Source organism: Amphiura filiformis, unplaced genomic scaffold (genome assembly GCF_039555335.1).
Source record: "Amphiura filiformis unplaced genomic scaffold, Afil_fr2py scaffold_37, whole genome shotgun sequence".
NCBI classification, from domain to species: Eukaryota; Metazoa; Echinodermata; class Ophiuroidea; order Amphilepidida; family Amphiuridae; genus Amphiura; species Amphiura filiformis.
The window spans coordinates 176,319-237,266 of NW_027305501.1; the positions used below are offsets into that span (position 1 = coordinate 176,319).

The 60,948-nt window shown below is 36.3% G+C and overlaps 1 long non-coding RNA gene across 1 annotated transcript; it reads right to left on the minus strand.

Annotated features, from left to right (window-relative positions):
• Positions 1–32,114: 32,114 nt before the first annotated feature.
• LOC140144038 (uncharacterized) lies at positions 32,115–37,353 on the minus strand. Its single transcript, XR_011857829.1, has 3 exons — positions 36,559–37,353; positions 34,519–34,629; positions 32,115–32,785 (listed from the first exon to the last, which is right to left on the minus strand). It is a non-coding gene; the product is annotated as an uncharacterized lncRNA (long non-coding RNA).
• Between the last annotated feature and the right edge of the window lie 23,595 nt (positions 37,354–60,948).

Genomic DNA, 60,948 nt, shown 5'->3' on the forward strand with positions numbered 1-60,948 from the left:
TTCCTCCTCCAAACTCTGTCTCCAGACTCGGACACGTCTATCGTTATTTGCAGTACCGCCGACAAGGGAGTGGGGGGGTAAATGGTGCGTTATCCCGGGGGCCTAGGGGGCACGTACAAAGTGAAGAAAACATACTTTACTATGGGTCCGTAAAAGCAAAGAAAAGGGACCTCAGGTAAAAAAAAATATAAAGTAAAAAAAAACAAATCTTGTAATTAAGTCACTTTTTCATTGATTTACTATAATACGGGCTGCCAGTCAACATGAGCATTTACAAGTTCGGCAAGTGCGTGCTTCGCGCGCATTTGTTCAATTCAACGGTTCATACTTGATCATTTTAGCTTCAAATTGGCAAATTTTCTGCACTTTGCATGGCAGTTGTTCAGAAAAAACTTATTCTGGGAGCAACATGCCACTTTCGAATTGCAAATTTATGCGCGCGCGCATTTGTCTTCTTCAATGTTCACATTTGATTATTGGCAACTAAACACGCTACTTTCGGTTCGCTTCAACATGTGTTCAAGAATTTTACACCCCCCATGTCACAACACAAAGAATTGCTCCCCCTTCCCCCCACCCACACACACCCCCACCCCTGCACCGTTATTGCTGATCAAAGGGGCCCGTGCGTTCATTTCCCCCGGGCCCGTGATGGCTCTCGGCGGCACTGGTTATTTGAGACATAACGTGATGCATAAATAACCAGCCTATGTTCCAAACTATACACTGCAAAAAATATTTTACTAAACATTGAGTAAAAGGTCACAACTCAATAGTTGAGTAAAAATTACTCAACGTTGAGCTCATATAGGTCACAACTCAACAAATGAGTAAAGAATTACTCAACGTTGAGCTCATGTTGAGTAATTTTTTACTCATTTTATGAGCTCAATGTTGAGTAATGTTTAAAAACAACCCGCAGTGATTTATAGTGCGCTACGCACAGGCACAACGCCTAGACGTTGTTCCACAAGCCTCAGCACACTTTACAGGTTGTCGCTGACCACTACGGCCCCACATCATTCCATAAACCATTAAACAACAAATCAGGGACTTTGCTGCTACAAGAGCGCACACCCTAGACATCCCACAAATAACCATCGCAACCAGGATCAGCTCCCCGAGTTTCGTACGGGTTACAACGAGACAATTAGCAGTAAGTTCCTTGTCCAGGGGAATTTCAAGCTAACTCAATTTTTCTACGAGAGCATACTAGGCACCGCCAGGGTTCGAACCCGCAACCTCTCGCACCATAGTCGAACGCCGTAACGATTGAGCTAACTCAGCTCAACTGGTGAGTTGTGACCTTTTTACTCAATATATTTTGCAGTGTAAAACAAGAGAATTGATCAAGTAGTTTTTGTATTATACCAAAATGTATTGGGGGGACTTACATAAATACAGACTTGACATTTAATATAGAATAATTTTTCGCAAAATTCTGAGACTGGTCTGGTAGAGGTCTGCATAAACGGCACGGGCTAAATATTAATTAGGGTGTGTCGGAAGATGGTGTAAAATAATTGATTGACAGAAAATGTGCTTTCCATTAGTTGACATTATGGCGCTCATAAATGTTGTAAATTAGCCTCTTTGATGCCTCGGCGCGGCGGTGCCACTGTTCCTCCCTGTCTAAAATGGTTGCATCCTAAATGTTTATGGAATGACCCGTTTCTTTGAGATGTACATGAACAGCGGAGTTTGGGGCTTCGTTGATGCTCGGCCGCCTATGTTGGTGAACTCTGGATTTGAAGGCTTGTTTGGTTTCACCCACATAGGATTCAGTGCAGTCTTTGCCTGCTCACACAAGTCCATACACAAGATTAGAGGATTTTTCTGTGGTTGTTTGTCCTTAACATGAACCAGTTGTCCGCGGAGGGTATTTCCTGGTTTAAACGAGGCTGCAAACCCGTACACTTTCGGGTATTTCTTGAAGCGTCCCAAGGTTCCAGAGATAAACGGTAGCGTTGCCCGCGCTTTAGTAGGTCGACCACCCCGTTGGTTTGTTGATTATCCTGGTTTTTCTTTTTGTTAGCTTCCATGAATGCCCGGTTCGGGTAGCCGCAGTTTTTGAGTGACTTTTTAATGTACTTTTTAAACGTAATGCATCTTGTTCAAAACTTTCCATGCACACGTTTACACTATAGGTGACACGGGGAGACCATCGCACACCCATATCATGTTGTTGTTTGTAATATTTGCCGTTTTCAAACAAATGTCTACAAGTTCCTCAATTTGATATACGCTAAGATCAGTGCGTTCATGTAAAGTGGCATCAGTTTTGAAGCACTCTTTCACTACTTTGATAGCAAAGTCTGGTGGGACACAGGTGAAGAGAGCACTAACATCATTATGAAGTTATGGTCTCACTTTCACGAAGCTTAATGTCTTTGATTTGATTGACAAAATCCTGCGTATTTTTAATGTGGTGCGGTGACTTTCCGACTAAGGGACCGAGTATTTCAGCCGTGTACTTGGCAAGATTGTACGTTATGGACGGATCCAATACTCGCAATTGGCCTGACAGGTATTGTTTCAGCTTTGTGAATTTTTGGGAGTCATGAAAAGCATGTAGATTTGGCTCCGGGGGATCTAGTTTCCTCTTTTGCATTACGTTAAAAGTACACTCAGTGGTTAACTTGGTTGTGAAATCAGTCACTTTCTTTCTTTCCGACCACCAACGAAGCCCAGAACTCCGCTGTTTATGTACATCTCAAAGAAACTGGTCATTCCATAAACATCGAGGATGCAACTATTTTAAACAAGGAGGAACAGTGGCATCGCCGAGACATCATAGAGGCTATCTGGTAGAGAGTAAAATCACCATCACTCAATAAAAGGGGAGGACTACGATACAACCTACCTCACACATGGGACAGAGCCATCAAGCCGATCCTTAGCCGTCTGTCACATGACCAGTCCAGCGGGTAAGTTGCCTGATGAAGTATCATTGCAATTGTAAGTCCAGTATTTTGATTTAATTCCAAATTTCATATTACTACAACTGGATGGCTGAGAACATTCATCAACATCATTGAAAGATTCCATTACATTTAGTGTTGTTCCACATTGTAATTACAATTGAATATATGAATACAAAAGCCACCCAAGTCCATACGTTGGCCAAATTGAGTTAAGCATGGGAAATTGTTGCTATACATAGGCCTGTCATATGTATGAAAGAACAACTCAATCTGTGTCTATTGAGCATGTGAGAAATAGCATGTATGAAAGAACCACCCAATTCCGTGATTTGAGTCTTGTAACACATTGATTGAAATCCAGTATGTATAAAAGTCCACTTGTAACACATTCATTGCTGGAGAGTGACTTTTGACAAAAAATGGGCTTAATAAAGGAACGTGTGTGGTTTATATTACATGGCAGAATGCTTATCAACATTATACATACCTCTGTGCTTTATTTTGTATTATCTTACTAGTGGTAATCTCATTCCAACGTTGTTGTCTTTGTATATGATTCAAAAAACCACCCAAGTCCAAAATTTAAAATGAACCCTACAAAGTCCCTGAAATGCTAATCGTCATACTTTATACAGTTTAATCCACTCATTTGCGTAAAACTTACCATATTGACCAGGTAAATCTAACTGAAGGAATTAAAATGATACACAGGTTTTCTCTCAAAATCACTTCCCATGGACTTGGGTGGGTTTTGTATTCATGTATTCAATTGAATACATGAATTCAAAACCCACCCCAAGTCCATGGGAAGTGATTTTGAGAAAAAAAACGTGTATCATTTTAATTCCTTCACTTAGATTTACCTGGTCACAATGGTAAGTTTTACGTGCAAATGAGTGGGTTAAACTGTATTTCGTATGACGTAAGGTATGACGATTAGCATTTCAGGGATTTCGTGGGGTTCATTTTAAATGCTGGACTTGGGTGGTTTTTTTAATCATATACAAAGACAACAATGTTGGAATGAGATAACCACTAGTAAGATAGTACAAAATAAAGCACACAGGTATGTATAATGTTGATTTCTCATGCTTAACTCAATTTGGCCAAAGTATGGACTTGGGTGGGTTTTGTATTCATATATTCAATTAATACATCATAACGATTTTATTACATTAGTGTTGTGTCACATAACAATTGCAATGAACATGATGAATACATTGTCATAACGATATCATTACATAAGTGTTGTTCCATATAGTTATTACAATTCCTAAATCATATTATCATAATAATATCGGATCTCAATAATTATGTTCAGTCTTTGTTCGTACTACCTCGTTATTCAGATCCTTCGACAAACTTTGATCAAATTACTTCTTTATACATAATAACGATTTCATTACATTTACTGTTGTTCAACATGATTAAACTTAACACATCATATAATAACGATTTCATTACATTTACAGACTTGACATGAAGTATGGAAATTTTTTTCGCAAAATTCCGCGACTTGTCTGGACGGAGTCTGCATAAACCGCAAGGGCTAAATATTATATGTGTCAGGAAATGGTGTAAAATTATTGTTATTATGGTGCTCATGATGTACCGAATTTGTTTCAAATGGCGGATTTAGAGATTCCATGACTTGTCTGGACGGAGTCTGCATAAACCGCAAGGGCTAAATATTAATTGGGGAGTGTCAGGAAATAGTGTAAAATAATTGTTATTATGGTGTTCATAATGTAGCGAATTGGCGGATTTAGAGAGTATGAATTTGAGCTTTGTAGGGGACACAATTTCGGACTTTATGCAACATTGTTCTGTTATTATAAAATTTATAGGGGTTTGAGATCGGTGGGCACATCAAAATTTAGGTGGGTATGTTCCCCGGAATTTTGAGGTGGTGGGTTTTTGGGAGCTGACGGCGCACCGGTAAAAGGGGGTCTTTCGGAACTGCGAACAAGTAAAAATCAGGGGTCTTTCTTGGATTTCTGGCTAAAAATTGCCTGAAAAAACCCAGAAATATGAGAATGAGCAATTTTGGGGTCTTTTAGAGCTGAAATGATCAAGGTTCTTTCGGAACTCTATTTTTGTCAAGGGGGTCTTTCAGAGGTATTATGAAGACTCGTCGACTACTCAGAGCTCTAATTAGAGTATGTTATGAAGGCTATACGACGAATTTGACATTTTTACCTTTCTCAGCTGAAAATCGGCGGCCATCTTGGATTTGAAGGTCAAAAACAGGTCAAATCATTATTACTTGTAGTTGTTAGTGTCCATCACTCAACTCGGCATGTTGAGAGCTTGAATTAGAGCCTATTATGAAGGCTCTACGATTATGTGAAAATTTGACCTTTCTGAGCTGAAAATCGGCGGCCATCTTGGATTTGAAGGTCAAAAATAGGTCAAATTATTATTACTGGTAGTTGTTATAATAAAAGACAAAGATAAAGAGAATTTATCGCGTCTGATGTCACTGTCAATTACGATCCTTGATTGGTTTACACAGGTTAATCAGCGCGTAAAAGGAAGACCGATCTATCTGGTGCTGATCGCAGAAAAGGAATAGCAGCAAATGGCGAAAAATTACGTACTTTTACAAGGCAAAAAGCAGCTTTTCTAGGCATTGTGGACACGGTGCCTTCGCCAAAGAAAGTTTCCTACTATAAAGACCTAACTTTTGAGATGGTTTGCATGTCGAAAGGTGCAAAATTAACAATAAGGCGCCCGGTTATATTATCCGCGTTCAGCAAGTCATCATCACGACATTTGTAAACAAACCGTGCTCAAATTTGATTGACAGATGACGTCAGACGCGATAAATTCTCTTTATCTTTGTCTTTCATTATAGAGTCAATCACTCACTCGGCATGATGAGAACTTTAATTAGAGCCTATTATGAAGGCTATACGACAAATGTGAAAATTTAACCTTTCTGAGCTGTAAATCGGCGGCCATCTTGGATTTGAAGGTCAAAAGTTGGTCATATCATAAAATCGACATCAGATATGAATTCTTCGACCCAAAAAATCTCATAAAACATATACTGAACAGCATTGTAGGCCAAACCATTGGAAAAATAATTTTTTAAATGGCCGACGGCGGCCATTTTGGATTTCGGGCTCTCATGGATTCCGCCCACACTTTCGCGAGGGGCACCCCGCTAAATTTTTTAATTAACCTTCATAGAAGACAAATCCACTGAGAAACGAACCTTCGCTCTCCACGGTCACGGAATTGCTCTAGATCACCCTACTATACCTCACGCATGGGACAGAGCCATCAAGCCGATCCTTAGCCGTCTGTCACATGACCAGTCCAGCGGGTCAGTTGCCTGATGAAGTATCATTGTATTGTAAGTCCAGTATTTCGATTTAATTTAATGGCTGAGAACATTCATCAACATCATTAAAAGATTCCATTACATTTAGTGTTGTTCCACATTGAGATTACAATTAATACATCATAACGATTTTATTACATTAGTGTTGTGTCACATAACAATTACAATGAACATGATGAATACATTGTCATAACGATGTCATTACATTATTGTTGTTCCATATAGTTATTACAATTCCTAAATCATAATATCGGATCTCAATTATGTCTTTGTTCGTACTACCTCGTTATTCCGATCCTTCGACCAACTTTGATCAAATTACTTCTTTAATACATAATAACGATTTCATTACATTTACAGACTTGACATGAAGTATGGAATATTTTTGTCGCAAAATTCCACGACTGGTCTGGACGAAGTCTGCATAAACAGCAAGCATGGCAAGGGCAAAACATTAATTGGGGTTTGTCAGGAAATGGTGTAAAATAATTGTTATTATGGTGCTCATAATGTAGCAAATTTGTTTAAAATGGCGGATTTAGAGAGGCTGAAATTGAGCTTTGTGTGTGGGGAACACAATTTCGGACTTTTTGCAACATTGTTCTTTTATTATAAAAATTTATAGGCGTTTGAGATCCGGGAGGGGGGCGCATCAAAATTTTGGTGGGTATGTTCCCCCGGAATTTTGTGGTGGTGAGTCTTTCGGAGCTGCGAACAAGTAAAAATCAGGGGTCTTTCTTGGATTTCTGGTTAAAAATTGCCTGAAAAAAAACACAGAAATATAAGAATGAGCAATTTTAGGGTCTTTTAAAGCTGAAATGATCAAAATCAAGGTTCTTTCGGAGCTCTTTTTTTTTTTTGTCATGGGGGTCTTTCAGAGCTGGTGAAAGAGAATTAACCATTGCTCATTCTAGTGACTAGTAGTATATGGACAATATGAGTGTGCTTTTTCATTTAATGACATAAACTATTGTAAGGAACAATTTTTTACTTTTAAAACCTACATTTTGGTCAAAAAATGTGCTTGGATAGGTAGTTTTCAACAGATTGTCCACATTCGCCTTGCTATAACATTGAATTGTGTTATCTGTTGACCTAGTGACTAAAAGTGTATTTAGGGGAAGTGTAAGCTTTCGTTTGATTGGATGAAGGGAACACTTGAGGTTTTAACAAAAACTAATCAAAGAGGCCCATGTTTTAGCTAGAAGCTTCACAGATCCTACATGGCTGTGCACTCAACCGTGTAGTGTAATCAAAGACTGTAGTGGAGACATTCTCTGCTTGTTGTTCTCTGCTTGGAAGCTCTTGGGACGAAAATGTGTGTTCAGGTGTATCGAGGTGGAAACTGTGCGCATGATGGTTTATAAGAGAATCATTTTTGTATAGAAACCTTTCCATATGAAAATGGTATGTACTCATAAAGTTTGAATGGCTACATTGGGGTCAAATGTTATAAACTTACGGTACAAAAACAACTGCGCGGATTCCTGGTTGTCCAATGAATTCATGCCGTTTCTTTGTATATAGTAAGTACAAAAACATTTGGCCCCAGGGGGTCAACTTTCTGAGTGCGTACCAATTTTAAGAGCCACATTTTCTAAAGCTCCCCCCAGTTTCAAAATTGGTAGATTACAAGTGCATTTCAGTTCTGACGAACAATTATTGGTATTTAGGTTCAGTAAATATTACCTCAAACCTTAATAAATTTGATAATATCAGAATAATGTTGCTCAAATTCAGAAATTTTACCACCATAAAAATTCCTTAAATCCGCCATTTTAGGCTAATTCACTACATTATGAGCGCCATAATGTAAACTAATGGAAAGCACATTTTCTGTCAAACAACTTTTTACACCATCTTACGACCCCCCCCCCCATTTAGTCCGTGCGGTTTATGCAGACCCCTTCCAGACCATTCTTGGAATTTTAAGAAAAAATATTCCATACTTAATGTCAAGTCTGTAGTATTGATCCACATGATGATTACACTTAATACATCATAACGATTTCATGATATTTAGTGTTGTTCAACATAATGATTACAATAAATACATTGATCAGTATAACGATGTCATTACATTAAGGTTAGCCGAGAGTTGTTCATGCGCTTGATTTCAGAGGGGCGTAAGTTCATAACAGAAACAGCCATGCAGAAAATGAACAAGCGTACCGGGACGTAGGCCTACTTACAATAGAATATTGATCCACGGTCAAGACATGAAAAGGCTATGAAACTTGGCTTAGCTCGTGCCCGGAGCTCGGATGCCGGGGGGGCACAAGCCGTTTTCGGCAATTTTCACAAGGATTTTATAAATTTTAAAATTGATTGGGGGCATTTTGAATTTATAGCCTTGATATCTTTGATGAAATCAATGCTGCTATTCCCCTGATTACAATGTAAGGGTAGGCAACAACAACACTATCAAAAAGCAATTATTTGTAAATCGAATTTGGGATGAAAATCAACAAGACAGACTTAGCAGGCCTACAAATTTCTGAATTATATAAAGTGAAAAACAATCAATCACGATTCACTGCACTCAGCGAATCAATCAAATAAAACTAAAAAGAAAGGAGCAAGAAAGAATAAAGAAATAGTGAAAAGAGAAAGAAAGAGAGAGAAAGAAAATGAACGAAAAAGAAAGAAAGAAAGAAAGGAATGAAAAAAAAAAAAAGAAATGAAAAAAGAAAGGGAGAAAGAAAAGAGGAAAGAAAGGAAGTAAAAATGAGAAAAGAGAAAAAAAGGAAATTCAGCCACACGGAGACTCGAACCCACAAAAATAGTTCAAATTAGATTCCCAGTCCAACGCTCTATCCACTCGGCCATAGCTCAGCTTACGCAATTCACTCTTCTCAAAGCGGATGATTTAACTGTAATTGGATGCAATTACATGATTACAATCGCGTCCGCATTATGGCTCTTAGAATAAACACGCATGTCGGCGCTGAAATTTTGAACGAACTGATGGAGGAAAACCTCGTTTTTTGCAAAACTAGCTTCAATTTGGAGTGAAAATCAAATGGAATAGCAATTGGCAGAATGTTGAGAAATAATGTAGGTATTCAGATGTCTAAATTAACGTCTCGTAATCAAGATATCGATAATTTCACAAACCAGCTTTTTCTCAAGCAAATTCTCCAAAATTTTCCCCCAAAACGGGCTTTTAAAATTTAATCGGTACTGTATTTGGTTCTTCCCCATGGCAACATTATTTCTTTGATCGATTTGTAATACAATACGAAAAAGAAGAAAACAATCCCTCGGTGTGGATTTATACGGAGCGCACATTTGAAAAAAAAACCTCATGGAACGTGTTTTTGATCTTGTGAACATGGTGGGTAAAAATGCTTTAAACGAAGGTTTTCAAATTTATTCTAATAATTTGTATATAACACACACAAAATGTTAAGCTACATCAATGCACCAACATTTCACTCGCTGCGATATTTGATTACTGAGAAAACTCTGTTTTAGAGAACAACTTTATACGTCTTTTATACGTTTTTTATACGTCTCTTTGTGTAACCTTAAGCGTTATTCCTCATGGTGATTACAATTTATACATCATTATATCGGATCTCAATAATTATGTTTATTTTACTACCTCATTTTACTAACTCATTATTCCGATCCTTCGATCAACTTGGATCAAAATACTCTATTTAATATATTATAATATTTTGCAGCAAACATTTGACAAGCGCCTACTACCGTGATGTTGCAAAGTCAGAGCTAACAACGCGTACGGCGCAAAGTTCATTCGTAAATGTCCACTCGGCAACAGCAAATCGCCTCAGCAGTCAATCAGAGACAGTGCGTATCAACGCAGTAAATACGCGATGTACGCTTAAAGTACGCTCTGGTCAAAGGTTTACTGCAAAATATTATAATTATAACGATTTTATTACATTTAGTATTGGTAACTTAATGATTAGAATGTTTTCTTGGTTTTAGGCGCTATATAAGTTTCAGGGATTGGATTGGATTGGAATACATCATTGGCATTACATTTAGTATTGTTCCACATGACTATTACAATTAAGACGTAACAATTTTTATTAGTGGCGTTTTTCCACAGGGTGATTACAATGAATACATCATTATAGCGATTTGATTACAATTAGTGTTGTTCCACATGGTGATTACAATGAATACATCATTATATCGATCTGATTACATTTAGCGTTGTTCCACACATTGAGTACAATGAATACATCATTAGAACGATTTCATTACAGTAATGGTTATTCCACACGGTGATTACAATACATACATCATAATATCGGATCTCAATATGTTCATTCTTTGTTCGCACTACCTCGTTATTCAGACCCTTCTAACTTTTATCCAACTACATATAACATTTTTATTACATTATCTTACACATCATTATAACGATTTCATTACATTAAAGTATTATTCCACATGATGATTACAATTAATACATTATTATAACGATTTCATTACATTTAGAGTTCCGCATGGTGATTACAATAATTATGAATACATCATTGTAACGATTTCATTACATTAAGTACTAGTATTGTTCAACATAATGTTAATGATTACAATGAATGCATCAGTATAATGATTCCATTACATTTACTGTTGCTCCACATGGTGTTTACAACAAAATATATTGATTATAACGATTTCGTTGCAGTTAGTGTTGTTCCGCATAGTGATTACAATGAATACATCATTAGAACGATTTCATTACAGTAATGGTTATTCCACATGGTGATTATACAATTAATACATCGTAATATCGGATCTCAATATGTTCATTCTTTGTTCGCACTACCTAGTTATTCAGACCCTTCTACCAACTTTGATCCAACTACATATAATAATTTTATTACATTAACTTGTCCCACGTGATTATTACATTTAACACATCATTATAACGATTTCATTCCATTTAGTATTGTTCTACATTATTACAATCACACCATTAGAACGATATCATTACATTTAGTGTTGTTCCATATTGTGATTACAATGAATACATCATTATAACGATTTCATTACATTTAATGTTGCTCCACATGGTGATTGCAACGAATACATCATTATAACGATTTCATTACATTTAGTGTTGTTCAACATATAATTACAATAAATACATCATAACGATTTCATTACATTTAGTGTTGTTCCACATGCAGATTACAATATATTACAATTTCATTACATTTGTCATTAAGTTTTGTTCCACATGGTAATTTACATCATCATAACGATTTCATTACATGAAGTGCTGTTCCACATGGTATTTACAATAATATTGGATCTTAATATGTTCTTTCTTTGTTCGTACTACCTCGTCATGCAGATCCTTCGACCAACTTTGATCAAAATTCTTCTTTAATACAATATAATGATTTCATTACATTAAAGTATTGTTCCTCGTGGTGATTACAATGAATACATCATCATAACGATTTCATTACATTTAGTGTTGTTCCACATGATAATTACAATTCATACATCATAATATCGGATTTCAATTATTGGAACGATTTCATTACATTAAGTGTTGTTCCATGATGATCACAATGAATATATCATTCAAAAACTCTTCCTATAACTTTGTACAGGAGCCAACCGTTGTTAAACCGTGATGAACCCACACTTTTACTGTAGCGTATACGCGAACGCGAGCGAGACTACGCGTTACGCGAGAGCGCGTAAAATTCGTCATGCCTGGAACCTTTGTGCGTATGCCAGCTTACAAGTTGAATTCAGTATTTTTCAGGTAGCGGCTAAACATTGCCGTTTAATTCTGTAGTTTTATTGCTGATATCAAAAGAGAAATCATCGAAGTTTTTGTAAGGCTGAGTGGCAATGATTAACTGACATTCCTCGTAAAATAATCGTGAATTATACGATATTTAGCTTACCTTCTTTTCGTTGTTGAAAGGGATTCAATCATGTTTCACCGTTGTTCATCACCGTTTAACAACTCGATGCGGACGCGTCGTCTGCGTGGTTTACTTCGCGAGGGCAGCTAAAGCTGATTGAATCCCTAATTATAACAATTTTATTATACCTTCACATGGTCATTACAATTAATACATCATAAATCATCATAACGATTCCATCACATGTAGTGTTGTTCCACATGGTGATTACAAGGATTACAAGGGCTTCGTTGGCGCTCGGCCGCCTATGTTGGTGAACTCTGGATTTTAAGGCGTTGTTTGGTTCCACCCACATAGGATTTTTAGTGCAGTCTTTGCCTGCTCACACAAGTCCATACACAAGATTAGAGGATTTTTCTTTGGGTTGTTTGTCCTTAACATGAACCAGTTTTCCGCGGAGGGTATTTCCTGGTTTAAACGAGGCTGCAATCACGTACGCTTTCAGGTGTTTCTTGAAGCGTTCCGAGGTTCCCGAGATGAACGGTAGCGTAGCCCGCGTTTTAGTAGGTCGACCACATCCGTTGGCTTGTTGGTTGATTTTTCTTTTTTGTTAGCTTTCAAGAATGCCCAGTTCGGGTAGCCGCAGTTTTTGAGTGACTTTTCAATGTATTTTTTTCCTCCGGAATTTGTTCAGTTTCACTTATGATAGTGTCCGTTCTATACTCGCGGGTTCGTATGACTCCTAGCTTGTGTATGAGAGTATGCTGAGACCCAATGGTCTGTGTGTGTGGGTTTCCTATACTTGGATGATAGGGAGCCGTCACCTTTCACGCTGATTATACAGTCAAGAAATGCAAGGGAGCTGTCTTTGCGAAGTTCTTGGGTGAATTTGATGTTCTCGTCTATATTTCATTGATGTGACGAAAGAAGTTTTCCAACTCGCTACGCTCTAAAACAACGAAAGTGTCGTCGGCAAAACGAAGCCAGAAGCGTGGGGTGTACCCGTGTACAAACGTAATGCATCTTGTTTAAAACTTTCCATGCACATGTTTATAACTATAGGTGACACGGGGAGCCAATGGCATACCCATATCATGTTGTTGTTTGTAATATTTGCCTTGGTATGAAAAATAAGTTCCACAATTTGATCTACGCTAAGATCAGAACGTTCATGTAAAGTGGCATCATTTTTGAAGCACTCTTACACTACTTTGATAGCAAAGTCTGGTGGGATAAAGGTGAAAAGAGTACTAGCATCATATGAAGTTATGATCTCACTTTTACGAAGCTTATGTCTTTGATTTGATTGACAAAATCCTGCGTATTTTTAATGTGGTGCGGTGACTTTCCGACTAAGGGACCGAGTATTTCAGCCGTGTACTTGGCAAGATTGTACGTTATGGACGGATCCAATACTCGCAATTGGCCTGACAGGTATTGTTTCAGCTTTGTGATTTTTGGGAGTCATGAAAAGCATGTAGATTTGGCTCCGGGGGATCTAGTTTCCTCTTTTGCATTACGTTAAAAGTACACTCAGTGGCAGAGGATGTTTAAAGACATTCCCACAACCCAATGGGGTTTCTGACCTTGTATGTCTGGCTTTTGTACACATGTGGTACAGTTGATCATGTCTTGCATTGGAATTGTGTGCAAATATCTGGTGTTTTCAGCCTATTATTTAACATTCATAACATCGAGACTTAGGAATAAAATTAATGTGGTGGGACAATATGAATGTTTCCTGTAAGAAAATCAAATATCAGTCCTAAGTCTCAACTATTAGCTCGTAGGCTGCAGTTTTAAAATTACCATTTTGTGTGTGTGGCAATGGGGACTTTGCCTTTAAAATTAGATTATATTGATCAAATTTCCCAATCATAGTGCATTGTAGGAATGCCTTTAAGCCTCCTCTGACTCAGTGGTTAACTTGGTTGTGAAATCAGTCACTTTCTTTCTTTCCGACCACCAACGAAGCCCAGAACTCCGCTGTTTATGTACATCTCAAAGAAACTGGTCATTCCATAAACATCGAGGATGCAACTATTTTAAACAGGGAGGAACAGTGGCATCGCCGAGGCATCATAGAGGCCATCACTCAATAAAAGGGGAGGACTACGTTACAACCTACCTCACACATGGGACAGAGCCATCAAGCCGATCCTTAGCCGTCTGTCACATGACCAGTCCAGCGGGTAAGTTGCCTGATGAAGTATCATTGCAATTGTAAGTCCAGTATTTGATTTAATTCCAAATTTCATATTACTACAACTGGATGACTGAAAACATTCATCAACATCATTGAAAGATTCCATTACATTTAGTGTTGTTCCACATTGTAATTACAATTGAATACATGAATTCAAAACCCACCCAAGTCCATGGGAAGTGATTTTGAGGGGAAAAAAACGTGTATCATTTTAATTCCTTCAGTTAGATTTACCTGGTCACAATGGTAAGTTTTACGTGCAAATGAGTGGGTTAAACTGTATTTCGTATGACGTAAGGTATGACGATTAGCATTTCAGGGATTTCGTGGGGTTCATTTTAAATGCTGGACTGGTGGTTTTTTGAATCATATACAAAGACAATAATGTTGGAATGAGATAACCACTAGTAAGATAATACAAAATAAAGCACACAGGTATGTATAATGTTGATAAGCATTCTGCCATGTAATATAAACCACACACTTTCCTTGATTAAACCCATTTTTCCCCAAAAGTCACTCTCCAGCAATGAATGTGTTACAAGTGGACTTTTATACATACTGGATTTCAATCAATATGTTACAAGACTCAAATAATGGACTTGGGTGGTTCTTTCATACATGCTATTTTTCACATGCTCAATAGACACAGAGGATGAATTTGTGTTGTTCCTTAATACATATGACAGGCCTATGTATAGCAACAATTTCTCATGCTTAACTCAATTTGGCCAAAGTATGGACTTGGGTGGGTTTTGTATTCATATATTCAATTAATACATCATAACGATTTTATTACATTAGTGTTGTGTCACATAACAATTGCAATGAACATGATGAATACATTGTCATAACGATATCATTACATAAGTGTTGTTCCATATAGTTATTACAATTCCTAAATCATAATAATATCGGATCTCAATAATATATGTTCAGTCTTTGTTCGTACTACCTCGTTATTCAGATCCTTCGACAAACTTTGATCAAATTACTTCTTTATACATAATAACGATTTCATTACATTTACTGTTGTTCAATATGATTAAACTTAAGGGATGAGCCTATAGGAATAACGACCAAACAAAGAAATTCTTGTTTATGCCGTAATATTGTAGTCTTTCAACCCTTTCACAACTTCAGCTGTGTAACTTACAAAAATTCCCGCTAAAAAGTGGTTCTTTTAATTTTAGAAAATACATTAATAATCGCATTGGACTTTTCGTACTGATCGTACTGTAAGTGACCACCAGCCTATAATGTTCTAATCACACTATAGACTGGGATTACATGTGACGTTATTGCCAGGCAATTGGTCTCTATTGTTCCTTGTCAGGAAATATGCCCACGCAGTCAGGGACCGTGCTTTTAAAACGCCCGCCAGATCACAATAAGGCCATTGAACTGCGTAGTAGCCATACGTACTCACTGAAGTATAACGGTAGCACGTTCCTTACCGACTCATTATTAATGTGTGGAAAGGGGTCAGGGACGGCATTCTGATCATTCTAATCCTTTCTTTTGAGGTCAATAGATAAAAGAAAGGCCTTGAACACAGGTGTGGAGTTGTAGATATTTAATCATCAAAGCTGATGGCATAAGAAATTTCGAGGAGGCAGCGCTTATTATTTCTTGTAAACACAATCTAATGTGGTACTCACTACATGTAGAAGTCCGGGCGGGTCTGCAAATTAGTGCATGAAGCTAGTAAAGATATAGCTTCATGTTCAGTTTAATCAATTAAAATACTATGGCTGAATATCAAACAAATCGCGAGGCATTATTTCTTGTTATGGACGACAAGTATTAATTTTTATATTATTATGACAAAATCCAGTCCCTTCTCAATTGAATAGGCTCCGAGATTAGACTTTCCTTTCCAAAAATAAATTATATGGCCTAGAGAACATGATATAGGCCTAATCTAAACCCATATTCGGTATCCAGAAACCTTCACAGTCCGAGCGGCGCTTGCACTCGCATCGCATTAAACTAGACAAAGTTCGCTAAACTGAGGCCTGCTTCAATTGCCAACCTTTATCGAGGGGCGAGTTTGAGGTTTCATAGTCATCTATTACCTATACCATTTTTCACCCCGATGTGGCAGTGATGTCAACGCGTTGTGAACAGCTGTTTCGCTTGCGCATCTATGCGGTGTCTTTAAGCGCGTGCGTATGTACACCAGCGCCATCGAACTCCAGCGAGTGATGCTGCGCCTAATAAAATTCGTACTGAAACCTTTTTCCCTCTTTCCCACCATGCACTATTCCAGGGGGGTATGAGTGTCGCAAAATACATCATCTCCCCGGGGAGTACAGAGTTATGTTCCTTGCATTCTGGAAAACGGACATTTCGGCTGGTGCCTTCATCACAAAAAAGGAATCCCCGATCATCACGATAATGCGCGCGATCACGAACACCCGGCAAGCGGCAGAGCTTTTCAACCAATGACAAGCCTTGATTGTGTCCGTTTGTCTGCAATGCGCGTGCGCCACGCCGCTCATTGCAACCGGCAGGGTAGTATGAAACCAGCTTTATACTGACGTGACCCCGGATGTGACGTCCCTGTCACATCAGGGTGAAATGGTATTGAACAACGCAAACCGGCCAAATTTGTCATAAGTTTGAATAGCCATTAGAACAACCGTGAATATAGTGTCAGAAAGTCTTACACATTTTAGTATAACCTTGTCGTTAGTGTGATACTGAATGCAGCGCCATATTTGGAATATATTCGTACACGGTGTGGGCAAATAGTTGGTCAAATGTAGGCTAAGTAGGCCTAAATCATGAAAATCGCTTAATCTGAATAATACCAACCAGTAACGGACACTGAGACAGCACTGCGTTTGAAGTTTGAGGTAAGTAAAGCTTTTCCTTGTTATAAAAATCAAGGAAAAGGCAGTCATTTTTATCACAACGCGATATTTAAAAAAAGTACATTTTGAGAGGGCCTGCGCTGGTTCTTTTGATTCTAGTATAAAATCTGTTCATCACATGCAGTCCGATTTGGTATCTATGGTTTCATCAAAGTCTTGAGAACTCTTTTTGATGGTATGTTGGTTAACAAAAACGATACTGTTAAAAATAGCGGTATTTATGCAAGCGACGTATCTATTGTGTAAAATGCATTGAAAATTGTCGGCTAAAGAGGGCATAAATTAAAATCGCGAAGAGTAAAAGCAACAATAACTATCTACATTCCAAGCGGAAACGCTTTTCAAAAACATACAACCTTTTTCGGGCAATCGCTGAAACCGAAATATGAAATTCCAGACCATCTGTAAAAAAGTGCGTGAGCAGAAATGACCATGAACTTGGGTCACCGAAACAAGTGTTTACATTGGTGTCAGGCCTATCATAGTGATATAACAATTAGCCCCCAATAATGGCTTTCATTTGAACCGTTAAACTGCGATTTTTACTTTTTGAGAAATCAATGAAGGTATCAAAAAACTTTTCGAAAGTCGATATAAAATGGCCTAACCCGTTAACACATCATAATAACGATTTCTTTACATGTACAGACTTGACATGACGTATGGAAATTTTTTTCGCAAAATTCCACGACTGGTCTGGACAGAGTCTGCATAAACCGCAAGGGCTAAATATTAATTGGGGAGTGTCAGGAAATGGTGTAAAATAATTGTTATTATGGTGCTCATAATGTAGCGGATTTAGAGAGTATGAATTTGAGCTTTGTAGGGGACACAATTTCGGACTTTATGCAACATTGTTCTGTTATTATAAGATTTATAGGGGTTTGAGATCGGGGGGCACATCAAAATTTAGGTGGGTATAATTCCCCGGAATTTTGAGGTGGTGGGTTTTTGGGTCTTTCTTGGATTTCTGGTTAAAAATTGCCTGAAAAAATCAGAAATATGAGAATGAGCAATTTTGGGATCTTTTAGAGCTGAAATGATCAAAATCAAGGTTCTTTCGGAACTCTATTTTTGTCAAGGGGGTCTTTCAGAGGTGCGAAATCCAAGAAAAAAAAGGGTGGGGGGGTCTTTCCGGGGGAGCATACCCGTATGGTCATTTGTGTTAAGTGCCCCCCCCCCAGTTTGAGATATTTCCTAAACTTCGTCAGCAATTGGCATTCATCACAGCTGAATTACACTTGCAATGTAGGCCTACCAATGTTTTGAACATGGGAGGAGCTTAAAATATGGCTCTTAAAAATGGTACGTACTCATAAAGTTTGAATGGCCGCATTGATATTCCATACTTAATGTCAAGTCTGTAGTATTGATCCACATGATGATTGCACTTAATACATCATTAATAACATCATTAAGTGTTATTCCACATGGTGATTATATACATCATATATCGGATCTCAATAATTATGTTCATTTTACTACCTCATTATTCCGATCCTTCGATCAACAAGGATCAAAATACTCAATTTAATATATTATAATATTTTGCAGTAAACCTTTGACAAGCGCGTACTACCGTGATGTTGCAAAGTCAGAGCTAACAACGCGTACGGCGCAAAGTTCATTCATAAATTTCCACTCGGCAACAGCAGATCGCCTCAGCAGTCAATCAGAGACAGTGCGTATCAACGCAGTAAATACGCGATGTACGCTTAAAGTACGCTGTGGTCAAAGGTTTACTGCAAAATATTATAATAATATCGAATTTATTACATTTAGTATTGGTCACTTAATGATTAGAATGAATACAACATTGGCATTACATTTAGTATTGTTCCACATGACTATTACAATTAATACATAACAATTTTCATCACATTTGGCGTTTTTCCACAAGGTGATTACAATGAATACACCATTATAACGATTTGATTACATTTAGCGTTGTTCCACATAATGATTACAATGAATACATCATTATAACGATTTCTAAATGTTGTTCCACATGGTGATTGCAACGAATACATCATTAAAACCATTTCATTACATTTAGTATTTTTCAACATATTGATTAAACTTAACATATCATTATAACGATTTAATTACACTTACTGATTTCATTACATTAAAGTATTATTCCACATGATGATTACAATTAATACATCATTATAATGATTTCATTCCATTTAGTATTGTTCCACATTATTATAATCACACCATTAGAACGATTTCTTTACATTTAGCGTTGTTCCACATAATGATTACAATGAATACATCATTATAACGATTTCTAAATGTTGTTCCACATGGTGATTGCAACGAATACATCATTAAAACCATTTCATTACATTTAGTATTTTTCAACATATTGATTAAACTTTTACATATCATTATAACGATTTAATTACACTTACTAATTTCATTACATTAAAGTATTATTCCACATGATGATTACAATTAATACATCATTATAACGATTTCATTACATTTAGTATTGTTCCACATTATTACAATCACACCATTAGAACGATTTCCTTACATTTAGTGTTGTTCCATATTGTGATTGCAATGAATACATCATTAAAACCATTTCATTACATTTAGTATTTTTCAACATATTGATTAAACTTAACATATCATTATAACGATTTAATTACACTTACTGATTTCATTACATTAAAGTATTATTCCACATGATGATTACAATTAATACATCATTATTACGATTTCATTCCATTTAGTATTGTTCCACATTATTATAATCACACCACTAGAACGATTTCCTTACATTTAGTGTTGTTCCATATTGTGATTACACTGAATACATCATTATAACAATTTGATTACATTTAGCGTTGTTCCATAATGATTACAATGAATACACCATTATAACGATTTCATTACATTGAGTTATGTTTCACATGGTGATTACAATTTATACATCATATATCGGATCTCAATAATTATGTTCATTTTACTACCTCATTTTACTACCTCATTATTCCGATCCTTCGATCAACAAGGATCAAAATACTCCATTTAATATATTGTAATATTTTGCAGTAAACCTTTGACAAGCGCCTACTACCGTGATGTTGCAAAGTCAGAGCTAACAACGCGTACGGCGCAAAATTCATTCATAGATTTCCACAGATCGCCTCAGCATTCAATCAGAGTCAGTGCGTATCAACGCAGTAAATACGCGATGCACGCTTAAAGTACGCTGTGGTTTACTGCAAAATATTCTAATTCTAACGATTTTATTACATTTAGTATTTGTCCACTTAATGATTAGAATGAATACATCATTGGCATTTAGTATGCTTCCACATGATTATTACAATTAATACATAACAATTTTCATTACATTTGGCGTTTTTCCACAAGGTGATTACAATGAATACATCATTATAACGATTTCATTACAATTAGTGTTGTTCCACATGCTAATCACAATGAATACACCATTATAACGATTTCATTACAATTAGTGTTGTTCCACATGCTAATCACAATGAATACACCATTATAACGATTTCATTACAATTAGTGTTGTTCCACATGGTGATTACAATGAATACATCATTATAACGATTTCATTACAATTAGTGTTGTTTAACATAATGATTACAATGAATACATCATTATAACGATTCATTACATTTAGCGTTCTTCCACAAGGTGATTCCAATGAATACATCATTATAACGATTTCATTACAATTAGTGTTGTTCGACAGGGTGATTACAATGAATACATCATTATAAAGATTTGATGACATTTAGCGTTGTTCCACATAATGATTACAATGAATACACCATTATAACGATTTCATTACAGTTAGTGTTCTTCCACATAATGATCACAATGAATACACCATTATAACGATTTCATTACATTTAGCGTTGTTCCACATGATAATTACAATGAATACACCATTAGAACGATTTCGTTACAATTTGTTTTGTTCGACAGGGTGATTACAATGAATACATCATTGTAACGATTTCATTACAATTAGTGTTGTTCCACATGCTAATCACAATGAATACACCATTATAACGATTTCATTACAATTAGTGTTGTTCCACATGGTGATTACAATGAATACATCATTATAACGATTTCATTACAATTAGTGTTGTTTAACATAATGATTACAATGAATACATCATTATAACGATTCATTACATTTAGCGTTCTTCCACAAGGTGATTCCAATGAATACATCATTATAACGATTTCATTACAATTAGTGTTGTTCGACAGGGTGATTACAATGAATACATCATTATAAAGATTTGATGACATTTAGCGTTGTTCCACATAATGATTACAATGAATACACCATTATAACGATTTCATTACAATTAGTGTTCTTCCACATAATGATTACAATGAATACATCATTATAACGATTTCATTACATTTAGCGTTGTTCCACATGATAATTACAATGAATACACCATTAGAACGATTTCGTTACAATTTGTTTTGTTCGACAGGGTGATTACAATGAATACATCATTATAACGATTTGATTACATCTAGCGTCGTTCCACATAATGATTACACTGAAAACACCATTTCAACGATTTCATTACCTTTAGAGTTTCAAACGGTGATTACAATGAATACATCATCATAACGATTTCATTACATTTAGAGTTGTTCCACATAATGATTAAAATGAAGACATCATAACGATTTCAATACATTGAGGTTTGTTTCACATGGTGATTATACAATATTAGTACTGTATATCATAATATCGGATCTCATTATGTTCATTCTTAGTTCGCACTACCTCGTTATTCAGACCCTTCAACCAACTTTTATCCAACTACATATAACATTTTTATTATATTAACTTGTTCCACGTGATTATTACATTTAACACATCATTAAAATGATTTCATTACATTAAAGTATTATTCCACACGATGATTACAATTAATACATCAATATAACGATTTAATTATATTTAGTATTGTTTCACATTATTACAACTAACACACCATTAGAACGATTTCATTACATTTGTGTTGTTTCACATGGTGATTACAATGAATACATCATTATAATGATTTCATTACGTTTAGTGTTGTTTAACATAATGATTAAAAACTTCGGTGGAAGTTTTGCCACAAGTTTAAAAAATAACGGTTAGTTCATGAAAAAGAAGAAGTGAAATTTAGCAAAACGCGACGAGGTTTATTTGCCCGTAAGAGAGCTCTATTGTTCCGCTATTGTATCCGCTATTGTATCCACTATTGTATTCTATTCATAAAAGCTACTGCAAGAATCGCGGCAATCCCTGATCTTGCAGGTGTCTACCGCCGGCGTTTCGCATTTATTAACATTCAAAATGATCCCATACTCTTACATTTATAGTCTTATTAGTGCTTTTTATATAATATTCAGAAAAAGTGCAATTCTGAAAACTACTAAATTTTCAAGTGAAAATATATATTCCATCGAAAATATATCATACTTAATTGTATAGATAGAAATCTATTATACCCAACCCAGAAGTGCCCATTGCACCCAAATATCCCCGCAAATATCTCATACACGATTTTATTCATTCATTTTGGGCTTTAAACACTCAGAAGTCGTCCAAAATGGCAACATCATCAGCATGATCAAACCCTCTATGACTTGTTCACAAGTTGATGCTTTACAAATTACCCTCACTTGACCAAACACGCATAATACATGATCGAAACACCCAGCAGAGTTTTACATAAGATTATAAGACGGCGCGTGGCTTGTCTTAACGATTCAAAAGAGGCCACCATCTAACCCACTGACACTAGCTAATTAGCATGGTAGAAATCTATAGTGCGGACACACTTCAGTCGCAAACCACCAAAATTCGTGCTATTTTGGCGTTCTTGCAAAAGAAATCTCGTGAATCGAGTGCTCTCTCAACAATATCCCTAGATGTTTGCCAATAATGGCACACTCTAGAAACGCCAACATAAATCACCCAACAGCTTCATTTTAAGAATTATTTCAGTATCCAAATCAATGGGAACAGAAAGAGTATGGTCTACACATTCCAAGAAAATACTTCATTTGTTTGTTCCAGCATTCTATATTTCCCTAAAATTATCACATTTTTGTCACCAAAATACTATGAAAATGATTCAACAAGCTACGCAGAAATTATGTGCGATCATACAGATTTTACCAAATTTTACATAACTTTAGTAAATATTGGAATATCTTGAAGATTTTTAGCCATTCTGAAGGGCAACATGAGTATATATTAAGAAATCAAACATCGCGCCCTCCTCGCAACCTCCATTTAATCGAAGATTGTCAAAGATGATCCGATAATATGACCTCAAAAAAAGACAATTAATATCTACCAAAAAAACGTTTCAAAACGTAAAAAGGGGCCAAAGTTTAAAAATCTTTCCTGTGTGGCTTTTCACCCTTTTTAAACTTGGTCCCATTCAGTAAAGTAGTAATAACATGAAGAACGAGTCCTAATTTCTACATGCAACAATAAGGTTTAAGACTGTTCGAAAGCATAGGCTATAATGTATTATCAAAAACATTTGAAGGTTTATGTTTTATTATATTGCGTGTTCATAAAGAGTAGTAGAGTATTATATATACTTAGCAAATTGACTGTCTGTCAACCTACATCTGTACATGAGGCGCAGAATCACACAAGCCGATGAAGAATTTAACAAAGTGAGTATTTGCTACTTTTGCTTAAATCAAAATACATTATAACGTCTTTACGGAAAAACGTCAATCACGCACGAACATTAATTCATTTACTCTACAAAATGAACACTGACAACTAAGAAAACAAACAAGTAGCCTAAAGATGACTTCGTATGGGTCTTTAGAAACTTTCATAAATGGGACCAAGTTTAAAAAAGGGTGAAAAGCCACACAGGAAAGATTTTTTAAACTTTGGCCCCTTTTTACGTTTTGAAACGTTTTTTGGTAGATATAACAAATACATCATCATAACGATACCATTATAATTATTAGGTGTTATTGCAGATGGTGATTACAATTCATACATCATGATATCGGATCTCAATATGTTCATTCTAATGCCTCTTTATTTAGATCCTTCGACCAACTAGGATCAAAATACTTCTTTAATACATTATAACGATTTTATTACATTTACTGTTGTTCAACTTGATGATTAAACTTAACGCATCATTATAACAATTTCATTACATTTAGTATTGTTCCACATGATGATTATTATAACGAGTTTCATTACATTTACTGTTGTTCCACATGGTGATTACAATTAATACATCATCGTAACGATTTCATTACATCTATATTATGAGTTTGTTACATTTAGTGTTGTTCAACCAGGGGGGGAAGGAGGATTATGGCCTGTTGACTAACTGAATACTACTATCGCGGATTCAGGGAAATATGATTGCCCAAATACGCAAATTAACGTGGTGTAGGGATTTTTTGAGCACCATCGTTAGAAATATAAAAACAAAGAGAAACATAGACATTCATTTGATCTTCCCCATTTCATTACATTCTGAAATGACTCTAAATTAATATCATAGGAAGAAAAAAATACAATCTAAATTTTAGCCATATATATTTCAGTATCTATGGGCCGTTTTCTAGAAAATTTAGCTTTTGTAATAACCTCATGGCGTCAAAGTTCACTCACAGGTCCGGTCAATGTTGCTATGTAAGCGATCCGTTGAGTCTGTTACTGAGACTGTAAATTGTGTCGATATCGATTACCCAGGCAGCAGACGACGTTCGCAGGAACCTCAATCTCGACCTACTCCCTAAAATCTTTATCACGTAATGAATACGGAATAAATCACAAACATTAGGGGACTGGATCGGGTTGGAGGTTATTGCGGATCCTTCATCAGTTTCGGCTGTGATAGTCATGTAGTAGGGCCCCTAGATCATAATTAGGCCTATTATAAATCATATTACATTACTTTTTAGGGGAGTTCTTGAATTCTATCTTATTTATTTATTATTTATTTTATTCATAATCCAGGGTAGCACAATTCAACCAAATAGCTGGTCTAACGGGGGCCCTGCGATACATTTACACAACAATTATCAACATGCAATTTATAATATAGAATAGGCCTGTACAGTACGCCTACAACTATTTAGGCGGTAGGCCCTATACAAAATTAAAATACAGAAATGCAAATACACTTTTCAAAGTAAATAAAAACACATCATTAACAACTACATGCTCAGAATCTTGGATTCTATGCGATACCTCCAAATCAGTAGGCCTAGGCCTACTCCCTGTAGAAGTATTAACTGGATGGTGGAGGGGGGTATGATGGGCCATGAATAGGCCTAGGCCTATATAGGGGTCATAAAAATATGGGGTGGGAAGAAGTGCTACTAGGTCATAACATTCATGATGATAGGCCTATAGCCTATTTGGGATTGGGACTAGGCCTATAATTGGCCTAGGCCTAAATATTGTTTGAAAAACTAGTTGATTTACAATCAATAGGCCTACAAAACTTTCGCGCTTTCCAAATGGACTTTAGGCTTAGGCCTAAGGGAACAAAACAGACCAGTAGGCCTATTATAGTTCAGGTGTTTAATTATATAAGCCTAGGAATATAATTAAACACCTGAACTTTGTGGAATCTAGGTCTAATAGGCCTAGCTAGGCCTATAGGGGCCTAATAATTAAACGGGAATTAAACACCTGAAGTTTGTGGAATCATGTGTGCACGGAAGGGGTGTCATAACAATTTTCAAACCCGAGATAGGGAGTTTCATGGGGCCGTAATTTGTTTTAACCCGTGCGGGTTATTGCCTCTGGTCACTGACACATTTTGGGACTTTTTTCTAAAATTGGGCAAATTCCGCCCAAAATGGTGCGATTTGCTCAGGGCCATTGCATTGTATTTGAACAATTTATAAAAATAATCTAAGCCTACCACTCATGTCCCTCCGAGGCTCTCCCGGTGTGGATGAAAAACTGATAATCTAAATCTCAAAATATGGGGGCCGAGCAAAACATAGGCCTATTTCAAATTTGAACGTTTCCGTACTGTTTGATAGGTGTCGTGTCCCATAAATGTGTGCCAAAAGTTTTTCCCCTCATTTCAACCTGCAAATAAATTTTGCCCCCCCCCTTTTTTTTTTTTTTTTAAACAAATCCCCCTCCATTTTATCCTCCCCAGGGCTCATAATAGCATAGCCCTAACCATTTGTATGTTATTTCTAATTCAAATTGGAGCGATGTATAGAGCTCGGGTAGAAGAAGACTGGAATGGGGATAAGTTTTGCCGAGAATAAGTTTGGTATATTATATAATGTTCTGCTTGAAACAGCAGAGTGTAGGAAAGCCCCCCAATGGATTCATTCAGCGAAACCTAGCAAGTTTTGGGTTAAACAGGAGCCTCAATAAATTGAGTAAAATTTGGGGAAAATTCAGTGAGGGAAAATTGCACAACTCTGGTTGACTCAAAAGGATAATTTGGTGAGAGCTTATCTAACATTAGTTCAAAAATATTTGGATAACAGCAAACAAAAAGAGGGTCGGTCATTGGGTGAACATTAATTTAAAAATGTCGGCCACACGTCACCATCACCCATTTTTCAGTGAGGTGCCCGCATAACAGTGATTGTCCCCCGCATTGTTCTACAAAACATTAAAGCGGCTCGTGCATTGATTTGAAAGTCCTACAACAAAACCATATCTAGTGATTAACCTCTAACATCAACATGTCTAATTTTGGAGACTAGTACTGTGTATTGAGTTCTACTAGCCATGAGACAATTACTATTAAAGATCTGTAACACGTGCTTTGTTTTATTAATATTATTTATTGTTCACATTGTAGCTTTTCATCATTTTTACAAATATCAATATTATGACAATATTAAGTATAACATATTTTATTTAATATTGTACACTAGAAAAAATTTAATAATGATAAAACCAGATTCGAATTAATTATTCTTAACAGACCGAAAATTGAATTAAAAAAATTGAAATGTCGGATAAAAAAACAGATCCAAATAATTTGTAGATTAACTGCCATAAAAAGTCATGAACTATACATTCTGGAGATTTCAAGAGTTTCCAATGTTGCATTTGGAAAAGGCAGGCTTTTCAATAAACATCCAAATTGACGGGTACCAATCGTTTTGATAGAGCCTGTAGTGTGGGCCCTGTTCTCACCAATGGTCAAATCATCAACATTACTTCCAAACTTCTGTAGAGTTTGGAACATCCAAAGCATCATCATTGATCACTAATCTTGCCGTAAAATGGAATGAACAGGACCAATGACATTGCCTTAAGGAACACCTTACACCACCATTAAGTAAGAGCAAGTCTTAATATGAAGTTAAATTTTTTTTATTTATACACTAGGATTTGCCCTCCAACATTTTGTAAATAGCTGTTTTTGCTGTTTGTTTTGCAACAGACTTGTAGTTGAGTCACTAAACCTGAGTTTCGAGTCATCTTGAGGTTGAGACAAGTCTCAAGTTTGGTCTGAAAGTTGAGAAGAATCATAACATATTTAGTGATAGACTTTGTCCTGAATGCACATTTTCCAAACTTGGACTTTTCAACAAAAATAAAATTTACATTCAAATGCACATTTATTGTAAATTACAAACATTTATATTTTCATAATTGAAAACATTTCTCAACCACATCGACTTACAGGTTAATTTTAATTATTGGTACATAATTATTAGACCATATTTTTTGTACCTGAGTCCACTTCATTCAAGACTGAGCCGAGCCCAGTCCATTTATATTTGAGTCTGAGCCAAATTCAGGTCCAAAAAAACTATGACCCACCGCACAGTTGACACTTCAAAAACTCAACCTAACAACAATACAAACAACAACTAATTGTACAAAACAACCATGATAATTAGTAGAGAGGCCACTTCGGTCTATCTGCTCTAGTTAAGATTTTTGTGCATTATTATTAGACAAAGGTGCCAGCTAGGTTAGAATTAACCATTAGGCGACGAAAAAAAAACCCTGTTCTACAGGCGAACAGACCTTTCAAGTAGGGTCGGTCAGCTTTTTTTTTTTTTTTTAAATGACCCAAAAAAAGCACCAAACTCTCAAGTTTAAATAATTTGCAATTTGAGAAAATACAAAAACAAACTTTGTTTCTGAAATTTCCGAAATTTGGGTCGGGATTCATTTGTACATGGAAAACGTTTTCCCAAATTTGTTCAAAATCTTGGTCAGTCGGGCCAGTAGAACAGGGTTTTCTTTTTTCGTTGCCTTAGAGACTCATCTTTCTGTTTAACCCAGCTGGCATTTTCAAATGAGCTGAGATATTTGGGTAGAAAAATGCAGTTTGTGAATTTGTTATTTTCAATATTTGTTAAAACCATGCATCTTTATATGATATCTTGATGCAATATTTTGGGAGAAATGCATTATTTTGATGATTTTGCTCAATTTTGAACAAAGAAAGTTAATTTTATCTACAGACTACAGACTACATGGTAAAAAATGAAATTTAATTTTTTTTAAAGATATTTGAAATAAAAAGTAACCAATACACTGGTATGAATGTGTACATCAAAAAAGTCAATCATGGCAACTTCCTGAAACCAAAGTTTTTGACCTATGACCTCTTGAAAATCAAATGTCAACATAAAATAGTTTTTGGCAGTTTTGCCATCAAAATCAACTGAAAAATGGTGGGAAACATAGTTGCTATGGTAGCTGAACAACCTGTGACTTCTGCAAATATCCTGAAATTGTGGTACCATTTAACATCAAGAACATCAATTGTAGTTGAAGCTTTTGTATAAATTGTAGGCCTATAGCAACAAAACAAATGCCCATTTAAACCAAAATTTCAAATTTGTACCCAAAAATTGCATCGGCAATTTACAGCCCAAAACAAGCATTTTATGCTGACCTTTGATTTTCAAGAGGTCATAGGTCAAAAACATTTGGTTTAGAAAGTTGCAATGATTGACTTTTTTGTTTTTTGATGTACACATTCATATCAATACAGGTATACTCTTTATTCCAAATATCTTTAATTTTGTTTTTTCCATTATTTACCATTGTTAACTTTTTTCGGTCAAAATTGTACAAAATCACCAAAATAATGTATATCCTCCAACTATTTCATCAAGATAATAAGAGATGCAATTTTTTCGTTAACAAATATTGAATATATGTAGGGATGTAGCTACAGTGGGCGGTAGTGGGTGGCACTGTGGCAGAGCCCACCACTCAGTTTTGGAGCCCACCAGTCAGCTGCAACTTTAGCACTGGAGCCCACCACTCAGAGGCCCAAATTGCACAATTTTATTGGATTAGTCAAGAATTTGGCCAAAATTGGCAAAAATTGCCAAATATGCAAGATTTTCATTAAATGTTGCCCACAACAAAAACTATCCTAGCTACAACCCTGTACATATGACATGTATAATTCTCCACAGCAAATATGAATTATGAAGTTCATACTTAATGTAGTTTCAAAGTTATAGCTATTTTAATATTCACATTTTTGGTAAAAATTGTACTCACAAAACTGCATTTCAACACACATGTCACTTTTCAGAAATAGCAACCGGGTAAAATGATATGATCGAATGTGTAGATAAATTTTAACACCATTTAGAAGCACAAAAACCTCAAAATCACTGGCCTCTCTAAATCTTAAATCATAGGACCTGTTATTGTGGCATCTCCGCTATTATAAGCCTATGTAAAAGTGTTTAAAAAAATCCAAATAAATATTTATGCTGAAATGGCCTCTGGTTTTTTGGAGGTCATGGGTCAATGTGAAATTGTAAGCACTGGTATAGGACTATTAAATTAGGCTAAGCCTGGTGGCTTAGGAAGCCTGACCATGTGCCATGTTTCGAGAAACCGGCCCAAAGTGGTCTCTCTTTACTAAATAGCTTGACACGTACAAAAATGATGTGAAACCATAATCCTTATACTAGGCTACTACAGTCATGATAATAATAATAATTAATATTGATATATGTATAAACTCACAGATAGATCTATGCAACCAGGCCTACATTAGGTTGTGCACATGAAAGGCAATGTATTCAGAGGGGACTAAATTAAATAGAAAAAGAAGAAAGTAATAATACCGTAACCACTCGGGTATAAGCCCAACCCCTAGATGGTCAATTTCACTTTAAAAAATTCCAAAAATGCAGGGGGGGGGGGGGCACTCAAATAAATGGTCTGTACGCATGCGTGACCAAAAAAACAAGGAAAAGGGGTGTTTTTTTTAGCCAAGGCAAGTTACGCGAATGACGCATTTAGGGTCTAAAAAACACTGATTTTCAAGAATAAGGGTAGTTTTCTGAAACTGAACAACTTGTTTAGGGTACCTTTACAAATTTTTGGTACTAGCCAAATAACCCATTAGCAGGCATGGGACTACGCATTTATGAAAAAGTCTGGAAAAGCACGTAAAATTGGCCAAAAACACCTGAAAAAGGGTTGAAAATTAATAAAATTGCGGAAATTTTGACATCACAAAAGTCTGGTTCCAGTGTTTCCACTGGAAAATCCCATGCCTGCATTAGGGGTATATTTTATATTAACTTACCTAATTTAGGCTTAAATTTCTTGGTATGGTAAAACGCGTTTAGGGGGTGTTTTTAAGAAGATTTGGTCACACATGTGTACACTATCATACTGAAGTGAAAAAAAAAAAAAAATGGGGGTGGGCTTATAACCTGGGAGGGGCTAGTAGTTGAATTTAAAAATAAGAAAAATCTTCCCCATTTGTATATGCCCAATGTATCAGTAATTTCTATCATCTTTGTCAATTTTTTTAAAGTTTTAAGTATGAAATGTTAATTTTTAAACAATATTTTTAAAATATTTGTTCTTAAGGGGTACTACACCCTCAATAAATTTAATGTCTATTTTTGCATTTTTCTCAAAAACTAATAACACAGTGGTAACAAAAGTTATGTATATTATAGGGGCAAGGAATCCAATTACTACACTGGAATTTCAGTGACCCAAGACAAGCAGTTTGTTATTTATGATAAGAAATAAGGTACCGCTAGGATGTACCTTGTTTCCTATCATATATCCCTGAACCGCTTATCTTGAGTCACTGAAATTTTAGTGTAGTAACTGGATTCCTTGCCCCAATAATGTACATAACTTTTATTACCAGTGTGTAATTATTTTTTGAGAAAATGCAAAATAGTCACAATTTACCACAGGGGTGTAGTACCCCTTGAATCTTGAAAAGCATTGATTAGAGGTTAATGACTGTGCATCAGTTGTATTGAGGGTATTGTGAAACAGGGTCTTAGGCAGGATTTGAAGTTTGGGTGTGTAAATTCAAAAAACTGGGTGTGTAAATTTAAGATTGTTTAGATATTTCACAATACCTGAAAAATAACTGATGCAAAGTCACTAACCTCATTCATAACCGTCACTTTTTTTTTTTAAATTCAATTAACGTTACATTTTTTTTTTTTTAATTTGAAAACAGAACACAATTTTAACTTTATCTATCTCCATGAGGGCCAAAGGAGGCATTTTTGAAAATTGAGTTACTATAATTATTACCTTGTAGTAACATTATGCTATCATATACCAAAAACACAAAGGTCTAGCATACTTGGTTCTAAAGTTATGAGGTATTGTGATGTACATTTTCTTTTGTGTTTTATTGTCTTTTACTCCATACATGTATGTTTGCCTTTATCTCAATTTCATGTTTGCCGCCTTTGGCCCCCATGGACCAGATCGTGTCACATATATATACATGCATCACAGCACTACATGCAGTGCTGTGCCCTAATAAGTGTACATAGCTCATCAGAATTAAACCATTAAAACCATGCATTTATAGATGTGGAAATAATGTTACGTACACTATGAAATGGAGCTGAATTAGAGCCACTGAATACAACTTGGGTCAGGGGCGGATTTAGGGGGGGGGGCACCCGGTGCGTGCCCACTGCCCCTATAATTTTTGCAGAGCGGCGCCTGACTTTATGTATTTTTACAGATCGGCACTTGACATGGCTCTCCCTCTTTTGAAAATTCCTGAATCCACCCCTGAGTCGGGTCAAATGGTCTTAGAGTCAAGTCCGCATCACCAGAGTCTCAAGTGAAATCATTGAAGTCTCAAGGCAAGTCATTTGGATTCGAGACTCAAGTCCTAAAGCTTGAGTTCAAGTCATTATTTTCAGACTCGAGTCGTGTCTGGAGTCCTAAAATGTCGAGTCGAATCCAACTCAACTCGAATGACTCGACTTGTTACAAGTCTTTTTTAGCAGTGCTCGTTCCCATTCAAAACAAACAAAGTTTAATGTTTAGGAAAGAGAACCATAATCTTTATACTGATTTCCAATTGTAGATCAAACTTATCGTGGTGGGTTGACTTGATCTTGGGCAACTATGTCATAGGTGACTTCCACTCTGGTACAAATCCAATTGCCAGGAGCTACTTTCAAGTAGATGATGCTGGGGGGCACAATTTTTCCGGGCCATCCGTCTCTGGTATTTGTTTGTTGCTGTAGACCAGTTTCTTCCAGGCGTGCAAGTTCATATTCTGTAAAATGAAATAATTCAAGACAATACTGTGATACTTGTAATATTGGGCTATTCCAGTTGAAATCCATACACCTCTATGGAAGACATCTAAGGTCACCAATTCAGGTAACCCTATTTGAAATTCACACCCGGAATTCACACTCCTTGTGTGGAAGATTAAAGCAATAATCAGGGGTGTGAGTGACCACAAATAAAAGAGCCTCAAAATTCTGAAATTTGGAAACCTCCTATAATTTAATTCAGATTTTAATCTGAACTCTCACTCACACCCCTGAATAATGCACAATTTCAATCATAGGTTCTTTGTTTCCATAGTTTTCACTAATCACATTATGTCCCCTTTTAACGTCGAGCGGTAAAACAAAGAAAATTGCCATTTCATTCCAGTGCCTTTAAGGTACCGTTCACAAACACTTGTTAGGGGGCCTGATGCAAAAAGGGGGGGGGGGCTGAAAAGGTTTGACCCTCCTAAGGGGGGCCCTGAAAAAAATGACCACAAATTTTCCTGGGAAAATTGAGTTATATGCTTTTCTATGGGGTTGACCCATAATTTTCATGTCAAAAAAAAGGGGGGCCCTGAAATTTTTGAGGTCTGTAAAGGTTTTGTGACGGAATTTTTTTGCATCAGGCTCCCCTCTTACAAGTGTTGTGAACGGTCCCTAATTATCGTCAATGCGTTTTGGCTCGCCGATCGTCATTGAGCTTCATGCAACTTGGTTGTATAAAGAGACATTTAAGACAAATAGCGATAGATACACACAGTTTATATGTCACTGATTCAATGATATGTATGCATGAGATGTATCAGCCATCACAATAAAACCAGAGATATCAGGTTTTATTATAAAAACTTAAATTTTACTGTAATTAAAGCACTTCAGGCTTAGTCTTACTACTCTTTCACGTGGTATTTCAGTAGGCCTACGCTATTAGGCATAACAATCATGCAAAAAGAAATTGAGGTCATCACTGTGGAAAAATCACACATGGCAAAAGGGCATGTATTCCATGGGGGTTGGGGTTGTATGGATTTCAACTGGAATAGCCCATTGCAACAGTAAGCCTACAAGAATATTTTTAAGCTAAACAGTATTGTCACATGGAGAGCACACAACAACATTTATATTACAGTACTGCTGTTTGTTTGTATGTTGTATTTGCGGCGTCCTGATCATCACGTAAAATCTGGCAAAATGAACTAGGTGATGTACAAATGCTGTTTTGTAAAATAAACATGTTGTTGCATCTTCCATTTATTTATTAGATGAAATCACAGTATTAAGGCCGCATAAAATTAATGTTTTGGTTCTCGTCCCCTCCCTCCTCAATTTCTGGGATTTGTCAGATTTTTTTTTTTTTTGTAATAGATTTTTCAATTATTTTAGACTTTGGAATGATTTATGAATTTTTCATACCTATAAATAGGTTTATTTGAGAACAAGGACCACTTCCAAGTCTTTTTGTGGTACTCTAGGGGGTTTATACCTCAGAATCTCATATTTGAAAAAAAAAAAAAAAGTGCCTCATCGTTTCCTCGAGCACTGTTGGAAAAGACCGAAAACTACAGACAATGCTGATTTTCACACTGAAAAAAAAAAAAAAAAAAAAAACCTCCCTCCCTCATCAATTCATGAAAATCCTCTGGACGAGAACCAAAATATTAATTTTATACGGCCTAACAAATGCATGCACTTAAATCAAATAAAAATTACAAATTATAGTTGTACATACCAGGTCTTTATGCTATTTGTTCACTCTGTAGAGTAGATCTATGTAAAGTCACATTCTCCTCACAACTGTGGCATGTGGCTAAAGTTGCTGCAATAGTTCACACTGACCTAGCTGGTGGCAAAAGTACAAGAAACATGACTTCATGTCAAGCTAAAAATCATATTAAAAACAACACCTTTTTAGTCCTAGCCCAATTTAGTCGTTGAGTAGGCCAGAGTCAGCACCTATGTTAGGCCTATGCCATGGCATGGGCCTAAAGAAATCCCAACTCACGCTTGCGTAAATTCACAATAGGGTGCACCAGTCACACAATACACAACATGGAACTAAGGTAAGTGCTGTACCCAACTGCGTGCACACCATTCTATCTCAAGACATGATGTTATGAGTTTTTTCATCAATTATAAGCCGAACAAACTTTTAGTCCTTGGTAGTATTTAAAAAATCAGCATTCTTAATAAAATACCAACTATTTTTAATTTGTATGCTGCTGCAGCATACAACTAATTATAGGTTAATAAACGTGTATCATTTGTTGGGAGAGAAATTGTACAAAATAATGCAGACGTACTGAGATGTTCATGTGTCTAATGCACGAGCCCTGAAGGCGGAGTGCATTTATAAGACGCATCAACATCTCAGTACAAGTGCATTATTTTGTACAATTCTCGAGCAATAAGTGATAATGCTTGCATTTATTCATACACGACTAAAAAATCCTGTGGTTTTTATAATTTTTATAACAAAATTGTCACTAAAATGTTGGAAAATACAAACAAATATAAATGCCTCCACCCGCAAGAAAAATGAACGCATCCGAAAGCACTACGCGGAGTGCGCGCCAGTGCAATTATACAATATTTAGGCACGGCTATTAATTTACTAACGCTTGCTCTGATTGGTTCATACTATGAAAAATGATAATATTCATGGATGGTTGACATTGGTTGTACTGAATTGCGGCTTTGTGAGCAATAAATCAGTCAATTATGTTCAGGAATAGATTCAAACATTGGCGAAATTGAAATTGTACGGTACTAATATAAATATATATTAAATTCATGCACATCGTGGAACATTCAACTACGCTTGTTACTCCGCGACTAATCATGCTAACTACACGCACGTCGCACGTATAACGCTACTCTCTGGCGTCCATATTAGCGAGGCTATCTGCATACAACTACTTACTACGCACAGCCACGCAAAGAGTATATGTTCCACGATGTATACGAATTTGATAATTTTTCTATAGAATTTGTTTGCAAGCGTTTATGGGTAGCCTACATAGGCCTACACTCAAGTGTTTACGGATATATGCGCGCAAGTGAATATGGGTATGCACGCGGTCGCGTACCTGTTTATGGGCAAGCACACGTTTTTGCGCAAGTGTTTGTGGCTACGCACACAGTTGTTTGTTCCACTTTGCGGGTGCCAAGTGTTTGCTAGTGCTACTCAAGTGCTGTGCTTGCCCACAAGCAAAGCAAAGTTAAGGCAAGTCTAACATGCTACTCTAGAGAAATACTTCACGTAAGTCTTAAGTTCTGAATCAGTCTCCAACACACCACTATGTCTATGTACTGTGTGTGGCTCAAGAGCCACGATTTATGGGCTGCATGCAGTGACTTCTCATTTGAGCTGTATGCGTCATGTGCGTAGTGCGGCCATAAACACTTGCAAACGCATGTGCGTACCCATAAACAATTGCGTGTGTGCATACCCATATACCAATAAGCACACACGTGTGTGCGTACCCATAACACTTGCCCACAATGCGTGCGTACACTGCGTATCCATAAACACATACGCATATATGTACCCAAACAGTTGCAAACACATGTGCGTCCGTAGCATGGTAGTTGCGTACCCATGCTAAGCCACTGTCATGTTTTAGTCAAATGACGGAATCCCACCAGGTATATTTATATTATTCATTAGATTGTTTAGTTCTGACTTCTGAGAGTGATAATTGGGACTGGGACTCGGAGCTACTCAGTCACTCAGGGCAGGCATGTCAGGGGATCTCAGCTACTTACTTACCGAACATTCATGTCAGTTAACTTTGCAGAAGTACTGTAATCATGATCAGCCCATACCGCCATGATCATCATGATGATGGCCATGTCCATGATGATTCAAATGCATGAATGCAACCATCGATCGGCGTCCTGGGCCGGGGATCATGCAGTGCCACTCCCTGTACTATTCATTGCAGTGCTGGTGTGCAAACATTGCCAATGCACGGCGTAGTGTTTTTCTTCTGACATGTCCGATTAGTACATGAACTCTTGCAGCTTTAACTTTACACACAAACCCTGGCATAAAATAATGTGTACATTTCTGCACCCTTGGCCGGCATTACGTCCTGAAAGGATCCTACTGAGTATCGACGTAAACGTAAACCGTACTGGAAATGGAAAGTCACCATTGCAATCCACGCAATGATTGCCAATGTAATGGTTTGCATGCATGACAGCTCGACAGTGCATGCATGTTGCGTGTGTTGCATACGAAAATTGTCAGTTGCCGGTTCGCTTTCTGCAGTGATTTGACGACCTTTTATGGGCAAAATCTCTCAAAATCAAAGAGTTGCGGTGTGCCCATTATGATCTAAGTCCGAAAATCTTTACATACACGAAGTTTTAAGTCATGAACATCAGGCAATGTTGACTTTTTTTGGTATTTAAAAACTGTGTTTTCCGATGACAAAATGGCGGCGTTTTTACCAGAGTTTTTCCGATCCAGACCGGCCTGGCAAAATCTGATCACGATTATCGATTAGGACCAGGGAATAAATAAAGGGTTGCCAGTCATCAAGAAATCCTCCGTCCCCCCCTGTGTTCAACATAATGATTACAATGAATACATTATTATAACGATTTTATTACATCGATTTATGTTTCACATGGTAATTATAAAATGAATACGTCATCATAACGATGTCATTACATTAAGTTTTGTTCCACATAATGATTATAATCATTATAACGATTTCATTACATTAAGTTGTTCTACATAATGATTACAATTGATACATCAGCATCATTACATTAAGTGTTGTTCCACATGGTGATTACAGTTCACACATCATAATGTCGGATCTCAATATGTCCGGATACTACCTCGTTATTCAGATCCGTCGACCAACTTTGATCAAAGTACTTTATTAATACATTATAACGATTACATTTAGTGTTTTTCAACATATTGATTAAACTTAAAACACATCATTATAACGATTTCATTATATTTGGTGTTGTTCCACATGAAGATTACAATTTATTACAATTTCATTACATTTGTCATTTTGTTCCACGTGGTAATTTACATCATCATAACGATTTCATAAAATTAAGTGCTGTTCCACAGGTGGTTACAATAATATCGGATCTTAATATGTTTTCTTTGTTCGTACTACCTCGTTATGTTGATCCTTCAAACAACTTTTATCAAAATACTTCTTTAATACAGTATATTGATTTCATTACATTAAAGTATTGTTCCACGTGGTGATTACAATTAACACACCATTATCACGATTTCATTACATTTAGTGTTGTTCCATATTGTGATTGCAATGAATACATCATTAAAACCATTTCATTACATTTAGTATTTTTCAACATATTGATTAAATTTAACATATCATTATAACGATTTAATTACACTTACTGATTTCATTACATTAAAGTATTATTCCACATGATGATTACAATTAACACATCATTATAACGATTTCATTACATTTAGTATTGTTCCACATTATTACAATTAACACACCATTAGAACGATTTCTTTACATTTAGCGTTGTTCCACATAATGATTACAATGAATACACCATTATAACGATTTAATTACATTGAGTTTTGTTTCACATGGTGATTATACAATTAATACATCATAATATCTGATCTCAAATATTATGTTCATTCTTTGTTCGCACTACCTCGTTATTCAGACCCTTCAACCAACTTTTATCCAACTACATATAACATTTTTATTAGATGAACTTGTTCCACGTGATTATTACAATTAACACATCACTATAACGATTTCATTACATTTAGAGTTGTTCCACATGGTGATTACAATAATTATGAATACATCATTATAACTATTTCATTACATTTAGCGTTGTTCCGCATGATGATTACAATAATTATGAATACATCATTATAACTATTTCATTACATTAAGTACTAGTATTGTTCAACATAATGATTACAATGAATACATCAGTATAACGATTCCAATACATTTACTCTTGCTGCACATGGTGTTTACAACAAAATAGGGCCCTATATTGATTATAGCGATTTCGTTGCAGTTAGTGTTGTTCCGCATAGTGATTACAATGAATACATCATTAGAACGATTTCATTACAGTAATGGTTATTCCACATGTTGATTACAATACATACATCATAATATCGGATCTCAATATGTTCATTCTTTGTTCGCACTACCTCGTTATTCAGACCCTTCTACCAACTTTGATCCAACTACATATAATAATTTTATTACATTAGCTTGTCCCACGTGATTAACACATTTAACACATTATTATAACGATTTCATTCCATTTAGTATTGTTCCACATTATTACAATCACACCACTAGAACGATTTCCTTACATTTAGTGTTGTTCCATATTTTGATTACAATGAATATATCATTAGAACGATTTCATTACATTAAGTGTTGTTCCACATAGTGATTGCAACGAATACATCATTATAACGATTTCATTATATTTAGTGTTGTTCAACATATAATTACAATGAATACATCATCATAACGATTTCATTACATTTAGTGTTGTTCCACATGAAGATTATATTTTATTTACAATTTCATTACATCTGTCATTAAGTTTTGTTCCACATGGTAATTTACATCATCATAACGATTTCATTACATGAAGTGCTCTTCCACATGGTATTTACAATAATATTGGATCTTAATATGTTCTTTCTTTGTTCGTACTACCTCGTCATGCTGATCCTTCGACCAACTTTGATCAAAATACTTCTTTAATACAATATAATGATTTCATTACATTAAAGTATTGTTCCACGTGGTGATTACAATGAATACATCATCATAACGATTTCATTACATTTGTGTTGTGTTGTTCTACATGATAATTACAATTCATACATCATAATATCGGATTTCAATTATTGGAACGATTTCATTACATTAAGTGTTGTTCCATGATGATCACAATGAATATATCATTATAACAAATTTATTATACCTTTAATGTTGTTTCACATGGTCATTATAATTAATACATCATTATAACGATTCCATCACATGTAGTGTTGTTCCACATGGTGATTACAAGGAGTACATCATTAGAACGAATTCATTACATTTATTATTGTTACACATGATTTTTACAGTTAATACATCATTATAACGATTTAATTACATTTAATCTTGTTCCACATGGTGATTACAATGAATTCGCTGGCGTAGTGCACGTTAAAATATGACCGTTACTAGGCCAACAGTACTGGCTCACGCTTTCTTTGTTACGAACCACTGATCGAAATGATCACAACACAAATGGCGTATCATAATTTGGAACAGGTGTATGAGCCCAGACAAGAACCAGTAACCAATGGTTACTAACATGCACTGCATCAGCGAATACATCATCATATTACGATTTCATTACATTTAGTGTTGTTCCACATGATGATTACAATTCAGTATTGAAGTGGTTACGTAATTATCTTGGTTACCGGATCACGCTATTTTGGTATGCCTTCGAGTGCCATATACTTTGTGTGGTGATCATTTCGATCATGGTTCATTACTCAAGCGCGTGATCCCGTTGACATAGTAACATTACGTAACTTTGCTGGCGAATTAATACATCATTATAGCGATTTCATTACAATGATTATAATTAATACATGCAGAATGTAACAATTTTTAATTAGTAAGCATTGACTGAAAACCAAAGAAATGCGTAGGTAGGCATATTTACAGAGATAAATGTGTGTTTATAATCTGTTTTGCTCAAATCTTTGAGAAAAACATTTCATGGATGACCTTAACTTAGACTCAACTTGTTACAAGCGGACAAGTAAGAGACAGCACTACCTTACATGACTATGACCAGATGACCATTCAATGACCAAGACAGACCAGATGACCAGTCCTGGTGTGGTAAGATCAGCTATGACCAGATGACCATTTAATGACCAAGACGGACCAGATGACCAGTCCTGGTGTGGTATGATCAGCTATGACCAGATGACATACCAAGACAGACCAGATGACCAGTCCTGGTGTGGTAAGATCAGCTATGACCAGATGACCATTTAATGACCAAGACGGACCAGATGACCAGTCCTGGTGTGGTATGATCAGCTATGACCAGATGACATACCAAGACAGACCAGATGACCAGTCCTGGTGTGGTAAGATCAGCTATTATGACCAGATGACCATTTAATGACCAAGACAGACCTGATGACCAGTCCTGGTGTGGTAAGATCAGCTATTATGACCAGATGACCATTTAATGACCAAGACCGACCTGATGACCAGTCCTGGTGTGGTATGATCAGCTATGACCAGATGACATACCAAGACAGACCAGATGACCAGTCCTGGTGTGGTAAGATCAGCTATTATGACCAGATGACCATTTAATGACCAAGACAGACCTGATGACCAGTCCTGGTGTGGTAAGATCAGCTATTATGACCAGATGACCATTTAATGACCAAGACCGACCTGATGACCAGTCCTGGTATGGTAAGATCAGCTATTATGACCAGATGACCATTTAATGACCAAGACAGACCTGATGACCAGTCCTTGGGTGGTAAAATCAGCTGTATCCAGATGATCATTCAACATTTTCAATGACCAAGACGGACCAGATCCTGAGTGATAAGATCAACTACTACCTGTTCATTCAATGACCAAGAGAGAGATAAGATGACCAGCTAGTCTTGGTGGTACGATATATTACTACAACTAACTACTATTAAAGTAAGGCATACATATTTCATACAGTACGATAAAATAGCTTCACATGATGCACTGCTCTTGATAACAATATGCTATCACAGATTTCACATGTTTGCCCCGGCTTCTGTAGATTCATTAGGCAACACATCGTCTTCTGGATGATGTTGAACACTATCATGCTTTTGTTGACCACTAAATATAGTTTGTAGCTCTATGTCTTGAGGACTACACAGCTGTCTTTGGTTTATGAACAAAGGCTGTGCCTTTTGTTGTAAATATTCATCCGGAGGTATTTGTCGTAAAGGCTTCTGATCCCATGATCGAGGTGGATCTATTTTGTTTTCAAGTTAAGCAGCTTTACGTTGTTTGCGATAATTGCTGATAAGTGCGGCAATGGTGTACAAATACGGGTTTATGGCAGAATTAATGGGTAAAATGACTGCAACAGACCATGCGAATACTGAAGGCGGCAGAGTCATTAGCCCACTTTGTACCAATATCCCAAGCACAATAATCGGTGCCCAACAACAGAAATTTGTAAGAATGACGGCAGAGACTTTGGCAGTCATTTTTATCTGTTGTTTCAACTCTAACTCACGTCCTGCTTGTTTTGATGACTTCTTGACAGATCGCACAATCCCTACATAACACAACAGTATAACAATAATGCAGATGCCATTAACACCTAGAAATAGTGCCGACGCATAATACAAACCAGGAACATGGCCGAGAGACTTAGAATCGACAAAAAACTTCTGATAGGAAATGCCATTATGAGAATCTATCCAAGTGAATGAGACTGTCTTGTTAAATCTTTCCAATCTAGCCATAGGAAGTGCTATGCACACGTGAGAGTTCTCGTAAAATCTATAATTGTTCCCGGATAAAACAGTTGGAATAATGCCTAGTGTCAGAGAAAGCAGCCAAAGAAATGAAACTACGTATAAAGTTGATGACTTTTTTCTCAACTTTCGATGAGAGTAAGGGAACTGAATGTTTATGAATCTGTCAATGCTTATCAATGTCACAAAGAAAACAGAAGCTTCACTTGATACTATCGACATTGCTCCAGTAATTTTGCATGTAATACCAGTTCTCCAGGACTCAGCACGCATAGGAAAATGTTCACCAAAATAAATATCAGCGGATGCGATAATTAACATATACATGCCCATGAGTAAATCAGAGAGCGCCAGATTGGTAAGCAGGATTGTTTGAACTTTTTCGTCTTTCGTTTTTTTCCTGCTTAAAACAAAAATATTTCCAGCTAGGGCGTTCACACCAATGACCCACATCATGCACATCAACACCTTATCAGATAATAACCTGTCGCATGTCAAATACGGGGATCTCTCCTCTAAAGCTCTACAATTTATATCACTTGGCACATAGCATTCACAAATTTCAGTTTGGCTTGCACTAACTTCTGTCGACTTTTGTAGGTCAATAAATGTATACTTTTCGATCATAGTCAGTTTGTTGTCTCGTAAGTCAATAAAATCAAGTTGCTTTAAGTAGGTAACATTTGGAATATCAGTAAGCTGGTTACCAGACAAATCCAGATGACGCAGGTTTATTGTATCTTTGAATATTTGGGAATCCAAGACCTGCAGCTGATTGTTTCCCAAAAACAAATATTGCAAGTGTTTCAATCGCTTAAATATTTTGTGATTTAAATCAGTCAATGAGTTGTTGGCAAATTTTAGAGTGTTCAAATTAACAAGCTTCGAAACTAAATTATGTGCTAGTTTCACAAATTTATTACCTGATAAGGACAAAAAATGTAAGTTAGACAAATCTTGAAACAATGTATCATCTAACGTTATCAATTCATTTATACCGAGGTCTAAAATATTCAGGCTATGAAGGCCCCAAAACAGTTGCTTAGGAAGATGTTTCAATTTGTTCACAGCTATATTAAGTTTAGTCAGCTTATTAGCGGCATTGAACAAATCCCCATCCAATGAAATGATTTGATTTATGCTAATATCTAGTCTCTCAAGGTTTATTAGCTCTTTAAAAAGCCCTTTTGGAATAGCTGATATATTGTTGTGCGTCAGTGTAAGGAAAACCAACATTTTAGCTGCATCGAACAAATCTCCATCTAATGAAATGATTTGATTTGCAATGAGATCCAACATTTTAAGGTTTATCAAGCCATTGAACAACCTTTTCGGTAAAACGGTCAAGTTGTTGAATGACATAGACAGGGTAGTAAGCTTACGCATTCTATTGAACAAATCATCACCTAATGAAATGATACGATTGTAGGAGAAGTCCAACACTTTAAGGTTTATCAAACCATTGAACAAACCTTTCGGTAAAACCGTCAAATTGTTGTAAGACACCGACAGAATAGTCAGCTTACGCGTTGTATTGAACAACTCCGCATCTAATGAAATTATTTCATTTTCATAGAGGTACAACTCTTCAAGTTTTGTCAAACTTTTGAACAACCCTTTCGGTAAAACGGTCAGGTTGTTGTCAGACAGAGTCAATTTAGTCAGCTTACTAGTTTCATTGAACAACTCCGCATCTAATGAAATTATTTGATTTCCAGAGAGGGACAATTCTTCGAGGTTTATCAAACCTTTGAACAAACCTTTCGGTAAAACGGTCAGGCTGTTGTTGAACAGATACAGGATAGTCAGCTTACTCGTTTCATTGAACAAATCTCCATCTAATGAAGTGATTTCATTGCCACCAAGGTTCAACCTTTTAACATTAATCAAACCTTTGAACAACCCATTTGGTAAAATGGTCAGATTGTTGTTATTAAGCAACAGGGCAGTCAACTTAATAGTTTCATTGAACAACTCCGCATCAATAGCAATTCTTTGACTTCCATTGAGGTACAAAACTTCACGTTTCGTCAAACCATTGAACAACCTTTTCGGTAAAACGGTCAAGTTGTTGTTAGACAGAGTCAATTTAGTCAGCTTCCTAGTTTCATTGAACAACTCCGCATCTAATGAAATTATTTGATTTCCAGAGAGGGACAATGCTTTGAGGTTTATCAAACCTTTGAACAACCCTTTCGATAAAACGGTCAGGCTGTTGTTATACAGATGCAGGTAAGTCAGCTTACTCGTTTCATTGAACAAATCTCCGTCTAATGAAGTAATTTTATTTCTATAGAGGTACAAGTGTTCAAGGTTTATCAAACCTTTTAACAAACCTTTTGGTAAAATGGTCAAGTTGTTGCCATGCAGACGCAGGTAAGTAAGCTTACTCATTTCATTGAACAGATTTTCCTGTAATGAAACTATTTGATTTTGAGATAGGTGCAACCTTACTAGGTTCATCATACCATTGAGCAACCCTTTTGGTAAAACGGTCAGGTTCATGTGAGCCATGTCCAGGAGAGTAACCTTATTCGTTTCATTGAACAATTCTCCATCTAATGATATGATTTGATTTTCATAGAGATGCAACTCTTCAAGGTTTATCACACCATTGAACAACCCTTTTGGTAAAACGGTCAGGTTGTTGTTACTAAGATCTAGATGAGTCAGTTTACGCATTCTACTGAACAAATCAGCATCTAATGAAATGATTTGATTTTCATAGAGGTACAGTTTTTTCAGCTTTATCAAACCTTTGAACAAGCCTTTCGGTAAAACGGTCAATTTGTTGTCAAACAGAGACAGTAAAGTCAGCTCACGCGTTCTATTGAATAAATCTCCGTCTAATGAAATGATTTGATTTGTTTGGAGATACAACTGTTCAAGGTTTGTTAAACGTTTGAACAGCCCTTTCGGTAGAATGGTCAAGTTGTTGTCGTGCAGACGCAGTGAAGTCAGCTCATGCGTTTCATTGAATAAATATCTATATAATGAAATGATTTGATTTGTATCGAAATACAGTTCAGTCAGCTTACGAGTTTCATTGAACAGCTCCGCATCTAATGAAATTATTTGATTTCCAGCAAGGTGCAATTTTTTAAGTTGTGTCAACCCTTTGAACAACCCTTTAGGTAAAACAGTCAGATTGTTGTCGCGTAAATACAGTTCAGTCAGCTTACGAGTTTCATTGAACAACTCCGAATCTAATGAAATTATTTGATTTTTGAAGAGGTACAACGTTGCAAGGCTTACCAATCCTTTGAACAACCCTTTCGGTAAAACGGTGGTCAAATTGTTGTTGTGCAGAAGCAGTAAAGTCAGCTTATGCGTTCTATTGAATAAATCTCCATCTAATGAAATGATTTGATTTGTATCGAGATATAACTGTTTTAGGTTTGTTAAACGTTTGAACAACCCTTTCGGTAGAAAGGTCAGGTTGTTGCCATATAAATGCAGTACAGTAAGTTTACGAGTTTCATTGAACAACTCCGCATCTAATGAAATGATTTGATTTTCATAGAGGTACAAATATTCAAGGTTTATTAAACCTTTGAACAACCTTTTCGGTAAAACGGTCAATTTGTTGTCGTCCAAACGAAGTAAATTCAGCTTATGAGTTTCATCGAACAACCTCTTATCTAATGAAATTATTTGATTTCCAGGAAGGTGCAACTTTTCAAGTTTTGTCAACCCTTTGAACAACCCTTTAGGTAAAACAGTCAGATTGTTGTCGCGTAAATACAGTTCAGTCAGCTTACGAGTTTCATTGAACAACTCCGAATCTAATGAAATGTTTTGATTTTTGAAGAGGAACAACGTTGCAAGGCTTACCAATCCTTTGAACAACCCTTTCGGTAAAACGGTCAAATTGTTGTCGTGCAGACGCAGTAAAGTCAGCTCATGCGTTCTATTGAACACATCTCCATCTAATGAAATTATGTGATTTGCAGCGAGATACAACTGTTTAAGGTTTGTTAAATGTTTGAACAACCCTTTCGGTAGAACGGTCAGGTTGTTGCCATCTAAATGCAGCATAGCCAGCTTACGAGTTTCATTAAATAACTCCGCATCTAATGTAATTATTTGATTTTCATAGAGGTACAACACTTCAAGGTTTATCAAACCTTTGAACAACCCTTTCGGTAGAACGGTCAAGTTGTTGTCGTCCAAACGAAGTAAAGTAAGCTTATGAGTTTCAACGAACAACTCCTCATCTAATGAAATTATTTGATTTTTAAAGAGAGTCAACCTTTCAAGTTTTGTCAACCCGTTGAACAACCCTTTCTGTAAAACAGTCAGATTGTTGTCACTTAAATACAGTGCAGTCAGCTTACGAGTTTCATTGAACAACTCCGCATCTAATGAAATTATTTGATTTTTATAGAGGTCCAACTCTTCAAGATTGATCAACCCCTTGAAAAATCCCGCCTGTAATGTATGTAATTCATTCATTTCGAGGTACAGAACATTCAATGTAGTCAAATGTTGGAATACAAGAACATTCAATGTGACCAATTGGTTTTCCTTTAAATTTAGATATGATAAGTATTTTAACCCCGTGAACGCCAGGGAATGTAGTCTAGATAACCTGTTCCAACTGATATCAATCCTCTCCAGACGTGGCAGACTGCTGAAAGCATTTTGGGAGACCTCCACTATAGTTTGTTCTGACAGGTCTAATGTGGTGATACCGCCTGGATAAATTACCAAAGCCGTGTGACTAATCTGAGGGTTGTGACACGTGAATTCTAAGTATCTGTTACCAACAGTAGCATTGCAATCCGATGGAAAGTCAACGGAACACGTATATTCAGAGGACTGCCGGCAAAAAATAGTGTGATTGTATTCATATCTATCACAATACTTTGTGTCTTCTCCGGATATAACCTGTTGTTTTTCATCATCACTTTCTGAGCACAAAGACAGAGGCTGGTTTATTGGTATGTAATTGATAAGGACGCTGGTATCACCACGCAGATTTAGCTGGAGTTCATTATGGGGAAATACAATTGAACAGGATTCGTTTGCTGCAATAACCTCATATCTACTCTGACAATTCAAAAGATCCCCCTTGTTGTCCACGTACATAAATGAATCACGAGGCATTCCTTGAAGCATCCGCAACAAAACCCCGGTTCTTTCTGATGATGTAATTTGCAAGCTGCAAGTTTGGGCTAAATCGCCATTGAAAGTGAACGTGGTTTCATCAATTGTTAGTCGTTTATCCCTGGCGAGTGTGCACCGGTGATGAGAATCCCAGAGGGGAACAACTTGCAACTCAGTAATGACATGAGACACCAGATTCAAGAAGATAAGGGGAACAAGAATACAAAAAGGTTTGATTCGGAATATGCTAAAATTTGCCATTTTAAAATGAATTTTGAATGTGCTGCCAATTCAAAACTTGGTGTTTGATGCTTACTACATGTTCTAAACTTTGGCACATAAACCTGGACAGAAGCAAAATAGTACAACTGGTTCAACAGAAGTATCAATTACATCATGACTCATCAATAGTGTGTGTACATACGTTTCTGATTACACCGGATTGCTGATATGTTGTTTCTTTCCGCTCTAGCCGGAGAAAGGTGTTAGGTTTCTGATTGCAACGGATTTTGTGATGTTGTTTCTTTCCGCTCTATCCGGGGAAATTCTCTCCTCGGTTCACTGAGTTTTATGTTGGCTTCAAGTGGTGGGAACGAACGCCGGAAAAAAGCTTGGGTTTAGACATTAGATGAAGTGTGATAGATATCCGATGCCGGAGAAAGGCAGTATGGTTCTAATTACAACGGACTGCTGAGATGTTGTTTCTTCCCGCTCTAGCCGGAGAAAGACGGTAGGTTTCTGATTACACCGGACTGCTGAGACGTTGTTTCTTCCCGCTCTAGCCGAAGAAAGATGGTCGGTTTCTGATTACATCGGAATGCTGAGATGTTGTTTCTTCCCTTTCTAGCCGGAGAAAGACGGTAGGTTTCTGATTATCTGAAAATCAAGAACCAAAAAAATGACTGCTGCCCTCCCTCATTCGTCAACACTAGGGTTACGCAACATAACACGGTACTAGACCACTGATGGAGGTAGTCTAAAGCACATGAGATACCAGGCTTACTGTCATTTTGTTCCGATCTGTTTAATAGTTTTGAGACTATGGGCCGAAGGACCTCCGGCTAAGGCTATTGACAATAGCCTGGTCACTGACCTCTGTAGATGACCATGCGTGGCTGTTTAACGAACTAGAGGATTCGACCTACTATCATGGGGATTTCTGCCATGAAGATATCGGGCAATGACACTGTGCTATGATCCCACTCAATTTATAGCTGATGTGCTCGAACCTAGAACACGGGGTACTGATAATGCGGTAGAACATAGACTTTGTCGATCCAAACATCCATCTGAAAAATTGACACACTTTCCATGACGCATAAGCCATTTAAAAAAATCCCAAGTAAAAGTTTTTTGTTTAAAACTGCACACAAAAACACCAAAAAATGGCATTTTCACCCATGTATTGAATAAGTGATGATTTTGTTCGTATATTAAATAACCATGCGCCATGTGTTATACACACTAAAATATGACGAATACTCCATTTAGTGTTAAAGAAATAGCTAGTTAAAATGTGACATTTTGGGATAAAAAAAAGTGACAAAAATCCATAAATAGCGTAACCGTTACCATGGAAACGGAATAGAACACATGCTTTACAAATTGCCAACATGCCAGAACAATTCTACAGTCCTTTCTGAACATTTTGATATATGATTTGTCCATTTCAAATGACGCGAGAATTTCAAGGGGCTGGCCATAGTGCGTATCAAAATAAAAGAAACAGTTTGAATAATCCAACAAGATTTATAAAACTATGATGAGGTATATTTGATCAAAATGCTTTAGTTGACAGATGAATCAACACCTTCCCTCCCACAACTGTGAAATCAATGTAACCATTAATAAGTGGTTATTTTATGAGCCATGTAAAAATGCAGTTGAGCAAAGTCAATTAAAATAATATGAAAATATTACTAAAAATGTCCACAAACAATTCCACAGTAAAACAACCAGTTTTTTTTACCTTAGCTTTCGGCTAGCGTTAAGCCTTCAACGGAGGTGCTAGGTGATAAAAAAGAACTAGAAACACTACTGCGAGAAATATTAACATACGTGAGAAAGTTGTTTTTTTAGGTTTAGGCCCAGTGGTTTGAATGATTTTAACTTGCCGGTGTTGCCAGTAGTTTTCACGGTTCTGTCTGTGTGAGTTTGGTTTTTCAAAACAATGTTCAATTCCAGTGACTTTTAAGTGATTAAGTGTGTGTCCGGGTTGATTAACATAACGCTAAGAAGAAGAACATAACATGAAAATCATACGTTTCACCAATTGACTGCCCATCTTGCAAACTAGTTTGACAACCGTGGGATTGCTTTGAATCACCAAGTGGAATGGCCCTAAGATCTCTTGATCTTAAACCTCTGAATTCATACGTTTCACCAATTGACTGCCCATCTTGCAAAATAGTTTGACAACCGTGGGATTGCTTTGAATCACCAAGTGGAATGGCCCTAAGATCTCTTGTTCTTAAACCTACCTTTGAATTTATTCTTGTGGGGCTATCTGAAATCGAAGATATTCACAAGTCATCCCGCAGACCTTGATGAACGCCAGAGACACATAATTGCACAAGTTGACATTCTCAGGCAAGACAGACTTCTATTAAAGCAATAATGTGTGATTTGCATAAAGAGTAGATTCTTATTTAAATGTTTGTTTTCACTGATCACATTATCCCCTTTTAATTTCGAGCCAAACAAATGAGGTATAGCGAAGAAAATTGCGATTCCATTGCAACGCCTACAATGCGTGTACTACGCTCGCCGATCGTATTACATGTAACTGCACGAAGCATCGCGCTCGACGTGTGTACATACAAGCTGACATCCACGGTCAAGTATGTTAGCAAGCACTCGCTCGTTTAACTCTGAATAAAACCGGGTCGACCAGGTTTTAATACAAAAAGTTAAATTTTACTGTTAGTAAAGCACTTCAGGCTTACTCTTTTACGTGGTATTTTAGTATACCACTGGGCATTATAATTATGCAAAAAGTAGAAATCCGAGTAAAATTGAGGGCGTCGTTGTGAAGCAAATCACACATTATGGCTTTAAGACGTGGTGTGAATGCCGGGAACTTTGACTGTTGGTGAATGGTCTGTATTTTTGTCGAGGGACCTGAGAGCTGGGGTTTTTTTTTCACAAAAATGCCTAAATTTGTTTTGGCGTTTTTGGAAAAAAAAATATATATCTTCAATACCAAAGGATAAGATTTTGATATGATGGACGGCTTTTCATCTCAGCTACATACACTTTAGGTACATATCATTAGATTAAAACAATTTACCTCGAGGACTTTCAAAAATATTTAAAAATATCAAACTTTAATAATTTGGCATAAAATTTGTATTATATCGCAAACTTCAAAATATCAAAATTATTTGATATCAGAAGAAAATTCCTCGTTTTCAAAATGCAATTCGATATGTCTGATGTGCTCTCAGGTTCCGTAGCTATTCGAGCCCTTATGCTTAGAAAATTGTAGACGGAAGATTTGATTGAAAAGCAATTAATTCAAAAATAATGACATTTTCTGATCTGCTCAGGCTCTTTGCCAGTTCTGCGTTACGATCGATATATTCAATTATAGTCACGCGGTAGCTGTAACCAGCAATATTTAAAAATAAATGACAGATAAAAAAAAGACTGTCATATCCCCGCACAGTGTCATCGCCCCGCACAGTGTCATCGCCCCGATATTTTCATGGCAGAAATCGTCATGATGGTAGATTGAATCCAGAGCCACGCATGGCCATTTTGTTCCGACCTGTTTAATAGTTTTGAGACGCATAATGGGCGAGGGACATCCGACCAAGGCTATTGACAATAGCCTGGCGACTGACCTCTGTAGATGTCAGTGAGCATGGTATACGTCATGACGTCATCTGCTTTTAGACTGCCTCCACCAGTGGCCTACGCTGCGCTATAGTACCGTGTATCATCCGTGACCCGAGTGTTTACGAATGAGGGCAGCTTGTTTTTTGTTCGGCATTATATAAAATCATAATTTTTTAAGTTCAAAACGCACAGTTCTTTCTCAATACACAAGCTAACGACTATCATATTCTTTCAACACATATATTCAAGTGGAAGCCTTGAAATTGGCTTCTTTAGAATCAAAAAAATACCGGAGATATTCATCATTTTCTACCCCGGTATCCAAAGATTTATCGTCTGAATATCAAATCGTGCATATCACATACACGTGTATCGATCCCGGGTATTGATTTTAGTTTCTCTGCTGTACAGTGAAATTATTTACCAGGCGATGTCGGTGTGCCCCGCGCCCCGTTGGACTGTATTCACAAGAAGCAAAACAATTCCGTTCTCTTTGTTCCACTGATGACAGCGTATACAAAATAGAGCTATTATCTAAAACCCTGAATGGTAAAGAACTTTCCTCTCTTCAAATTCAGCCTTTGGCTCACCGTAGAACAGTATGTGCCACCACTATGTTCCATCGAATTTTCTACGGGAATGCCCCTGAATTACTATGCCAACTACTTCCGGACCAGCTCCAGACTGACCCTCGCCTTCGCCGTTCAGTTAGATCTCACGACCTTGCAGTTCAAATTCCAAGATCTAACCTTGTTAGTCATGAGCTGGAATTGTGAAATGGAACAGCTTCAAAAAGGAGGTTAATAGCTATCTAGGCGCCAACCCGTCAGCTTTATCGTAACGATAACAGCTGTTAATGCCTTGATATGTCTTGACATAAAGAATTAAAAAAAGGTCTAAATGTTCCAAATTCAATATTAGTGACACTTTGTTACATTCAATGATTGTCTGTGCATTAAAACAACTCTTTTCATTTTACCTGGTATTTCATAACCAAATTATTGTCAGAAATATTCATCAGAATTTGCTGATTAATTTTTTTAAAGTGTCAACATAGCCAAAACCAACGGCGAGTGCGTGATTTGTTGGACACGGGCCAGGTGGTGAACGCCGTGCATTCTCTAAATTCAGTAAATTTCCTCTGTCAGCCGTTGAAATTTAAAAACGCTTAAAATATCACAAACAAATAAATAAATAATATTAATACAAGCTAAAACCGTTGGGGTTCGATAATGAACCCCACAAAACTAAACTTCAAATTAATTAAATACAGTAAAATTGATTATTACTGGGTGAGAGTCGCTGTGACGGTTTTAAATTCGCCGTGTTGGTTAGGCTCCGATCACTCAGTGTGTAAATTGAATGGCGCGAACCAGTAGGGATGTCACAGTGGCTGCTTAATTATTCTGCCACACTGTGCATGTAAGCATGACAGTAAATTGAAAAGCGCGCGCATCAAAGTTGTTCAATTTTGGCACACATCCATGTCGAAAAATTAATTTCCTCATAATGTGCTATTTATCCCAATTGTTTGAATTTTTAATATATGGTGTGTGAAACCTTTCTTTGACTACCATCGGGTCTTTTAAAAATAAATTTTGCTTCGTTTAAGAGCTACTACCTGTTTTTATGGATTGTTGAAGATCCCTCATAAATCAATAAATATAGACCTTTTGAAAAAAAAACCTACCACCATTTAGCTGAAATACTAATCTTTCTTAGCATGTAAATTATTTCCGTCGACAACGAATGAAACATCATATTATCAAAGTGAATTTAGAGGAAGTAATATTACAAACCACAATAGCTCTAAGACATTGTGTATGTCCAAGGCCGCACCATTTTTGTATACACGGTATAGTGGAATTTGCCCTCCCATGTTAATTCAGATAATAATAATTTTATATTTACTTTTCGGATTTGGCTTTGAGCAATGGTGATACATACCATGTTTACAGAAAAATTAAAATTCTATTCCAGACACCGTCAAAATGTCAAACTTTGCATTTTTTGTATTATATTATAAGTAATTAACTGCAGTTTCTTTATTCAACATCATAAAAGGTTCATACTTGACAAATCTATGATGAATGAAAAGACTTTCATTAAATATTGAAAAAACCCAAAATTACTCGTGCCTAATTAACATAATAATATCATGAATACATAATTAGCTGCATTTAGCTAATTTACATAATTAATTACTTTTTGTGTATTTTTTTTTTTATCAATTGAAAGAACTTTGTATACATATGTGTGCAAAAAAAACCGCACCCTGATATCATGTACGGTTTTCTATTAGAATCAATTTGTATATTAATTAGCTGAACTTAGTCATTTTTCAGCTTTAATTTGTCTGCAGATTGGCCGAAATTGCAAAAATAGTATATTTGGTTAATTTATTATAATTATTTAGTGATGGATTTTTAAATTTTGTTTTCTTTGACGAAGTCAGAAAAGATAGAAATTTAACCTGTGATACTTAAATTAACGCTGCTTTTTCAAGCAAGCGTCCAAATAAACCTTCAAAATCTCGAAATGTGCCAATTTTGTGATTATAGCCATTTGTGGCAGATTTGCATTCCATTTATGAGCATCCTAAAATTGACACTACGTCACAATGCATTGACCGATTTCAATTCCGTTTTTTTATTTTTGATACTTTAATAAAGCTTATTCATGAAAAAACATTAAATAACGTGTTTTTCAAGTGCTGCGCTTATTTTTGAGGTGATATGCCTAGTACCAGTGATCACGGCAGCTGCGAAATTCAGTCCCGATTTACTTCCGTGTTCCGATTGTGTGGAAAGAGCCATACGGCTGAGCAGTTGTGCCGTCTCTCTCTATCATGTCATCCGCCGCCTGACATGGGCGTTCAAACGATCGGCTCTCATGAATATGCAAGCTCTGCGAGTATTCACAGCATACAAAGCACCAAGATATTTAAACAAATAAAAAATTGTGGTCAAAGTCATCAAAGAAAAGTGTTAGCACAACCTTAGACCCAACATAATTTATACTTTTCAAATTACAAAGTTCAATTTGAAACCCCATTTCTTTTCAATTTTGCCTCAATTTAAGCACTTACTTGGGTCCGCCAAAAGTGTTCGCGACCTTTTTACAAATCGAGTGGGACAGTCCATTCTCAACTTAGGGAGAGCATGGACCCCATCGAATTAAAAACATCTTTCCACCAACAGGCCTCCACGGGGTAATTCGCATGATAATACAGGTGATAGGTATGAATGGTTGTGGAATCGAACTAGAGACATGTCCTCTGACACTTATACAGAACTGTCATGGCTGCAAGTTCAATTGCTATACCGTTCTGAATACATGAATAGGGTCTGTAGGTGACGATTACGTTTTATGTATAGCGTTTATTCCGAGCATTGAACATTATTTTTCCTAATAATGACATTATAATTATGGATTTTTTTTATTCCAACTGGATTTATCGATAAAATGTAAATTGAGTTTTGTTTAATACCATCATTCCTTCCCAAAAATGTCAGCATTTGTTTGAAATATTCAGATTCATTGATTTTACACAAATTGTTTTCTGTAACATACGTCATTGTTTTTTAAAACAATGACGTATGTTACAGAAAACAATATTTTCTTGCACAAAAGTATCCTTCTCATAGTTTGTATTCAACAAATAAAACAAAATAAGTAATTAAAAATAAATGTGAAGTTTTATAATATGCCTAGGCCCCACACCCTCTCAGACCCATCCACACAATAAAGAAATAACTAAAGTAAAGCCAAGAATTTTCCGCGTTGCGGAAATTCCGCGAAAATCGCGGAATTCGGAGGTAAAGCGGAAAACGCATTTCTGAGAAAAAAATAATCAAAAATGACCTAGAAAAAGGAAAAAAATACAATTGAAAAGAAATAAATAAAATACTAAATGAAATGGGTCTTCAAAATTCATCAAAATAAAGTAAAATCCGTCATAAATTTACCGTACAACGCCCCATTGCAGCCATGATACCCAATTACCCATCCCAACTTTGCAAATCGCAATGATCGTCACAAGATTCTTGTGAAATTTTATTATGTCAGAAATGTGCTAAAATTACAAAGCGGAGAAAAGCGGAATTTAGCATTTGTAAAGCAGAAAATTCTTGGCTTTAAACTAAAGGAATAAATAAAGAAATCAATCAATAATCAATCAATAAATACATAAATAAATAAATTTATAAATATATAAATAATAAATAAAATATAAATACACGTTAATTAACCATTTTGTGCTACTCGGAGTTTCACGCACGTACGATGAGTACGGCGATCATCAGGCAACTAATGCATGCGAAGAAAGATCATTTTGTGACGTGTCATGTCAAAAGGAGACACTTTTGGGCAGGAGATCGGTTAATGGAGAAATAGCCCAAAATCTGCGCAGGGTGATTTTTTCATAATTTGGGTTTGTTGTGAATTTGTGATGTTATTAATGTATAAGATATTGTCTGAGAGTTTCAGACTGGAATATAACTGGCATCTTGTATTTTTTGAGACATTTTTCAAGGTAATTCGTACTCTCAACATTGCTTAGGAATGTCCGATTTCATTGGAAAAAACGGCGTTGTGGAGCAAAATATCTCTTTATTTAAAATATGTAAAAATCTCAAAATTGATAACCTGCCCAAAAGTGTCTCCTTTTGACATGACACGTCACATTTTTTTCGGTCGGGTGTTTTACGTCGATGTTTACCAGACGGCATTTAGATACAAGCTCATTTACGCCTATTGATTGTGACTTCTGAATTGTCTCTATTACTGAATAAGATGTGAAGTTTTTCCTCCATAGAGAGATTGCATTGGCCTGAACTAAATAATAAATAAATATAAATAAATAAATAAATAAATAAATAAATAAATAAATAAATAAATAAATAAATAAATACACAAGGAATGTATTTATATAAATGATCTGAAAACCTTCATCTTCACATTTTTATAATAAAGTTATGTTTACAAATTAATAGCAAATATACGGATGATACGGATGGTCGAATAAATACGATCTCAGCGCATCTTATAATTATAACTGTAACATTCGTCCCAATTGCACTAAATACAAATATCGCGGGAAAAGACCAAAATTTAAAAGAAATGACGTTTAAAATAATATTGAACTTTAGCATTTGAAAAGTATAAATCACGTTGGGTCTAAGTGTGTGCTAACACTTTTCTTCGATGACTTTGACAACAAGTTTTTATTTTTACAAACATCTTATAAAAAAAAATCTAAGCTAATTGAACAGACAGTAATATCGAATGCTGAGTTTATAACTGCATACAATTCTATACGTTCCCAATGTAGATTTCCATCAATCGATGCTAATTATTACATTGTTAAAGCAATAATGTGTGATTTGCATAAAGAATAGATTCCTATTTAAATGTTAGTTTTCACTGATAGCTACTGATCGTATTGTCCCCTTTTAATTTCGAGCCAAACAAATGAGGCAAAACGAAGAAAATTACTATTCATTGCGCCTACAATGCGTGTATCAGCTTGACGCTAACACCCCGCCGTCAACGGCCAATACTCGCTAGCGATCAAGAAACCAAAACGGGGAGCCCTGAAATATGTTGGCCTTTGTAAGGGAGATTCGCTGGCTGATTTTTGTCATGAAATAGCAAGATAACGGGAGGGTCATTATCCCAAATAACCGGTTATACATGAAGATAGATTATTAAAGTATGAATTTCTGCAGTTGATTCTTGTATTGGACTCTTATTATTTCTTTGAAGGCCAATTTTTGAACAATTTTAAGAATTGGTGACGTCACAGCATTGTTTTAAGTACTATTGTTTTAGCCCCGGTGACCCACGCATATATTAATGAGCTACGTATCCGCTTTTAAAGGAAAAAGGATCAGATTTTCGCCATCGCACGTCGTTTTGGGAATAAGGGGTAAATTTTGCACTGTTTTGACATTAATGGTGTGTTTTTGGAACAACGCTCATCGCCATTTATGCCTAGGATAATGTTTATGGACCTTCATTTAACAGTGCCAATTTTTTTAGATTTCACCCCAGGAGCGGCGTTCTACAATCCGCCTCATTATAATATATATATGCTACACCACAACACCTTGTGACTTATATATCGTTACTCTGTGGCGTAAAGCTATTGTTGAGATACTTCGATACTTTAACACGTAAACACGAAAATGTCTCAAATAGTTCCAAAAGTGTATGTATGTTATCAAGCAATATTTTATCTGTCTAAATCTGTTGAGGTGCGACAGTGCACCTCATTTTAAGTACTGTTTTTTGAATTTTTTTTGTATAAATAACGCACGATATGTTATGATATGTACTGAAAATTCCCCTGTGTTAAGCAATGTAAACGTGGTGTAATGCATTTTAGCTATGCCTGCGACGCCGGCGGTCTCAGTTCGATCTCCAATCCCAGCGAAGATATTTTTTCTTCACATTTATTTTGAATCCAAAATTATTTACTTTCATGTAAAAATATTTATATTACAATGGGAAATATATTTTGTCCATTTTTTTCCGTAACGTGGCCAATACAACTATAAACGCACCTCGGCTGGGGAAACAATAATTGCGTCCAACGTCCAGGCAGTGTTGCCGTCATATTGTCTGTTTTGTTTACGCTATTGGCTGTTGCCGCATTAAATGACGTCGGCCACCATCGTCTAGTCTAACTCACCACTTCTCAAACTTCGCTGCAAAAATGATGCCTACCAAACCTAATACCCTTGAACATATGCGCCATGGCTACAGAACTATGCGCTCTGTAGCCAGGCCCACCTATACACCTTAACCCCAAACTACCCCTACTCACGTCACCACAGCTATAAGCCCCAAACCATTGCACATCTGGATGATCGTATTATTGTGATGAATATTGCCGTAGTTTTACACAGCTGGGACGAACAAACAAGACGTAAGACGAATACCGATATGCTCACAGATTATACGTCAAGACGGACAGCGCTTTTAATGCGTGTATAATCTCACCAATCGTATTATTATCATGATAATAGAGCTACACGCAGCTGATGTGATGTACAAACAAGACGTAAGACGAATATCGATATGTATACAGTTTATACGGTACTTCATTGATTCAATGTACACACGTACGCGTTGTGTTTATCCAGTACTCGATCCGGGAACTCAGAATAAAACCGGAGATCTCTGGTTATATTATAAATGTTAAATTTTACTGCAATTAAAGCACTTCAGGTTTAGTCTTTCAAATTGCATTTATGTACAATGGTGCAAAAAGTAGAGAGCTGTGGAGCAAATCACACATTATGGCTTTAATGCAGGAAATAATTACTGCGGGAAACAACTACTTTTTGATATATTTTGGTTTTTACTTTAGGAAGAAAACTCAGGAGTGGAGTATCGTTTCATTCATAGATTTTGACAGTTTTGTCAAAAATTCGTCATACGACACTATGCTAAATCAGCGACAAATTATAATGCCGGATTAATCTTTGGTTCAAGATTAATACGAGTAAAAAATTTTATGTATATGAAAACTTACCAACTGATGCTCCTCAGCAGGAATACTATCCTTATTTATGATATTATCCCTCCCTCTCCTTTTTTATGAAGCCGATTTCACTCTCGGAGGCAATCTCGATTCCTTGCTGCTCCCAGGTAAGTAATCGTCGAGATGTCAATGAATGATTTGCAATCAAAGATTTTAAATGTTTTCTCAAGCTTGAGGAAAATAATTGCTTAGTCCAACAGATGACTATCGCAGTAGTTGATACCAGCTCTCGTAGTGATACGGAGGCGGTAAAGCTATTAGGGGCTGTGCAATAATTATCAGCCCCGGGGGGTTAAAATTTTCAAACGGCTCGCCAAAATCGCTTGCCCCCCTTCGGCCCGCCAAAAATCGCTTGCCTCCCCACTCGTCCTGTTGCAAATTCTTTGCCAGACCCCCTTGCGCATGTCAAATTTTTGGGATCCCAATTTACAAACCTTTAATGGTCTAGATACATGTTGCGGGCGCAGCGAGCAGGAAAATTAGCATATTTAAGCGTTTCCGTACTGTTTTCCTAAGCCTTTTAGAGCGTTTAATTTAAAAAGCGCCCCATGAATGTGTGCCAAAAATCGCTTCCCCCCAATCGGCTTGCCAAAATTGCTCACCCCCCTTTCGGCTCGCCAAACATTTCTTGCCCCCCCCTCAATTTTAATCTCCCCCAGGGCTCATAATTATTGCAAAGCCCCTTACAATATGCAGAAATATAGATATTAACGATATTGATGGATTATAATATACACATCCAAGCTGTATTTATACTACAAATCGCAAGTGAGAAGCGACTCATTTTTAGACCACTGTTGTGGATTTCCTTTTCTAAGCAAACAAAACGATGAAGCTTTTGGGTTTTTCTAAGTCGCTCTCATCTCTAGAGTATAAATTCATTTTTAAGCGAGTAAGGAATTAAAGGAACACTCCGGCAATCACAACATTATGCCTTATATGTTAGAAAAACAATGATCAACCACGAATCACATGGTTTTATTTAAAACAAACTCATATTGACCATAAAAACGAATAAAAACAGCCGGCTCTCAAAACGCGATATTCAAAATTCGATGTGAGGCCAGTGAAGTCTTGATATTAATACGCTCTTTTGTTTAGGCTAAAAAAGAATTATTATGTCTCAAAGCCCACGCGCGCGTTCGTTTTTCTTAGCGCGTCCATGTCAGCAGACACAGCAAATTCGTTTTTTATTTCTTTTCTTTTTTTTCATCGCCAGATGACTGAGATTATATTAAAGGGATGCCCAGTGCGTAAGTAACACTCACTGTTGACCGTCATGTTCATATAGTAGTGATGTTTCAACATCTGTTATAGAGCCTGGTCTTTGTCTCATGCCTAGAAATCGTGATTCAGATAAGCAATGATTTGTGGTGTGTGACAGTGTGCTTAGACTTCACGTTGAGGCGGATAACAAGTCTCTACGCTGAATGCCGAAGCAGTAACTATCGACTACTGCGATTGATCGATTTGTCATGAGTTAATGAAATTATTTCTTCTTGAAACATTAATTTTCCATTAAAAGTTATAAGTTATTATGAATACTGAATTACTATCCATAGTTGTCTGTTAATTATGTCGAATTAAATGTATTTTCATGTTCGCATGGCCGGATTTTTTTAATGGATGGTCAGAGGTCGGCAATATAACTTACCCGGATGTGGTCTATTTTATTCAGTAAATGTCGCTTGAACAAGTTAGTAGGTTGAAATATTATGTTCTATAATTAGTTATAAGCAAGAATATTATCATTGAGTGCCAACAACGTAAATAGATGCTCATCTTTTGTGTTATTTTACATATTTAAAACTTGTGTGATTAATTTCCTGTGGCGTAGTAACATGTTGTTAATTTGGTTGATGTTGCGGGCCATTGCGCATGTGGGGCATCCATAAACGTGTAGCGCATTAAAAGAAACTATGTGAACAGGCAGTTAGCGTCATCCCTTTGTTCCTTCTTTTGTCATCTGACGGCTTCAGCGTGAGCAGTAGTTTCGATCAGCTCTCAATTATGGCAATCATTGTAAGAAAATCAACATTTCAATTTCATTTATATATAAGCTTGTAATTAATAAGCTTACTATCGTAGAAGTA